This window comes from Mytilus trossulus, chromosome 13 (assembly GCF_036588685.1).
Source record: "Mytilus trossulus isolate FHL-02 chromosome 13, PNRI_Mtr1.1.1.hap1, whole genome shotgun sequence".
Taxonomy (NCBI): domain Eukaryota; kingdom Metazoa; phylum Mollusca; class Bivalvia; order Mytilida; family Mytilidae; genus Mytilus; species Mytilus trossulus.
The window spans coordinates 15,454,049-15,526,137 of record NC_086385.1 but is presented as its reverse complement, the minus strand read 5'-3'; the positions used below and the strand labels follow the sequence as shown (position 1 = coordinate 15,526,137).

At 31.8% G+C, this 72,089-nt stretch overlaps 3 protein-coding genes across 3 annotated transcripts; all 3 read right to left on the bottom strand.

Moving 5' to 3' along the window:
- Positions 1 to 6,118: 6,118 nt before the first annotated feature.
- LOC134694129 (rhodopsin-like) lies at positions 6,119 to 9,904 on the bottom strand. The gene is made up of 4 exons (XM_063555123.1): positions 9,855 to 9,904; positions 8,471 to 9,136; positions 7,753 to 7,879; positions 6,119 to 6,459 (listed from the first exon to the last, which is right to left on the bottom strand). The coding sequence occupies exons 2-4, from the start codon at positions 9,119 to 9,121 to the stop codon at positions 6,119 to 6,121; spliced, it is 1,119 nt and encodes a 372-aa protein (XP_063411193.1). The 5' UTR covers positions 9,122 to 9,136; positions 9,855 to 9,904.
- A 21,507-nt stretch (positions 9,905 to 31,411) lies between these two features.
- On the bottom strand, positions 31,412 to 39,123 carry LOC134694128 (rhodopsin-like). Its single transcript, XM_063555122.1, has 4 exons — positions 39,071 to 39,123; positions 34,910 to 35,584; positions 33,210 to 33,336; positions 31,412 to 31,890 (listed from the first exon to the last, which is right to left on the bottom strand). Exons 2-4 carry the CDS (start codon positions 35,558 to 35,560, stop codon positions 31,412 to 31,414), a joined length of 1,257 nt encoding a protein of 418 aa, XP_063411192.1. The 5' UTR covers positions 35,561 to 35,584; positions 39,071 to 39,123.
- A 19,360-nt stretch (positions 39,124 to 58,483) lies between these two features.
- Positions 58,484 to 68,672, bottom strand: LOC134694126 (rhodopsin-like). Its single transcript, XM_063555121.1, has 4 exons — positions 68,586 to 68,672; positions 63,278 to 63,947; positions 60,938 to 61,064; positions 58,484 to 59,088 (listed from the first exon to the last, which is right to left on the bottom strand). Exons 2-4 carry the CDS (start codon positions 63,914 to 63,916, stop codon positions 58,508 to 58,510), a joined length of 1,347 nt encoding a protein of 448 aa, XP_063411191.1. The 5' UTR covers positions 63,917 to 63,947; positions 68,586 to 68,672; the 3' UTR covers positions 58,484 to 58,507.
- Between the last annotated feature and the right edge of the window lie 3,417 nt (positions 68,673 to 72,089).

Genomic DNA, 72,089 nt, shown 5'->3' with positions numbered 1-72,089 from the left:
AATCAGTTTCCCAACTACTTGATGCAGAGCTGATAAGCGAATTATTTTCGCCATTTCAAAGCCTAAGTAACTATTAAATAAACAAAATTAATCAACAATGAACAACAACGCAAATCTTATCTGACCAATAAATAAATGTAAAAGCAAAAAAGAACCAAGTGAAACTAATCAAATTTTAGAAAAGTGCACGAAGAGTGTGTGTCTGTAACTTGAATACATTTACCCAACATAGAGAAACGTCAGAGGTAAAATTTTGGAAATTGTATAAAATTAAAAATTACTTTAATTTCTAATTATGTTATTTGATGTATTAACAACATTATTATTATAAAATTGTGTTAGTAATAGGGATAGAATTCCTTTAAATCAATATCCGATCAGAATTGCAAATTAAACTTCGTAACTAAAAATTATGAACGGTGAACAGACAAGTACCGAGCCACGTCTTATAACAATGAGAACACACACTCTCAAAAAGATTAACAAGAATAAAATTGCGCCCTCTATTGGCATATAACCTATCGAACCTAATGAAGCAATCGAAGATTTGTCGAAGATTTGTGGAATATAAAGACTGACATTATTCGGGTTATAAAACAGTCATTTTCAGAATATTCAAAAAATCAGGAGTGGGTTATCGACCGATATTTGACCAAAAGTGATACTCTATCTTATATACAATGATTTACTCCATTTTTTAACATTTTGGATATAATACAAGCAAAACAGGCCATAAATATAATGTCTTTTTCCTGTGAAGACGTCATTTCGAAAATCCAAGATGGCCGCCATGATCGGATGATTTTTTTTCGTGGCAACCCCCCTAATATGATTACATACACCTAAAGGTATGTTCTTACAAAGTTTCATGCTTGTATCACCATTTGCATGATTTTTGTGGTAAAATCACAGAGAGTACGGAATATCCATCCATAAAACAAACTCATTAAATGCACAACGAAACAAAAAAAAAGGCAAACAGAGCTTATATTGCTGTTCTTCATCTTCAACACGGAGAACCCCATTTCAAGTTTAAGCCAGTCCCTAGCACCGGTTTGAGTGAACTTCTTTGCAAAATAATTTGGATATACTACCTAAGATGTAACACCACCTAATTATGCTAAACGGGCCTGGTCAGACAAAAACATATCGTTATAGCTGTGTACGTATATTATACCAGCAGCTGAAAGGGTAAATAATAATAAGGAATTCAAAATCATTGCCTTGAAATTTCTAGTCAGTTAAATTGAGCATAAAACCGCGTTTGATATTGAATTATTTGATTTCTTTGTTTGGCTTGCATAATCAACACATTACGTTTAGCTGTACCAAAAGTACGGCTAACAAAATTAACTAGTAAATGATTTGTTGACTTCGGTAATAATTCTTTTTTAAGATTTATTGAAAACAACATGACGTTTCTAAAGAGTAGTCTGTCACATTTGATCATTGCAAATGTCATTGTCTGGTTGTACCATTAAAGTCACATGATGCTACGGATCTGAGAAAGCAGATGTCTATGATTTATGTAACTGAATTGCTAATTAACACATGTGTTATAATTTAACGCTTATACTTGTTATTGTAAACATGAGCTTTACCGTATTTGGCTAAATCGTTTTGAATAGTTGATCCTCTTTAAAAATTAACATGCATATGTCTACCTGTAAAATAACTGAAAGGCTAAATTCAATTATGAAAACGTATACATATATCTTTTTTAAACATAATTTTGTCGAAGTAATATGACAAAACAATACACGGAAGTTATTCAGATGAAACTATTAACTCTTTTGCATTTAATACCGTGCACCCCAGAAAATGTAAATATCTATGGCACTACATTAGTACCACTTTTAAGCTAAGGGACCATTCGGAATATTTAGACTAATTATTAGTTACCTAAATTACAACTCGTTTCAACTCGGTTTCTAATAAGTTTTCTACGATTAATCTTCCTTTACTGTTAATTTTTTACCCCACTTTGACTGGCTTCAGCATTGGGGATTCGGCGATAAAATGTATCGTCAATTTGTTTGAAATCCAATGGAAACCAATTTGTGCCTCTTTTACATAGTTATTTTACAGTATACCTGTTTCTATAATATTTTCAATTACATTTGTTGCATCTTAAAACACTGAGCGTCTCTCCTGGAAAATCTCTTCTTATTTTCGTAAGAGTCGGGGTTTCCATCGATGAAGTTCAATCCAAACTTTCTTAATTTAGTTCTCTTAATATATTCTATAGAATTTCACGAAACAACATACATGGCTCCTTTTTCCTAAATTTCAAAAACTTACTACTCATCTCAGTGCTGGAATCAAGCTCACACGGGACGATTTAACTATTGAAATCATTTTTTCCTCCCACCTTCTTTTCAATATACAAACTTCACCTGCGTATCAAATCATTCGGTATACAAAAGTTTGCAGCTGCTACTCAGACTTTAAGAAACGTCACTCGTGCCTGAGCAGCTAATTGATGAATATTTGAAAGAACGTCTCGTCTATTTCTAAAAATGTTCATCCGAAGATATTATTTTTTGTTGATAAATAGTTGATACATAGTCTGTATCAACATCACACATAATACACGATGGTCTAAAACTTCCAGGTACTGTCGTTGTTAATCATCTTAATACCGTGTTTATTGTTAAGTCTATTTTGTAGTGTCCATGTAAAGTGGCTAGAGACTTATCCATCCTGACATTGTGATGTTTTGCTATGACACATTTTTGTATGATTGTACTAGTGTGCTTTGTCTGTATGCTGTTTTATTTTTATTCTTCTTTAATGTATACGTTTATCTCTAAAGTATTTAAGATTATAACACAGTATTGACTGTTTTAACCCTATTTTGGACTATTGTACTTATCATGTCTGATGGTTTGTTCAGATATCGTCGTCAGCATATTGGAATTTTTTGCTGTCATACACTTTAGATGTGTAGCTAGCTTTGAAAACAGGTTTTATCCATTTTCTATATTAATGTAGAAAATATCTGTATCAGTCAGGAATATGACAGTTGTTATCCATTCGTTTGAAGTTTTTGATATTTTGATTTTGCCATTTGCTCAGGATTTTTCCGTTTAGAAAATTTCTCAGAGTTCGGTATTTTTGTTTTTTACCTTTATTTGGAAAATGTTCGTTCCGTTTTGTAATTTTGTTTATCTCAGTTAATAGAACTCATTCTTATTTCTTTCAATGTGTTTTTGCACTTCCTGCTGTATTCTTTTTTTTTTACTTTGATGTGTATACTATAAACAACACGACAGGTGCCACATGTGGAGCAGGATCTGCTTACCCTTCCGGAGCACCTGAGATTACTCCTAGTTTTTGGTGGGGTTTGTGTTGTTTATTCTTTAGTTTTCTATGTTGTGTCATTTGTACTATTGTTTGTCTGTTTGTCTTTTTTATTTTTAGTCATGGCGTTGTCAGTTTATTTTAGATTTATGAGTTTAACTGTCCCTTTGGTATCTTTCGTCCCTCTTTTATAGCCCATACATTGTGCCTTTTTAAATGGTTACACGATGATGACTGCTGTCAAATTTTGACTATTTTATCTATTATGTCTGTTTAGTTAACGCATCATTGTAAATATTACGGAATTTGATGAGACTGTCATCAACGTGAGAGGTTTAGCGATATAAAACCCGGTTTCATTTATCATTTTCTACATTTGAAAATGCCTGTACCAAGTCAGGAATATGACAGTTCTTGTCCATTCGTTTGAGACTGTCATCAACGTGAGAGGTTTAGCGCTATAAAACCAGGTTTCATTTATCATTTTCTACATTTGAAAATGCCTGTACCAAGTCAGGAATATGACGTTTTTTATGTGTTTTGTCATTTTATTTTGCCATGTGATTATGGAACTTCAGATAAGAATTTTCTCTGAGTTCAGTATTTTTGTGATTTTACTTTTTAAGATGCAATCCTTGCAAAGTCATTGATCCTTTATTCTAATGCAATTTGGATGTAACAATTTTTTTCATTGGCTAACAGTTGCCGTCAAATCCACAGTTGATCAGGCGTAACTAAGGAGAGACCCGCCATTTTGAATTGATGAATCAACAAATGTTCGATTACTACTATATAATCAAAAATAAAACAACACCTACCTCGAGTGATTATGAACTTTCCGATTAGAATTTTCTCTGAGTTCAGTATTTTTGTGATTTTACTTTTTAAGATGCAATCCTTGCAAGGTCATTGATCCTTTAATAAACTTATTCTGATAATTCTCACAGGATAAATAAGATCGGCTTACATTGTCCCATCAATACAATCATTAAATTCGTTTTTTGCATTATAAAAACATAACTTAGTTTATAGTGCATGTCTATATACACTCATCAGTGATATACGTTTCAGTTGTAATGTCTTTGTACCAGCAATCAGTATACTGCAAGTATTGTTACATCGGTGATTTGTGGTATTTTTTCTTTGATAGTTTGGTTCATTTTGTTTTTGTTTTAGTAGCAATGTATCAGAGAATACCTTTTCAACTAACACGTTCTGTTTTCCTTTGTTCCATGTAAAGGGTAGGATAGATATAGTTAAATCCTCCATATCTTTTATCACGTGTTCATATATGATTGCCTCATACCAGGAGTTGATCAGCTGTCCTGAATGCACATCAATTTTGTGACGATTGCATTTTATTTGTTCTTGGTATAAGATTATAACTGATTTGTCACCAACGAAATTTATGTTTGGTATAAAAAAAATATCAAAATATCATGAAATCCATACGGTTTAATATTTTGTATTTCTTCTAAACAAATTACTTATTTTTCAGTTATCGAGGAGTAAAATGTTCTTAGTTCACTAGAGGTAACTGTTGAAGCGTCTACTTCTTTACCCCTGGAGCCCATGAGATCACTCTCGTTTTAAAGGGACTAAAGTTGCTCCGTCTAGTTTTCTACATTTGGTTTTGAGTTTTGTCGTCTGTCTTATTATCATTTTCCAGGTTTTTTTTTGTTACCATAATGTTTAACAGTTTTTATCTCCCTTTGGTATATTCTATCAATTAACGAATAATAATAAAAAAAACAATGAAATATTTGTAAGCCATCGTTTATAATATAAATATTCCCATGCAAACGACCGATACAATCACAACAGGAAAACAAATGTTTAAATTAACTGTCATTGCAAGTCCTTAATTCACAATTTACGGAACCATTTGTTAAAACAACATATAGTAATAAAGCAGCGTTAAACATGTTAAAAAAAATATATAAATACAACCGAAGTTACAATATACGATGTTGCTGCTTTAGAGAGGCATGACTGATGAGTAATGAATCAATATTCAAAGTTTTTGAAAGAGATTTCTGTCATTAAAAACTTATTTTGGTATATCAACCATCATTGATATGAATAGATGTCACAATTTGGTTAAAATATGTGATATGACGATCTCGACAATCGTTACTAATTACGAAATCGAGAAATATGTGTATGATATGTCTGATAACGCTACAATCGATCCTGAATGCAATGAATGAAGTTATCTTATCTGCATACGATCGCCAAGTAGACATAATATTGAGTGATCTTTTTAGCCTATGGTTGGTTAGGCGACAGCTAACCACACATAGATGAAACTAAGAGATTGATTTAATGAATGATTGGAAGACGGCAATAATCACACATGGTACAAATGGAGCTATATTCGTATCATATGATTGGTAAGACGAAAATTTTTATCACAAATGGATGAAATGTAGTTATTCATTTTACCTACTTTTGTTTATTCGACAATCACTCATCCATACATAATATAAAATAGACTGGTCTGTTTGGCCTATAGTTGGTAAGGCAACAATTGATCACAAATACATGAATTTTTAAAGTGATCAGTTCAGTCTTTTATTGGATAAGCGGCAATGATCATACACAGTAAAGATGGATTTCTTTGTGTGTAATATGGGTGGTTAGGATAGCACAACATGATACAGTGAAGATATCAATTTAGCTTGCGATTGCTTATTCGATAATCGAAATTTAATCTAAGTTCAATGATTGCATATTGGCAATAATAATAAATCTACTTCTAAAAATCAGATTATTTTACAGTGTACTGTGAATTTTATATCTTATCTTTTATATGTTAAAATCTATCGTCAGGCTGCTTTGAGTTGTTGCCCTGTTTTGTATTGGAAGGACGCACGTTTGTGGTTTCGTCTATGTTTTGTACAGTTGTCATTGTTGTTTGTTCAATACTTTCACGTGTATGTACTACATTCCTCGGTCTGAAACACGGGTATATATTCAACATATGTTCTCTAAAAACCTTGTTCTTGCTTAAAAAGACGAATGGTGTGAACACTCCCGCAATCTTAGTTATCATATTCGGTATTGCCATGACAATAGGGTCGATTTCAGCACCTTTACTCAATGCTTTCCATAAAAGAACACATGCATATGGTGTGTAACACATTAAGAAGAAACCTAGAAAAAAGAAGAATCATCATAAATCTATATACATATATAAAAATGCGAATGTTCAAAAGATTTTCACTAATACACTCCGTACTATATATCATTGCGATTAAATATGAACACTAAAGAATATAAACATTTGAAATAAATAAAAAGAAAAATCACAAAAATACTGAACTCCGAGGAAAACTGTAAAACCTGCGAGCAAAATGAACTGAAAGTTACAGAATTACAAATGTTTCAACTTCCAAAGTCAAAACTGACCATACGTCTCTGCGTTCATTCGTCTGTCAGATCGTCCGTTCTCCGACTTCAGGTTAAAATATTTGGTCAAGATAGTTTTTAATAAAGTTGAAGTCTATCAATTTGAAATTTAGAACACATGTAACCTATGATGTGATCTCTTTAATTTTACTGCTTTAATCACGAACGCTCAAAGCCAAATATATATACGTACCGACATACGTGATTATCTTAATGCCATAAAAGGCCCTTAGAATAATAATGAAATAATATATATTCAGGGGTCGATGGCCTAAGAGAATTCACAACTTAGTGTGAAAATAGTTTCTAAAACGTTCAATAAAAAAAAAGATGTTTTTACCGAAGCACTAACTCCTGAGCTCATGCTGCTTTTAGTGACTTATTAGGAATGTACTATGGTGAGTTTAAGAAACTTAAGATAGATGTTCGCGCTCATTTTTCATTCGTCTATACATGGTAAAATATTTTGCCCCATAACATTTTTTTGTCATTAAATACTTCAAAAAATCGTAAAAGGGCGTACCATTTGTTTATAGCTCTTCTTTTTTTAACAAGCCTTGGGTTTTCTAAATTTTGGTCTCGAAAATCACGAAAGAGAAATTGGTGGTCGAAATGCGCATCTTGTGCCAAATCTTGATTTATTGTCTTTCTATTTGAGCCCAACAATACCCATGTGAATAAAAGGTAAAAGTCCGAGTCATCCTTTTTGACACAATTTTTGATAATTTAAATATATCAAAAAGCTCTATTACCTATCAATATGTGTAGCTTATTTGTCATTTATCCTCTTCCGATTCTAATTTTGTCATTTTCTTAATTTCATTCATATGTTTGGAACACGTTGTATATTCACTTGCTGCAAACTGATAATATGTGATATGGTTGTCAATGTTACTATCCATCTAAGATAAAAATGTAAGCCTAGGACATGTAGAATGTAAACTTTTATGTATATATGGTTACCTTTGCTTATTGTAATATACCAACCTCTTTTTCTTTTAAAAGTTAAATTGGCTTTAAATTGTATTAACGACTTACCAATATTAATGATAACTGTTATTGCAAGTTCTTGTTCCATGGACAATTTCTTTCGAAATTCTTTCCTTTGTAACGCGACATCCTTCCTTCGGCTGTATCCCAATTGGGCCTTGGAATCTTTCAACACCTTTGTAGAAAAAATGACGATGAATATTTCAGATATATAGATATATATTATGACAAACACATCGAGTGTCACACATCCGCTCTGGTTTCCTAAAACGCATCCTGTCAAATTAGACTCATCACCGAGTTCGTATTTACATAGGCAACCAGGCAGATGAGCTCGAAATAATTTGTTAACATTACAGTATTCTCTTTTGGAAAGACTTGCTTCACAAACATTATCAATTTTCAAACACTGTTAAATTTCAAAATCACTCATACTTCTGATTATGTACAGATTATTTAAGACCTTGAAGGATCATCACCAGGCTTTGTTTTACTCTGTTTTACTTACACATGCTGTGTAATTTCGTTTTCTTGACAGTTCAATGTTTAGTTTTGAGGAAAATTGATGATTGCAAGGTAATAACAGTGGTTAAGACGAATGCTATTGATTTTGTTTTTGTATCATTAGCATGATTAGCATGATTTTATTTGTTTGACCTCCAGCCTAAGTACCTACGTTGATATTGCACCCTCCCCCCTATAAAAAAAACCCAAAAAAAACGTGTTTCATGACTGTATTTTGATACATTTTCGAAGTTGTACATACCTTTGCATAAATAGAACCGTAGGCAAATATCATCACAGAAACTGGTAAAGCAAAGTAGATAGCACATAGAGCTAAGACAAATGATTGGCCGTTATTCTGCTCTCCAGTTAGATCTATCGCACACGAGGTACCAACTCCTGCATATGTGTACTGGTTCCAACCAATTAAAGGACTAATGGTAAACCCAAATGTCATAAAAAAGCATATTGTAATAGTGATAATGATTGGCATCGTTGACTGGTGTTTTGATAAATTGTGCTTTACAACGTAAATGTAACGGTCGATTGAAATCATAGTCAAAAGAAATATTGACGCAAGACCACCAAAAGACATCAGAAACCCATAGTAGGTACAACCGGATTTCCCAAACAACCATAGTTTGTTAAAACAGGATATTACCACCATTGGTGTTCCAAACGTTGCCATTAATAAGTTCAAACAACATATTGCAATTATATAAACAGTTGTTCTGGTCTGCAGCTTTCTTTCTTTAAGCAGTAATGCAAATATAACAAATCCGTTTGCGATTACAGATACAACAGTCGTATTAAGAAGAATCACACCGGAAGTGAAATGGAACCATGAAGGCGTCTGTGCAGCTATAATATCATGATGGTTGTTTATGTTTATTATTGTTGTGTTGTTAGGCATGTCTTCTGTTTTACCCTGAAATACAAATATTGAATTGCTTTACATTAATGTTTTTCGTTCATTATTTTTTACTTACAATTGGCTGTTACTTTTCTCATTGAAATTATTTTACATTTGTCATTTATGAGTATTCTACAGCTGACTATGCGGTATGGGCTTTGCTCAATGTTGAAACCGTACGATGACCTACAGTTGTTTATCTCTGTGGTTTTATTTCTTTCTATTGTGAGGAGGTGTCTCATTGGCAGTCATACCCACTCTTTTGTTATACAAGATTATAAGATTATTCAACTTGTATCTACTGTCTTCTTTAATAAATTATATCAAATAAAGGCAACAGTAGTATACCGCTGTTCAAAATTCATAAATCAATAGAGAAAAAACAAATCCCGGTAACAAACTAAAACTGAGGGAAAAAGTGCAATGCAGCTGAATTTCATAAGTATTAATAAAATATTCCATTTACATTCAAGAACAGCAGTTAAGTAAAGATATGATGTCTCTCATCGTCTGCTTCTTGAATTAAAACTAAAATTGTTTTGTGAAATAGAAACATAATCATTGTACTGTTCTTCTTTTCAAATATATTACACATTCTAATATCTTTTAGCTAAATAATCAAATCTACCAATAAAATTATTACTTTTTTTAAAGTGTCTGCAATTTTTTAGATTGACGAAGAATCATTATTATCCGTTGTATCCATGGAAACATAAAAAAACATATACCTTACCTGTAAATGCTGAAATCCTCTCGTACGGTAAAAAAACACGACCTTGCTGTTCACATATTTAATATAGAGTGATCAATATACATGCATATCTGATAGATATTTGTATTTCTTGCAGGCTCAATGCTATTGGTTGGTAATATTTGGAGTCCGGAGGGGTATAACAATACAGGAAAAACAACACGTACTTGAAAAGAAATTGATATTAAAACAGATGAACAAAAAAGGAAGAATAATAATCGGACTCTTAAGTATAAATAAAGAAACTTTTAGGCATGAAATATAAAGTAGAGAGACAAATTATCAAACAATGTAAGAAAACAAAAACGATTTCCCTCATTGAGTCCCTCATATTGATCCGTAAATAGGAAACAATTAACACGTTGAGACAAACTGTCTTACAGACTTATATAAGAAATCAGACAGACTTTTATAAATAGAATATATATGTAAAAATAATATATAAATGCTTAATTGAACTTATTAACTGATTTCCTATATTAATCTTTCTTTTTTTTATTAAAAAATCTATGACAATACCAATTTTTTAAAGATGTCCTTCATGGTATGAAATGATATTTACGAAAGGTCATTGATTATCATAAACAGACCAATTTAAGTATTTAAAGTAGGAACATTTGTTTCCTTTATTTAAACATCACACATGCAAAAATTATTACGCAGTAATTATAATTTATTCAAATAAGTCTTTTATTCTAGGAATTTCTAACCAATTACTCAATATACTAGCAAGTACTTATATTTTACTAGATATGAACAAAGATACTTGAATCAAGTAATTGTTTCACTGGAAATGTGTGTCTATTAAAAGAGGGACGAAAGATACCAAAAGGACAGTCAAACTCATAAATCGAAAATAAACTGACAACGCCTTGGCTAAAAATGAAAAAAAACAGACAAATAATAGTACACATGACACAACATAGAAAACTAAAGAATAAACAACACGAACCCTACCAAAAACCAAGGGTGATCTCAGGTGCTCCTGCAGGGTGAGCAGATCCTGCTCCACCCGTCGTGTTGCTTATGTGGTCAAAAAGCCGATAAATAGTCTAATTCGGTAGGTCACATTCACGAAAAGCAGTAAGAATTTCTTAAACCTATAAATGTTTCAAGTTATAGATTTCCCAGAAATTACTTGCCATAAGAGAATGGTAACAAGTGATACACAAATTACTAAGAGTACTTAAAGAAATACTCAATAAATGTTCAAAGAAATACTCAATAAATATTAAAAGAAATACTCAATAAATATTTAAAGAAATACTAAATAAATATTAAAAGAATTACTTACTAGCATTAATAGAAATACTTAATGCTATACCTAAACGTTCAACGTAATATGACATGATATGAAGAATTTCAAACTTTGAACGGAAAGTTCGGTCATTGAGCACAACAGCTTAAAAGTAATTGTTAATACAATTTCTTGGTTAAAATATGTTGATAATTGCTGAAAATGACGAGCCAGATATTCAGAACAAAAAGGTTAAGCCTAATTCATATGTTTGTCATACAAGTGGGAGGTTAATTAAGCTGTACACTTATGTTTAATGACTGTACTATGTAAAGAATATCACAGTTGTTTCCGATTTGTTTGATTTTGCCATTTGTTAAAGGTTACGAATTTGTGTGTAAAATGTAGTGAAAGCATCTTTTGCGGATGTTTTACAAGCTAAGCAATTAAAACATTAGTCTTAGTATTATTGAAGATGTGGTATGATTGCTAATGAGACAACTATTCACAAAAGACCAAAATGACACAAACATTAACAACTATAGGTCACTGTACTTAGTATTATTGCAGAAACAGGAAATAAAGAACTATTCAGTCTAATACTGTTTTAAAAAGTACTAAATTAAATTAACGGTACCAATTTTTTTGCACCAGATGCGCATTTCGACAATATATGTCTCTTCAGTGATGCTCGTGGCCAAAATATTTGAAATCCAAAGCTTATATAAAAGATGAAGAGCTGTAATCCAAAAGGTCCAAAAAGTATAGCCAAATCCGTGAAAGGAATCAGAGCTTTGCATGAGAGAGATACATTCCTTAATTTAAAATAAATTCTATCATTTTGTAACAGCAAATTTTAATAACACAAAAATCCGTATTTTCATGCCAGTACCGAAGTACTGGCTACTGGGGTGGTGATACCCTCGGGGACTAATAGTCCACCAGCAGAGGCATCGACCCAGTGGTAGTAATTAAATTTACGGTACCAATTTTCTTGCACCAGATGCGCATTTCGACAATATATGTCTCTTCAGTGATGCTCGTGGCCAAAATATTTAAAATCCAAAGCTTATATAAAAGATGAAGAGCTGTAATCCAAAAGGTCCAAAAAGTATAGCCAAATCCGTAAAAGTACTAAAATTACATGTTTTTTTGTGAAAATTATAAAAATGTTTCTCATACTTTTGAAAACGATCTGTTGCAAGAACCAGAAACCATTTTTTTTTTCTATTAAAGCAGACTGGATTAATGCATCATGGTATGTTAACTTGGCAAAAATGTGTTTTATGCAACATTGTCTATGTATTTTAAAGAACAAATCAAATCACATGGTTTTATATCTTGCATCTTCAGTGCTATACATCATAAGCCGGGTACAAATAAAGGCAACAGTAGTATACCGCTGTTCAAAACTCATAAATCCATGGACAAAAAAAAAATCGGGGCAACAAACCAAAACCGAGGGAAACGCATTAAATATAAGAGGAGAACAACGACACAACACCGAAACGCAACAGCACACAGAAACGGACCAAGCAACAGACAATTCACCACGAGAATAACAAATATAACATCAAAACCAAATACATGAATATGGGATAGACAAGTACCGTGCCACGTCTTATCTCAAAAATAAGAGAAAACAGAAACGACTCAACGTTAAAATGCAACACACACACAGAAACGAACAATATTATAACAATGGCCATCTTCCTGACTTGGTACAGGACACTTTTAAAGGGGAATAAAAGTGGTGGGTTGAACCTGGTCTTAAGGCATGCCAAACCTCGCACTTTAATGGCACAGTTAAATATAACATTGAAATGAAAACAAAATATTACAGGACTACAATAGAAATAAAAAGCAGAACATATTAGACAAAGAAAAGCATGATAAATAGATAACAAAAAGCATCAGGTTTAAAATTCAATACGCCAAAAACGCGTCTAGTCCACACGAGACTCACTAGTGACGAAAAAAATACAAAATTGTACAGCACTGAAGATCAAAAGTTGAAAAGGTTTTGCCAAATACGGCATTGTTTGTATGCCCAGGATAAGAACATTCATATTATATAAAACAATTCACACTGTTGCAAACAGTAAATTTTAACAAATGAATATGAAAGAGATATACATAATGAAACTGAAGTTAAAACTAATTACAGAAAACTAAACCCGAATACATAACGCCCAGATATACAAGATCGAAAGTGAAAAAAGTACAAAGTTGTACAGCACTGAAGATCAAAAGTTGAAAAGGTTTTGCTAAATACGGCATTGTATTATGCCCGGGATAAGAACACTATTATATAGAACGATTCATGCTATTGCAAACAGTAAATTTTAACAAATGAATGTGAAAGTTATATTCATAATGAAACTAAAGTATTAACTTATTACAGAAAACTAAACCCGAATACATGATGCCAAGTTCAATACAGCATAGACACACCAGAATCAGTCCAGGCGTTAACGCAATTAAAAAAATGACGTCACATACGATGGCGAAAAGGCAAACGTTATGCTACATTTGAATTTATAAAATTCAGAAACAGCATGACGTCACACATGACTCCTGGTACTTTTGATAACTATGAAAAACTATAATTTAAAAGTGAGCTAGAATTAGGATTGCTTTAAGATTATTTTAAAACTAAATACTGATAATTCATTAAAACAAAATGCATATTGCAATACTTATTAATAGCAATTAACTGTAATATATATATATGTCCAGTTTGTTATGAATCCAACTTCAAACGTAATTAATCGTACACAATTAAATATAATTAATAAAGGCGGTGATTAATTTTTCTATCCGTATACAACCAATTAAACGTTTAATACAATACGTTGGACACATAAAGTTACCAGCGGATATTCACGTAATGATTCAATCTCCGGGGCAGATATTATATCCGTTCCGTACAATACCTTGTAACACTACACTCCTATTAAGAGCAGTATTGCGGAGCATATACGGAAAAAATATGAACTCTGTGCCGGAGATTGTCAGTACTTCTGTGTTGAAATGAACTATCATACCTCTAAATTAAATATTTACAAAAATTTGGAATTTTTTAAATCCTAAGGATTTTCGACCGCGAGAATATGTTACCTTAGCTGTATCACTGATGAGTATTTTGTAGGCGAAACGTAAATACAAAATTTCAACTTTTCTAGCTTTCTATGTACGATGAGTTTATTCAAATATCATACAATTTGTTATTGTTTTCTTGATTGTATCTTCTTAATGTCATTCAAACTTTGATCAAGTCGACGTTGCTTAAGGAGACTGCCATTGACAAATTTAATTAATTTTAGTGTGTTTATTTTGCAGTTAAGGTGAACTACTACCATAATCATAGTACGTCAAATCGGGTTGCATACAAAAATAGGTCGAAAAAACATTCCCTTGAATTGGACAGTTATAGGTAATCAATCCTATATTGCATGTCAGTAAAACATTTCTGGTTCATAACATATATCTTGGGTATTGAAGTGTATTATCATTTTATTTTTTATTTGGGATTCTATAGAATATTTTAGACACTTAATGCTGCATATTACTAAGGCTGTACACATTTAAAAAAAAGAAGAGGTAAACATTTGATCGGTTTACTTGCAGTGTTGGTTATTTTCATATATGAACAAATAAATTTTAACCCATCGTCTATAAAAACGTTTCTCTAATTCTTTGTCAATTTATCCCTTTCTGCGCCCATTGTATAAAAAAAATTATTCAACGTGTGGCTCATTTGATCTCAGTACTTCATTGGTTAAAATCCGATTATGACGTCGAATTTTCTTGCCTTCCTCTGAATTTCCTACTGTGACGGCATGGAAAAAGGCAACAATGCCTGATGACGTCACATAAAAAGAACATATCTTTTTGCAGATCATTCGAAAAGAAGGAACAATTTGCCTGCATAGTGTTAGAAAATCATTCGCGAAACAGATTCATCCAATAAATCGCGTGTAATACGATATCTATCCACTCTCGACAGTTAAATTTTAAATATTAAAACGCTCGGGCAAGCCTCGCGTTTTAAATTTGAAAATGTAACTGTCTCGAGTAGATAAATATAGATTCTTACACTGCAACAAATGTATTACGATATTTCTCCACTCGAGAGAGTTAAATTTTATCATTTAAAGCGCGAGGCTTGCCGAGCTCTTTAAATAAAAAAATTAACTGTCAAGATACACGAGTTGTAGTGTCGGAATCTGTTTCTCTAATGCTTTTTATCGTTCTTTTTCAAAGATTTTCAGAAACTTGTGTTCTTTTTATGCGACATCATTAGGCATTGTCATTTTTTTTCATGACGTCACAATAGGAAAATTCAAGAGAAAACAAAACATTTAGACGTCATAATCAAATTTCGACTAATCATTTGCCGAGAACAGATTTTTCACTAGTGAGGAGAAATATTTTTCTCACACCGCTCAGGAAATGTATAAATTGTACAAAAATTTGAGAAATATCGTATTACACTCGATCAAGTGGTAGAATCTATATTAACTTTAAAAAAAAGATTTATAAATGATTCCATGGTTATAAATTGTCACTTTAAAGCTATTTGCAGCATTTTAGGTTAATATTATACATGTTTTAATTTGGTTTGTAGCAAATGTGTTAACACTTTTGCTACAAACCAAATTAAAGCATGTATTATATTAACCTAAAATGCTGCAAATAGCTTTTAAGTGACAACCGGTTTACAATATGAGAGCAAATGTTTCTCAAATATACCCATTCTATTTTAATTTCTATGATCTTTTCAAATATAACACCTGATATATAAATATAAATTTACCTACTACAACCAAATACGATATTTCTTTAATTTTTGTGTTATTTTCTCATTTCTTTATTTATCTGAGAAAAATATCTCTATCTCACTAGTGTAATATCTCTACTCGGCAAATGATTGGTCATTTTTTTTTAATTTATAAAATTTCCTTGGTTTTTCTTGCATTTCCTATTATGACGTCAAGAAAAAAGACGACCATGCCTACTGACGTCACATATAGAGAACACATTTTTTTGCAAATACTTGGAAAGAGTTTATTAAAATCAATAGAAAAACAGATTCCATCACTTTTATATTGCATTAAGATATCTCTCCACTATCAATAGTTAAATTTGATTTTTTTAAATAGCTCGGCAAGGCTTGTGCTTTGTATATTTACTGTTTCGAGTGTTGATATATCGTAACACGCTTGTTTCAGAGGTGTAATGTACTTCAGGTGGCCCCTAAACAAAAGTGTATGCTAGTTCAGTGATAATGTATGTCATACTAAACTCCGAAATATTTTTTTTTTAATCTAAATCATACAAGACTAATAAAGGTCAGAGGACAGGCGGAAAAATGCGACGGGGTTAAACATTGATTTTTTTATTGATCTAACCCCCCCCCCCCCCCTTTTTACTCCTAACCAATGTAGAAAAAAACAAAAACATAAGAATACGCACAGTAAAAATCAGTTTAAAAGATGTCCGAGATCGATGACGGAATTGTTTTATCTTTATTTTTTAATGTTATTTATCATTTGAATATTTTGCTGTTTACTGGTAAAATCATTGAAAAGAAAAAAAAAGCGTCTGTTTTAAATGACCGTCTTTCAAGTTGTGGAATGCTATTTTGAATTTAACCTTTTCTAAAAAGAAATTTCTCACTGTATAACCATGAAACGAAATTTTGAACAGATGCAGTGACTGCCAGGGAAATCAGATAATCTATCAAATACTTACACATAACGTGACAAAAAAAGCCAGTACGTTCTTTTGCTTACTTTATATTGTGTCTTATTCCGGGACCCCAAAAAAAGGATACTGTAGATCTATACAATTGCCAATACTGAAACAACAAACTCAAACAACAAATATATGATAAACAGTTAAAATAACAAATATGAATGATGAAATCAATTAAAAGGGTTATCTGACGGGTGTCCTATACGGTGCAGGCAATGCTTACCCTTCCGGAGCACCTGATTTCACTACCGGTTTTTAATGGAGTACGTGTTGTTTCTCATTTATTATTCATAACTTTTAATGTATATGTCCTTTGGTTTTGTGAGTCTTTGTTTACTTCTTGGTTTTGATTGATATTGTCTTAAAATTATGCAAGGCTGTTTTCTCTTATTTTTGAGTGTAAATTCACATTACTATAAGACGTGTCACGGTACTTTTCTATCCCAAATTCATGTATATGGTTTTGATGTTATATTTGTTATCCTCGTGGGATTTTGTCTGATGCTTGGTCCGTTTCTGTGTGTGTTACATTTCAGTGTTGTGTCGTTGTTCTCCTCCCTCTTATATTTAATGCATTTCCCTCGGTTTTAGTTTGTTACCCCGATTTTGTTTTTTGTCCATGGATTTATGAGTTTTGAACAGCGATATACTACTGTTGCCTTTATTAAGTACAATTAATGTTGTTTCTTATTATTATCCCTGTCTAATTGCGTGGTCCTAGATAAAGCTTCTTTTTTTTTATTTTGACGTATTTAGTCACAGAAAATTTGAGCAACTAATCTAATTATGTTTCTAAGTGCTTTCTGACCTTAATGAAGTAAAATATGATATTTTATTTGTTCTGTTCTTATATACCTATTTAGATTTGGGATATTTCAATGTGATCCTACCGATCAATGAACTAACATTGTACACATAATATTTAGTAAATCAAAATAATGATTACAATTCAAATGCTTATTTGACACTTTTACATGTAAGTGTCAAATAAACAAGAAAAAAACAGCTGTCACAATAATATGAAACGGATGCCTTATACAGGAATAGCCCACCCCTTTTAATCACATAAATGCAATAACAGCTATTGCTAGGCAACAGTAACACAATATATTATGGGTAAACAGTTTCCAAGTACATTAACCCCTTGAAAATAGCAACCATGGAAAATAACACAAATTACATTTTGTAAATCAAAACCTATTTTCCATAAAAAACAGAATTAGTGTTTTCAAATGTGGCCTCATTTCAAAACTTTGGCGTGGTTTATTGCATCTTAAATTGTATTGTTGATCGAATTATATGGGTCATTTTAAAACTAGAGGCTCTAAAGAGCCTGTGTCGCTCACCTTGGTCCATGTGAATATTAAACAAAGAAAGCAGATGGAGTCATGACAAAATTGTGTTTTGGTGATGGTGATGTGTTTATTTATCTTAATTCACTGGACATTTTAGCTGCTAACAATTATCTCTATCTATAATAAACTTGGACCAGTAGTTTCAGAGGAGCAGATTTTGTAAAAGATTACTAAGATTTACGAAAAAATGGTTAAAACATGACTATAAAGGGCAATAACTCCTAAAGGGGTCAACTGACCATTTCAGTCAAGTTGACTTTTTTGTAGATCTTACTTTGCCAACATTTATTGTTTTTACAGTTTATGATAATATTCAAGATAATAACCAAAAACAGCAAAAAAAAATTTTAAAATTACAAGTTCAGGGGCAGCAACCCAACAACGGGTTTTCAGATTCATCTAAAAATTTAAGGGCAGATAGATCTTGACCTGATAAACAATTTTACTTCTTATCAGATTTGCTTTAAATGCTTTGGTTTTTTTAGTTATGTGCCAAAAACTGAATGTTACCCCTACGTTCTAATTTTAGCCCTGGCGCTCATCTTGGTTGGTTGACCGGGTCACGCCACACATTTTTCAAACTAGATACCCAAATGATGACTGTTGCTAAGTTTGGTTTAATTTGGCTCCGTAGTATCAGAAAAGAAGATTTTTGCAAAAGATAACTAAGATTTACGAAAAATTGTTACAAATTGACTATAAAGGGCAATAACTCCTAAAGGGGCCAACTGGCCGTTTCAGTCATGTGACTTATTTGTTAATCTTACTTTGCTGAACATTATTGCTGTGACAGTTTATCTCTATCTATAATAATATTCAAGATAATAACCAAAAACAGCAAAATTACCTTAAAATTACCAATTCAGGGGCAGCAACCTAACAACGGGTTGTCCGATTCATCTGACAATTTCAGGGCAGATAGATGTTGACCTGATGAACAATTTAACTCCTGTCAGATTTGCTCAAAATGCTTTGGTTTTTGAGTTATAAGCCAAAAACTGCATTTTACCCCTATGTTGTATTTTTAGCCGTGGCGGCCATCTTGGTTCGTTGACCGGGTCATCGGACACATTTTTCAAACTACATACCCAAATTATAATTGTGGCAAATTTTGGTTAAATTTGGCCCAGTAGTTTCAGAGAAGAAGATTTTTGTAAAAGTTAACGACGACGGACAACGACAGACGACGGACGCACAGTGATGGGAAAAGCTCACTTGGCCCTTCGGGCCAGGTGAGCTAAAAATGTAGAATTATAAATTTGCCAAATTGAGTTAATGTTACTAATTCAAACAATCCTCGTCATAGGCAAATTAAAACAAATTAATCAGTACTAAAACAAAACCATATAAAAAGATTCAATCTTGATAAAGTCATAGAAGAAAATATTTGATTATTACATCGGTTGTAGTAAATGACATTGATTTCCCAGTTAAATAAAAATCGACAATTTCACATGTGAATTAAACGTGGTTATTTCACTCTCTGACGACATACAACAATAGGCGTTGTCAAGACGTCAATAACGTCGGATCAAAACAAATTGTGAATGTGTAGGAAAATAATATAGTTCCTTACATTTTTTACATTAATTTCATTAAAAAGAAGCCATTAGCCAATGTTAAAAAAAAGTATAACTAATCGTCGTATTTGAATATCAAAAATAAGACAACTTGTGACCGGACGCCGCTATGGATTAAACTCGTGCTGCGCACTCGTTTAGTCCATGCGTCGTTCTGTCACGCGTTGTCTATTTTTTTTTATATTCAAATACGGCGATTAGTTATACTATAAATATTTTTGATAGATGGTGCAATAGTTTGTCTCTTCTGCTATCAGGTTTGAAATATATTTAAGGTAATTCAGACAAGGTATCGATACAATTTCAAGCTGTTTTTTTCGTAACCAATCAGATGAATTTCAAGAAAAAACCCTTCTTTATGAGTATTTGAATTATGTGAAATGACAGATATTTGTCATTTAACCATTTTGTAATAAAAATTGGTCAGCAAACGTTATAAAAATAACCACCAGTAATGCAAGTCTAAGATATTATTTTATCTTTGTTCAGATTTTATTTTTATCCTTTGTAGTAAAACCAAAATCAACCCTAGCATGTTGTTTTATTTGTGACTTTATGTTGTTGGTAATAGTGACGTACGTTAATGATATATCGTTATTGCAAGTTAGTCAAGTAGTCAGCACTTTTTGTGCTAACATGAATTATCATTGATTGTTATATTTATAAATAAAATGTTTACAAAATTTTGGACTTTTGAAATACTTAGGCTTTCCTACCTCAGGCATAGATTTCCTCAGCTGTATTTGGGAATTTTGGTCCTCGATGCTCTTTAACTTCATGATTTTTTTTAAAATTTGGATTCGAGCGTCACTGATGAGTCTTTTGTTGACGAAACGCACGAAATACAAAAATTAATCCTGGTATCTATGATGAGTTTATTTAATGATGTATCGCCATACTAAGTTCTATCATGTTTCTGTTTTGTCTATCCTGATACCGACATCAGTATTGCATCTGAAAATGCTTAACTGCAAAGATTTAGACGTTTTAACCTATAGATCAATTCAAACAACGAATTATTTCACAAATATATGAATAAATTTATGACTAAATCATTTTTACAATCATCGGTTAAAAATGTTTAACGTAAAAGAAACAGAACGAAAAATGCTTCCATGGAGTAAAAAAAACAAGTTTGTGTACACGTTTGCTTCAAACAAAAATCTCAAAAATAAACTAAAATGACGCAAATAGCTTGAAGTGACAAATAATTAACGCAATGAGAGCAATTAGTCCTCTTAAATATCAATTCTGCTTTTATTAGAAATGATTCTTTTTATAAATATAGCGTTACCAACTACATAGAGATACGATATTTCTTTCATGTTTGTGCTATTTTCATATTTTTTGAGTGGTGTGAGAAAATTATTTCTCCTCATTAGAGAAAGATCTGTACTCAGAAAATGATTGGTAAAATTTATATTATGACGTAAAATTGTCTGTGTTTCTTCTGAAATTCTTATTGTGACGTGATGAAAAAATGCGATATGTCTGATGACGTCAAATATAAAGAACATAATTTCCTTAAAATCGGATTCTACCGATATAACTTGTGCGTTAAGATATTTCTCCTCTCTCATCAGTAAAGTTTATATTAGTTAAATATCTAAATTTAACTGTCTCGAGTAGTAAATATCGTAACGCACTTGTTTCGATAGTGAAATCTATATTTTTTAACTCAAAACGGGTACAATTTTCAAAACTAAAAACGAGAACCGGTTTTGGAATCTGTTTCTTAAATTATTCTTAGAATATATGCAACCTTAATCATTCTTCTAAAAAAAGATCTGCAAAAACTGTGTACAAGGTATATGACAACTATTTTTTTGTACAATCACAATCGGGAATTAAATGAAAGTTGAACTCATGATTGAATTATGAAAAACAAATCGTACGTTACTAACATGTGAAACTCACCAGCAGGTCAAGAAAACGAATACTGTCCCATTTTTTGTGTTATTAAAGTTTTTCTTTTTTCAGCTTAATTGATGATTACAATATGTTACTGTAAATTCGGAAAAGCATTGAAAATAAAGAAAGCTGTCTGTTTTGAAATGTTTGTTTATCAGATTTTAGAATGCTATTTTTGATTAAGTCATTTCTATCGTAACCATGAAGCATAAATTTGCACAGATTCAGTGACTGCACGGAAATCAGATATTATCCTCAATATTAACAATAAAAGTGACTAAAAAATATCAGTTAATATATATAATTACAGTACGTTTTTTTTTTTTAGCTTACTTCAAATTTTGTCTGATTCCAGGGCTAAAAAAAATACTGAAGACCAATATAATTGGCCAACATCAAATTAATAATTAACAGTTAAAAAAATAATAAATACAAGATATGATTGAAAATTTAAAAAGCAATTAAAACGTTATTCAAAATTATGCAAAGTTATTTTAGTACAAACAATTTTGTTTCTTATTGATATTTTGATCTAATTGCTTGGTACTAGATATATTTTTTCATATTTTGACGTATTCTGCGTTTTCTGACCTCAAGGAAGTTAAATTTGATATTTTGTATGTTCTGTTCAAATATCCTTATTTGGATTCGGGACATTTTTATGTGCCCCTACCGATCAATGAACTTACTGTGTACACACAATATTTAGTTTTTTTACATTACGATTCAAAGGTATTTATGTATACTGACACTTACGATTTTATATTTAAAAATATCACAAATCAGAAAAAAACAGATGTCATATTTGATACGAAACAGATGCCGTGTACGAGAATAGCACACCCCTTTAAATCACATAAATGAAATAACAGATATTGCCATGCCAACAGTATCACAATATATTATAGGTAAACAGTTTCCAAGTACATTAATCCCTTCATTATAGCACCCATGAAAAATTACACCAAAAAACATTGACAATCAAAACTTATCTATTATAATATAAGGAATAAATGCTTTTATAAGTACCTACATTTCAAGTATTTGGCGTAGTGTATTGCATCTAAAATTGTATTATTGATCCTATATGTGTATTTTAAAAAAAAATGTCGAATTTTAGAATTGCAAAATTGACTTAAAATTCAAATTCAAACAACCCTCGACCTAAGGAAATCAAAAACAAACAAAACTTATAGAACAACATATAAAAAGATGTAATCTTGATTATGTTATACAAGAACATATTAAAACATTGTTTGATAGCTGATGCAGTGCTTAGTCTCCTCTCATGTCATCATGTTTAGAAGATATTTTGGGTCATTTAATTACGGTTTCGATATGATTTCAAGCCAATTAGATGGATTTCCAGAGTAAAATTTCTATATGTTCGAATTCTGCGAATTGAAAGATATTTGTCAATTAAACATTTTGTACTGCGAGTTGCCTCTACAGGCGGAAACCCTGTTGAAATAGAACAAAAGAATCGAAGCTCTTTGTTCGAGAAAACGATAAATGCTTACTCTAATGTTTGCTATAGTAACAAAAATTTTGAAAATTAATACAAGCAAATAAAATGTCGCATTTTATTTTAAAAACACAATTTGCATAAGTTTTCGATTTATCTCTTACATATTTAAGGTTCATCATAAGGAATTGAAAAATATGGCCGTGTTTACACCTCAAAAATTACTATGGGTACAGACAAACTGGTACATCCAGGAAAGTTTTAAGGCATGGCAGGAACTAGATATCTGAAAGTTATATGAAGTCTACGTTTCAGAAAATTAAAAACTTACCTGCAGTTTGATGTGCATTTTTTTCCAGTCTGCAGAAGATAGAAAAATAAACAAACACCCGAGTTTCATTTGATACGGTCCACTCAGTTACACAGTTTAAACCTGTCAAATCACCTATTGTTTACAGGTGTATATTGTCCATCTGTTGTCCATTTAAATCAATACTACTCACAACATTGATTATATGAGGGGAGCTTCTCAATCGTTTTCACTACTTAGTTAATTTTTGCACATTCTGCAGGAACGAAAAAAAAATTGATAGCAAAATCAAGAAAAGTTTATAATTTTCTGAAACATAAAATGCATTTAAAATTTATATATCTAGTTCCTGCCATCTCTTGTAACTGTTGCAGGTGTATAGGTTAGTCTGTACTCGGAGTAAAATTTGGGGTGTAAATACGGCCATTTTAGCCAAAAGGTTATGATGAACCTTAAGCAGAACAATTGGGTATCAAGTCGACGACATGGGAATATATGAAGTTGATGACAAAATGCATAACTTTTTGTTTTTATTTACCACGGATGGAAAACATGTTAAACAAATAGTTCAGTAATGTTCGTGTCTGCTCATCCATTATGTGACTCAAGAAAAAATTCCAAAAGAATAAAAATTGTATCAGAAAAAAAAAATCGGGTGCACCTTTTTATGTGAGGGTTGAGTTGAATATTTTGTCTTGAAATCGTACAAAGCAAGAATATTTGATACATCATCTCGCATCAGATTATATCACTTTTATATATCAAAGCAACAGGTTGACTTTAAAACATAGAAAAATCATTGTACTGAAAGATAAAATATATGGGTCAAGTGTAATACCTATCTAATGAATCACAAAAATAGAGTAGGTGTGTTCGAATAGCTGTTTTTTTACTAAAAGGACTTGACGACAGTCTTTTAATTTGGATGATGAAAATAATAAAAAATTATTAAAATATAAAATGCAATGAAATTGTGTGTGATAAATATTTTTTATAGTCTTCAACCACTAAAAAGTTCTAGTCTGCCCTTCCCGGAAAAATTTCAATAGATTTTTTTTTAAATATGTACGAATTTTCGAAAATTCTACCTGACAACCGATCAGACAATAGTTTAAAGTTGAATCAATGCAGACAAGATCATCATTAGCTAGTAGATACATTTGTCTTTTAAAATACAACTGATCGTAATGGTGCTATGTGCATAAATTTAACAGTTTTCAAGAGCAAAATTGGCGACGCGTCATACCTACAATGGATTCCATTTCTACGATTGTGAAAATGACCTGGCATAATGTGGAGATAATTTTGACAAAGTAGATTCCTGACTGTATAAATGTATCTTGTCTTTTTATGAAATATATGCTAACATTTAATTATTATTTTGAGGACTCTCAGGAATATTAGTTTTTACTAATGGAATTATCCTCTTGAAATAAAGAATACTTTTATTATTTATTTAACCACAAAGTTATTTTTTCGTAAACAAAATCAGACGTCGAAATATTTACATATATGTATAGAAGCGTATGAAATGAAACACATATATTCAACCTGAAACATGTCAGATGCATAACTTTTTTCATTAATTGTTAGTTACTTTGAATAAGCTGTCAGTAACTGTGAGTACTCTCAGATATGTACTAAGTGGTTTTTATTTGTTGTTATGATGCACACGTACCGGCAACGATAACTCTGTTTTTAGATGTATTTCTATTTGTATTCATTGGATGAGTTAAGCCTTTTTCGACTGATTTATGTAGTTCGTTGTTATGTCGTTCTGATTTACCACTGTCAAAGTTCAAGGGAAGGTTGGGAGATCTCTAACATATTTATCCTCGCCACATTCTGTATGTGTGTGCCTGTCTAAAATCAGGAACCTATAATTCAGTAATTGTCCCTTGTTGCTGTGTTACAAATTTATTTTTGTTCATTATACATGCTATATTCGTACACAAATTAGGCCGTTCCATTTCTTGTTTTAATTTTGTTTAATAATTGTCATTTCGAGGCCTATGAATAGCTGACTAGTATTTGGTCTTTGTTGAATGCTATACTGTGACCTGTAGTTATTAATGTCTGTGTCATTTGGTCCTTTTGTAAATAGTTTTCTCATTCTCAATCACACCTCTTGTTCATGATTATAAGCTCCTAATTTTTTTGGAGGTATTTATTAAGAGCTGTCATCAAAATAAAGCATTAATGAAAGAACACTTCATTCAAAACAAAAAACCACAGATTGGCACCATTATATATGCTAACAACAATTTTCAATTTTGTAATTTTAAACTTAAAATGTTAAAAAAAATCCTCATGGTGTATCACACAATTTTACCAGAGATATGACAAGTATTTCATTTTCAGGTCATTATTTATTTATATTGGGGACATGAGTTTTAGCAAGTGCAGGTTAATTTGGATGTCAATTGGTGTAAAACCTTTCATCTTTTGATACCAAAAGAGTATAATATTGATATCAGTTAATAATATTTTAGAAAAAAAAACGGAAAAGATTGGTCCTTTTTATACATGTGAAGAGGGGCGGAAGATATAAAAGGAACATTCAAACTCATAGATCGAAAAAAAAATTGACAACACCATGGCTAAAAAAAAACAGGCAATAAAAACAGTCATTCTCATTTTTTTCTGTATACATTACAACAATATTATTTTCATCTACCTGTTTATATTATTGTATATTGTGGCTTTTTATACAATGTAATTGATGCTTAATTATTTTTTTAATTGTATTTAACATCTCAACGCGTTATACTACTGTTACCTTATATATTCACCCATTATGGTATTGATTTTGTATTTACAATAAATCATAGAGCAAATTTATATTCGTTAAGGCCATTTCAAATGCTATTTTATGGTGCGTCTTTCTTTGATGTGGTGTCAAATAATTGTTTCAGATGAGGGTAAAGATTGTACCCTATTAGAATATTTAAACCCGCTGCATTTGTTTGCAACTGTCTTAAGTCAGGAATTTGATGTTCAAAAATTGTCTTTTGATGGAATGGTTTATAAGTGCTTCTCATTTCTCGTTTTTCATGTTTTTGTATAGATTATACCGTTGGTTATTCGTTTGAATGGTTTTACATTAGTCATTAACGGGCCCTTGATAGCTTGCTGTTCGGTGTAAGCCACAAGAGACAATATTGAAAACTGACGATTAAGCTACACGAACCCCATCGAAAACTTGGGGGTGGGTGATCTTAGTTGCTTCGGAAGGATAAGCAGATCCGTCCGTAAAATTAAATAAGGAATATTTTTTACTTCACCATTTGAAACTCTTGTATTAAAACTTTCATTTTGAGCAGCAACCCTTACAAAAGGAAACCTTAAAAGGAAATACAAGCATTCTTATACATTAGAAGACATTTACTCCATATGCAGGTGCTGCTGGTATGTTGCTACATAGAAATGGAAAGTTAACAATTAGAAAACTGAATTCATCTCTTTTGTTCTAAGGCATTGTATTCAACCGACCTTCATTGTAAATTTCTTCATGAAAGTCACGATATCTGTCCTTTATCTCTTATTCGATTGAATAGATGCGTTCATCATAGTCAACAAATTTTCAATCATTTAGTGAAAAAACATCATCTATATAGCGAAAAGTAAAAATTAATCAACTTGCCAGTACTATTCTTTTTTACTTAGAAGTTCCTGTATGAAGGCAGCCTCATAGGAATAAAGGAACATGTCGGCAATAAGAGTGGCATTGTAAATTTCTTCATAAAAGTCACGATATCTAGCAAATTTAACTGTATCTAGTATGTCCTTTATCTCTTATTTGATTGAATAGATGCGTTCATCATAGTCAACAAATTTTGAATCATTTAGTGAGAAAACATCATCCATATAGCGAAAATTAAAGTTTAATCAACTTGCCAAGTACTATTCTTTTTTACTTAGAAGTTCCTGTATGAAAGCAACCTCATAGGAATAAAGGAACAAGTCGGCAAGAAGAGTGGCATAGTACTATTATGAAAAGAAGAAATTGGCACTTTTTAATTCTGTTGACAAATTGTTAAACACCCTATAGATATATCGACATAAAGTTTTGTAATTATAAACTGCGTTGCTTCTTATATTTTGCAAACATTAGTCTTGAGAGCTAGAACAAAGTTGGTATCAATAAACCTGATAAAAAGGTCAATCTAAATAACATAAAACAAAACATATTGACATTTTGTTATAATCATGATAATTGGTAACTTACGTTAAGTAACCATAGACTTACATGACTTATGAAGCCCTCATTTTGTATATAAAGTATGAAAAATACAAAATGTTAACGCAAGTACTTATTTAGTTATATGGAGTTATTTCCCTTCAGAATGATAGGTTTGTCCTTTGAAAATCCAGTCAGATTTATTCTTAGTTTTAAATGAATGTGAAGGCCGTACAGTGAACTTTAGTTGTAAATGTCTGTGTTTGTATTTGTTTTGTCTTCTGTACTATTATTTGTCTGTTTGTCTTTTTAATTTTTAGCCATGACGTTGTCAGTTTATTTTCGATCTATGAGTTTAACTCTCCCTCTTGAGGAAAGTTTTCTTATTAGCAATCATACCACATCTTCTAACTTATATTCAATTAAAACAAAATGGAAAAAATATTTACATATTAAATTGCCCAAACTAGTTTGTTAAAATATTTGACTCTTTTCATTCATGTTATTCTTCATCTAGTGGTCATGTGATGTGACCAATTGAAGGTATCCAATTAATTTATTTACAAGGGACATCTTTCGCAATTATTTATATTTGCAGAAACAAAATTATTTTCTCCGAATTAGATTGAAAATCAGAGAACGTCGCAAACGCATAAGTTAACGTTGATACAAGCTCAATGAGTTCAGTTGAGGTTTTTTTTTCAATATAGCGAAACGACAGGTGATAATATTTATAATACTTTTAATAACGTGTTTAAAAGAACTAGTACATGTTTTATAAAAGATACAGTGAGACCTGACTACACTGAATCCTGTATTTACCATAAACCTGTTCGTAAACACCGTCATATCAAATAGTGTTCGTTGTGAACCTGATTTAACCGAACATCGTCCAAAACCGAACAAAATCTTAAGTCCCGAAAAGGTTCGGTTTAAACAGATTTCACTGTATAACCAAAGTTACTGTATTAAGGTGGTATGGGTGTCTTTCGCCATCTTTGATTGTAAAAAACAGAGAATCTAAGGTCCATATTTTCTATCAAATTAGCAAAATTTGATGCAAGAATGCAGATATTTCATGTGTTTTTACATTTAAAAGATCCAATTTATAATAATATAACTTATAAATATAAATATATGTATAAGTGTAGATTATTTTTGGTTGTTTTTAAATATTTTGAAATTGTCATTTTAAGGGGAGGTAACTCTAAAACAGTGCATTTTTTGTTGGATAGTTCATGGAATTTTCCTACTTTGTATTTTAGCCGGAAAAAACGCACGGTAACCCTATCTTTTCTTTTGATATTATCAAAGCATTGTTTGAAAGCTATATTTTCCTAATTTATTTTACAATTCTATAATTTCGTTTAGTTTCTATTCACAAAATGGTGTTTTTTCCTGTATAATCCATACAAAATGTGTCATTTTGTCACGACCCGTAGCTTGAAAAAATGCACGGTGACCTTTTATAATATTTTTTAACATGTATCCATAGATACTACATGGCAAAGTATGAACAAATTCTATCATTTTTATTTTAGACTCCCATACCACCTTAAATCGTATTGGTTCACACATTATTGGATTCTTCATATTATTTAAGTTGTCAATAGAACGTAATTTTATGTGAATGGCATAAAAATGAAAGATTAAGCCTGCTACAAAACTAAGTTCAATCCACAAGAGCAAATGCTTATATTAGGTCAGGAATATGGCAGTTGTTATCAATTCGTTTGCCAATTTTGCGCTTTTGATTTTTTTCTTTCGACTTGGTACTTTCCGCATGAATTTTCATCGGGGTTTAGACTTTGAACAAAGGGCAAATGGTTAATACACCGTTAACGTTTTCTTGACGTTTTCATGTTATACTTTATATTTTCGGTAATTGAAATACTACAAAATCAACAATTTTTTAAGGTATTTTTTATCCTGTGGTTTCTTATATCTGTGCAACTTCCCAACCTTGCTAGTGATCAACTAAATAGTTCTGGAAAATGAAATGAGATAAAGGAGCAGTTCGTGTTCCGTTTCCATTGACTATTTTGGTTTGAATAACAACAAAATTAGTTTAAACTGAGAATGGAATCAGGAAATATCTGAAAGGAACAACAACCAAACTAAAAAGCACAAAAACAGCGCAAGGCCACCAATTGGTCTTCAACACAACGAAAACATCCCGCACCCAGAGACGAAATTAAGTTGACCCTTTATAACAAATATGTACCAGACCAGTGTGGGAAACTGACATAACTCCGAAACAATAAATGAATTGGAATTTTATAAAAACAAACATAAAAAAACGAAAAAGGCAAGAGGCTCCTGACTTTGGACATTCGCAAAAATACTTCTTTATTAATTTACTGATCACAAAATCATTTTACATGTTTTTTTTTTTAAATTGTAACTGTTTACTATTTTTCTAAGCATCGAGAGAGCAAAGCAAAACCCGGTGTGAATTTTATTGACCCGATAAATGTCGTATATTGGCAATAGTCCATTTGCCAATTGCTGCAATTGACCCTAAAATTAGAGATTCCTTTTTTAGTTGTCCCCCTTATGAGGGACAATAATTTTTATTTTGAATGGAGAGCTAGCAGAAATAAACAAATTTACCTGTGGGAAATGTCAGTAATCTTTAAGGTTTTCAAATCTTTTAATTACATTAATTTGTTGTAAAGCTAAACACTTTTAACAACAGAAATTATTTTTCATGAAAAATAAGAATAAGTTTAACCGCCGATACATCACTTTCGATTCAATATGCTTTGCATTGGAAATAGACATTTGTGTCTGGTAAAGAACCAGTCTACGATTGACAAAGAGAAGTAATTTGTTTAAAAACTGTGTGGTAACAGAATCAAATGGGTAATTTGCAAATGGACAATTGCACACTGTGTAACGAAGTAATCCTGATGATGGTATCACATCACTTAGTAAATTCAAATTTAATTTTGAAAACAAAACCTATCAAATATATTTAGATAATCAACTAAAACTGAAAAATGAAAAATATTTATTATTAGAACTAAAAAGCAAATTTAAAAAAAAGTCAATGGTATAAGGGAGATAATTCGATTTGACTTTATAACAATTGCACTAAAATTTATAAGAACAAAACTGCCAATCAAATTGCAGAAAACACTGCAAATCAGGATAATTAAAAAAAAAACGTGCGGTTTTCATTGATATCTAATACAATAATCAACGATTTTGTTTTCGGTAGAACTGCAATTGATAGTGAATAGATTTGATAGTTTGTTTCAAATATGTGATAACACGATAACCATGTAAGGTGGAATTATATTGGATAACAAATGGGCTAAAAAGATTGCTTCAATTGTGTAGTTAGTTTGCAATCGTTTACACGTAAGGTGGAAGTGCAATCAACAATAAATGGGTTTAACAGTTTGTGCAATTATTGGGAGAGACGAAATTCGAACAGACAGTGAAACTATTGAGTCGTCTGTATCATCTATAATAGGTTAGGTGAAGATCGATAACAATGTATTTGTCAAAGAAAATTGTCGTTACAAACCAATAACATTAGAATGTACAGTGAAACCTGACTAAACCGAATCCTGTATAAACCGAAAACCTGTATAAACCAAATATGTTCGTCAACACCATCAAATTATGTGCGATGTGAACCTGATAAAACCAAACTTCGGCCAAAACCGAACGCAATCTTAAGTCCCGAAAAGATGTAAACAGGTTTTACTGTATAACCAAAACAACAACTTTCTAAACATCAGATACTATAATGATACTCTCTGTATCAATTGTATCTGTAATATCCACCAAAGATTTTGGAACAATTTTTGAAAAAGAAGATTCCTTTTGATATTCATAAATATCAGATGTTTCTACAGTATACACCGCGACTGCAGAATGTCTATCTTCACGATGATTTGTGTTGTTGGTCTCTTTTGTTTTGGTAGAATGCACGCCTGCCGTTTCTTCTTTGTGACTTACTGTTGTGCGTGGTCCACCGTCAATACTTGGATGAACTCTATGTTTCGATCTAAAACAGGGGTATATACTTAACATATGTTCTCGAAAGGCTTTGTTTTTTCCCAGATAAACAAATGGAGTAAAAATTCCTGCAATCTTAGTAAGCATGGTTGGAATAGCCATGGCAATTGGGTCAATTTCAGCATCCGTATTCAATACTTTCCAAATAACTATAAATGCGTATGGTGTGTAACATATTAAGAAGAAACCTAAAAAAAAAAAAAGAAAACACGTATATTTTAATGAAGAAAAACAAGTGTATCACTTTACAAATGCATTCAATTCTATACAAAATTAAATAATACATTTTCGAGAAAGTCATGATACACATTTAACAATAAGTTAACAAATTTATGCTAAGTAAGTAATGAAACAAAATCTGTTGCCAAGTTCTTCTTTGTGACATGTTTGTTTATTTTATAAGATTATATCACAATTTTGACTGCTGTACCTATATTTTTGACATTTTTACTAATTATGTCTGTTTGATTCGTTCATGCATCGTTGTCGATACAATGGAATTTGATGCGACTGCCATACAAGTGACAGGTTCAGCTATCTATATAACACGTTTCAACCCATGATTTTCTACATAAGAAAATACATGTACCAAGTCTGGAATATCACAGCTGTTATTCATTCGTTTTATGTGTTTGAGCTTTTAATTTTTCCATTTGGTTATGGACTTTCCGTTTTGAATTTTCATCGAAGTTCAGTATTTTTGTGACTTAACAAAAATTGTTGTTATTCTCTAGGAAAATATACCCTTACCTGTATTTGACAACACTTTCGGAATAATGGGTCCTCAATGATCATCAACTTCAAGGTTTTTTTAATTGTTTATCCAAACGTCACGGATGAGAACTTGGTAGATCAAAAATTGTTTCATTTACTTATAGCTGTATATTTATTAAGTTATTATTTCAGACAAATTTTTTTATTATAGCAAAATATAAGAAATTCGGAGAAAATGTCAGAAATGGCTACCTAAACAAGTGTTAATAAACTCATCATAGATACCAGGACTAAGTTTAGTATTTACGCCAGACGCGCGTTTCGTCTACAAAAGACTCATCATGGACGCTCGAATCAAAAAAGGTTTAAAAGGCCAAAAAGAGTACGAAATTGAAGAGCATTGAGAACCAAAATTCCAAAATGTTTTGCCAAATACAGCTAAGGTTAATTATGCCTGAGGTAAAAAAAAAAAAAAAAGCCTTAGTATTTCAACAAATTCAAAAATTTCAGTAAAACAGTAAATTTATGAATATAACCATATCAATGACAATTCATGTGTGCCTTGCTTCGTAAACTGATATTCATTGACCAGCATATTTTAAAGCAAAAATATCTCACTTAGATAGCATAAAATTTTAACAAAAGAGAGAACTCAGACGGTTGAAGGTAAATGTGCAGTTTCCAATCGATCAATAAAAAAATCAATGATAATTCATGTCAACACAAAAGTGCTAATTACTGGTCTTTGGGAAATCTCCATCGTCAGATTGGATAAAAAAAACATGAAACTAACCAATGTTAATGGACACAGTAACTACAAGACGCTGTTCGACGGTCATCTTCCTTCGAAGTTCTTTTCTTTTGGCATCAGAATCTTCCCTCCGATGATTTGCCGATTCGTTCTTGGCATCTTTCAACACCTGTCAAGAAACATGTATAATTGTAAAATAAAAATAGATGTAGGAATTTCATCAATATCATCACTTTTTTGACAATTCGACGACGAGTTAATTCAAATATTTCCGACACCTCATGAATCAATAATTCATTTGCACTTTAGGTGATGCAATAACATAAACGGTACCAATTTTCTGCAACATATGCACATTTCAACAATCAATGTTTCTCTAACTATTTGAAAACCCTAAGAAGAGCAATATTCCAAAAAAGGACCCACAAGTATAGCCAAAAGCCGGGCAAGGAATCAGGGCGTTTCATAATGAAGATACATTCCTTCATTTTATAACAGTTTCCTTAATTTTTAACAGCAGTTTTTATAACTTAATACCATATTGTAAAGCAAGTATCAAAGTTCTGTCTACTGGAACAATGATACCCTCGGGCACTATCAGTACATGATAATTATCTTAGTTCGCGTTCTATGCCATGGTTATTGTATAAATAATAATTAATGGTTTTGTTTCGTCAATTCACAGTTTGCAAATGATATCGGATATGATCCTTACGTCGTAGCTACAATCCCCTTCCCTTTCATGAATGTGACCTACCGAATAAGACCGGATTTGTTATCACATAAGCAACACGACGGGTGCAACAAGTGGAGCAGGATCTGCTTACCCTTCCGGAGCATCTGAGATCAACCCTATTTTTTGGTGGGGTTTCGTGTTGTTTATTCTTTAGTTTTCTATGTTGTGTCATGTGTACTATTGTTTGTCTGTTTGTCTTTTTTAGTTTTAGGAATGCCGTTGTCAGTCTATTTTCAATTGATGAGTTTAACTGTCCCTTTGGCATCTATCGTCCCTCTTTTGCAAAGGATTCAATTCAAACTAGGGGACGTCTAAAATTGGCATTGAGATGACAGTATGTCGCTTTTTGTTGAAGGTCTCACTATGGATTTCAGACACATAACGGCAATAGACGCGCTGTTCCTTTGCTATATGAGTGTTATGCTGTGTATATACAAATTTCATGTCATGGATGGATACCAAAAATACTTTTTATCAAGCGCAAAATCATTTTTAAATAGTATATGAGAGGCCAGAGATACCAAAAGGACATTCAACCACATTTGTTGAAAATTAATGGACAACACCTTGTCTTAGACAAAACAGAACATATACAACCAAAGACTGAGTAACACCATCACACCAAAAACTTAAATGTGATCTCAGGTGCTCCGGAAGGATCCTGCATGACATTTGTCACATCGTGTTAATCTAATTCGGTAGGTCAATTTCAACGAGTAGGGGATCGGAGTTTAGTTACGAAATTTAAATCATATCCGCGGCACGCAAGATTTGGGTTTTCGACTTATGGTTTTGAATGTCTCTTTCGCTTCTCCTTAACAAGGAAAATATCAGATGAAAACAAATGAAAACCAACATCATCTAATATTAGTTATATATGAGTTCTATATCTAAAACGAAAATGCAAATCCTTAGTCTGGAATGTATTTAACGTTCAATACACATAAACATTCAAATCGCGTTACAAAACGTATTCATTAAAACTACTTCTGAAGGTGATACATACCTTTGCATAAATAGATCCGTAGGCAAATATCATCACCAAAATAGGTAAAACAAAGTAGAGAGAAAAGATCGTCAAAACAAACGATTTTGCGTTATTGTTTTCTGCACTCAGATTCATTGCGCATGCGGTTCCAACTCCTTCATATGTGTAATGGTTCCATCCAATTAATGGACATATGCATAAACCAAGGGTAAGGATACTGCCCAAAGTAATTGATATGATGGCTGGTAGGGTTGATAGATGTCTTGATAAATTGTGTTTAACAATATATATATACTGGTCGACGGAAATCATAGTCAAAAAAAGTATTGAAGCAAGTGCTACAAATGACATCAAAAATCCGTAGTACGTACAACCTAATTCCCCGAAGTACCATACTTTGTTGAAACAGGATATAACCACCATTGGTGTTCCAAAACCTGCCATAAACAAGTTCAAACAGCATATTACGACAATATACGTAGTGATTCTAGTCGCTGGCTTCTTTTCTTTTACCAATAATGCATAAACAACAGATCCATTAAAAATTATAGATACAAGTGTTGTCGTAAGAAGGATAATGCCGGATGTAAAATGAAACCATGTAGGCGTCTGCGCAGCTATTAACTGGTATTGGTTGTGTATACTTATATATGTTGTATTGTTAGACATGGCTTGTGGTTACGTGTATAAACCCTGTAAGATAAAAACAGATATATAGGATGTGATATTATGAAGACTAGGGTTTTTAAAATGATTTTTTCCCTAAATAATCAAAGAATATAACATTTTAAGACACATGAAGGTTGGTAGATATGTGTCTTGTGGCATGACATAGATGTGGTTGTCAAGAAAAAGTAAAATCACAAAAAATACTGAACTCTGAGGATATTCAAACGAAAAGACCCTAACCAAATGGCAAAATCAAAGCCTCAAACACATCAAAAGAATGGACAACAATGTACTTGGTACATGCATTGTCTTATGAAGGATATTACAGATTATAATCACACATTATATTGACAACAATTTGTGAACACAACAAACAGACATAACAGGTAAAAATGTCCAAAATAGAGATACAGCAGTCAATGTTGAGTTATAATCTTAATCGCTATGAAAAAACAAGCAGACGAAAAAAACACAATGACAAGATGCACAAGTACAGAGCCACGTCAAATTCAATAAAGATCACAAAAAGGCACACAGACAAAGCACATTAACAAAAACGAAAGACAAAGAAGGGATGTATTTTTTTCAAATAAAACCAGACACTCTTAATGAAACAGCAGTTTAACACTGGGGGCATTATTTTAACGAATGAAATCAAGCCTTTTTTTCAATTATATCATAAATTGTGAAGAGTGTCGATAAATAACCTCCATCTCAAATAGTAATCAATGAAAGAAGTTAACGGTTGAAACAAAAAGCTTTAAATCAAAAATATCTGATCATCTTCTTTATATTCAATAAAAGAACAACAAATTATATAGTTCTTTTTTAACCTGTGCAGGGCTTAATTTCAATCTGACATCTTTTTCCTATACGAAGATTGTATTTTTTGTCAATAACTTAAGAGTGTGTATACCTGAGTATGAGTTAATTGCCAATATCTTGTATCCATATGTTAGGTCACTGAACCCTTGGATGTTATTCATTATTAAAACATTAACCAGTAGGCTCAACATCACATTTTCTTTGGAAAATGTCAAAATCTATTTTAAAAAGACCGGTTTTTAACTCGACCGGGTATTTGATTACGTCTGATTTTGTAATTTTTATGGACATTTCTTTTTTTATTAGCTTTGGAGTTCTGTATCTTTAACTATTGCGATATTCAATTGGAAAATTTAGCAGGTTCATAAATTTAAGTTTTTGAGACTGAAGATACCATTTAAATCCATTTTCTTTAATTAATTATTATTTCAGTCGTTACCCTCCAAGATTAAACTATACCAACATCCTTATGATTCATCAATATTGCGCTGGTTTTTTTTTATAGTGATTAAGATTATAACACATAATTGCACCTTATGTAAGAATCCTGGGTTTCGATTGGTTGATAGCCAGAGTATTTTTCACCAATTTACTGTTATCAAATGAATATCGTTCATTTTAAACGCCGCCGGGGTATTTGCTAAAAGGATATGCCTTTTACCCTCTCTGTCGTGGGATTTGCCAAAAAATACTATATCCGACTGAACGTTTGTAACGTCACGATCACCAATGCGATTAAGTACATTAACATTCGGTGTAATTAAACAGATATGTCATGTTCCTGAGGGGTATTTGCGAAAAATACCAGTCTTGAGAATGAATTTCACTCGCCTTACGATTCGTGAAATTCAACATTCTCTCGAATAGTATTTTTCGCAAATACTCCTCCTTATCATGATATATCTTTTCAATATTTACTGCAAAGCTTACCTTAGCTGTATTTGGCAAAACGTTAAGGAATTTTGGTCCTCAAAGCTCTTCAACTTCTTACTATTTTGGACATTTTTAACTCTTTTTGGATTCGAGCGTCACTGATGGGTCTTTTGTAGACGAAACGTGCGTCTGGCGTATATACAAAATTTAGTCCTTCTATCTATGATGAGTTTATTTACTATGTATTTCTATATGAAAATAAAATAATCAACTAATTGCCGTTCTATTTCATTTCACAGAGTATTTTCCAGTCAATAATTTAATATACTATTACCCCTGTCAATAGTTTTATTATCACATTTCCCGTACTTTGTCAATACTTATATTTCGTTGGACAATAATGACGTCATTTACTATGGTGTTAAGAATTGTGCACTTGACAACGTCAAACGGTATAATATGGTTGTGTTCGTTGTTATTTCAAATTGATATATCACTTACTAGAAGCAATTCAAAAAGAGAAAGAATATCTTCGCGACACTTTTTTAAACGATCTAAATTACATTAAATGTCTGTTGTCGTCTTTACAAACTGTATTTTCATTTGATGTAGAATACTTTAGCTAGATTTTGATAGCTGTATCACAGAAATGTTCAAACAAGTACTCCTGGTCTTGATTGCAAAAATGAAAAAAAAAAAATACAAATAAAAACAAAATCTAGAAAAAAAATTGTTCATCTTGTGCATTTTTATGTGACATTTTAACCTTTTATAAATTTTTAGAATGGAAATGGGGAATGTGTCAAAGTTACCATAGAGCAGGCAAAATGTATGTTTGTTTTGTTCAAACATCTTTGTAATCGTTGTGGAGTGTAAGGCGACTGTCACACACAAGTGAGAGGCTTAGCTAGGTATAAAACTAGGAATTATCCAACATTTTCATAGAAAATGCCTTTTCAAAGTCAGGAATATGACAGTTGTTATTCATCCGTTTGATGTGTTTGAGCTTTTGTTTTTGCAATTTGATAAGGGGCTTTTTGTATTGAATGTTACTTGGAGATTTTTTTTTCATTTTACTTCTTTTTGTACATGTCATAGTTACAATTAGCTTGTTAGAATCGTTTACTTTTATCTAATTTTTTTTGTCGTCTCTTTAATCATGTGTAAACTAAGATTCCTGATAACTGCGTAAATACTTTGACAACCGGAATATGAAATTTTTTAGAGGTTCATTTAGGGGTTTAGCTGGGTACAAAATGTATTAACCGGATTAAACCTACTGTCTTCTCCGGATAATGCCTAAAACAAGTCAGGAATATAACAGTTTTTCATTCGTTCCGTTGCCTAAATGTTCGATTAGTCAGTTTTGTTTAGAATATGTCGGTTTTTTTAATTTACCTCGGAGTTTTTTTTTCATATATTTAAATAATAACAACATTATTTAATAGTACCTTCGTACATAAAATTTCAAAAGGTCTAATGTGTGTGTCGGGTTTGTGTAATTGAAATAACATAAACGGTACAACTTTTACGGCAACATTTGTGCGCCTCAACGGTCGGTTTTTCCACTAAAACTGAATATTTGTACTAATAAGTCAAACACTCATAACCAGGAGTGAAATCAGGTGCTCCCAGTGACAGGTTCTGTGCCAGATTTGGCACCCGTATTGTTGATCGTTTAATTACAATAAGTCTTATTATGGTCTTATTGAATGATAAGAAAAGGGAATTACGGTTACGACAATTCGTACATCGGTGTTGTCAACTTCTAGATTTTAGTGTGAGAAAAAAAATACAAAATTAATATCCTACCTTTCTAAACTGATGTATTCAAATCACAAGGAGAACCTTACCGCTTACAGATTGATTTGTTAGTGGTCTAAGATAGAAGATTTTAAACTTGCTATCCAATATTGTTTAAAAGTGTGAATGGAAGTGTGAATAAATCTTCTCACCAAACATTTGTTTAGCACGTTGACAAACTATCCTTTTTTTTATTTTAAACAAATTATTACAATCTTTAAAACTGCTATTAGTGGAGCGGCGGAGAGGACAATTTTAGAAATTTAAATTACCTAAATACCTCATGCGATTTTAATAGCTCATTGGAAAGCTGAAATCTTGTACTTTTTGAAAATATGTGTCGTCAATATCAAATCTGGTACAAAAATATCGAAAATCAAGGTCAAAGATCATCACTTAAAAAAATTATACTTTCATCTAGAGAAACAATACCATTGATATTTTTCAAAATTAATAATCTATTCAATAAATTATATGAGTAGTATTATGTAGAAAAACGTTAGTTCATACAAAATCTTTTTCATATTTGCATATGACGTCAGAACAACGTTTAATTTAACTTTTTTAAAGGTAGTCCATGGTATACAAATTGTAATGCCTAATGGAAAACAGGAACATATTAACATTGATAATTGACATCGACAAATAGCATTTCTTGAATACTTTGATAGTTAAAAAGTTTTTCAAAGAGTATCTGAAATGCATAGTTAATAAATCAAACCAAATATGCAGCCGTGAAAAATTGTTTCATTTTTTTCAAGGATTCGACGGGTCACTGAGTTTTCTTGAAATGAATTCAAACTATCTCAATACAAGATACCTTTTTAAATAAATTAAGAATATAGTTATTGGAGTTTGATATATTACTCAATTAGTGCAAGCGTGTTGTAGAAATTCCTAAAATTGACCGTTATGGTATCTGTGATGAGTTTATTTTCATACCAAATGAAACGTCGAAAACATTATAGCAAATTAAAATAAAGTTACCAAATATTACATGAACTAAGTTCATGATATTTCATTACAACTACCTACATTTTGACAAAAACATAATTCAGTGCAAGGAAGATCCTGCTCCTTGCAAACATGTGCTGCCTGGCATGATTTTCCCCTTACATGAACAAATTAGATCTTGTAGAAAATCCGTTGTCATTTTTCCCTCAAAGAAAACTGGCTCTAACTTGTCATTTTGCGCAGTTTTCCAACAAAATCACATTGAGAGCCATTATTTCGGTTGGCTAGATTTGCCGACAACCAAACTTGGCTTTGCCACATTGTACGTAGTACGTGTTGCTTAAATACGAATTCACATGCCGAAAGCTTTTCGTTTGAATTATTTTACATTGTCTTATCGGGGACTTTTATAGCTGACTGCGGTATGGTCATTTGGGCTTTGCTCATTGTTGAAGGCCGTAAGGTGACCTATAGTTGTTAATGTCTGTGTCATTTTGGTCTTTTGTGGACAGTTGTCTCATTTGCAATCATACCACATCTTCTTTTTTTTATATTATAAGACTTGTATCTTTATTTATAGCCAAGTGATGTCTCCGCAAATTTCAATCGTTGTAATAATTCTTAAATTTGTATTTCGAGTCGTATAAAGCAGCTTCAATCACTCTAGCAGCAACTACATCATCGTGCGTTAAGGCTACAAGATAACCGAAACGGCTTGGTTTTGTCCTAAAGAGGTTGAATACCGACTTTTAACCGATTCCATAACAAACTTGAAGTGGAGTCACACCCACCCAGAGTATGAACGACCGGCATAATAAGACTTTAAATGGAGTAGTTATATGTTATTACAATTTGACACCAGGCACTCTGCGAGAGTAGCACATTTTCTCCGAATGTCATGCGAAATATTCATGGATACTGAAGAAAATGTTTCAAAAGACTTTGTCAAGAGACAAGTAACAAAACTTATCAAACAGGTTGACAACATTGCTTCTGATATTTCCAACGATATGCATTTGTACTTGGTTATTTGCACGATGATATTCCCTAGACATATAAACATTTTCCATTTTTGTCATACAATTGAGGCTGCTTCATAAAGTACATGCATACCGATTTGTTCGTTGGTTTTTTATGGAGCTACATGTACTCAAGTCGCCTTTCATCTCAAGCGTTTCTAATTCTGCCTAGATGTTATTCGCTGTATTAACAGCGTCTCCAATGGAAATATCGCTAGCAAGTACAATGCTAGATTTATATTGTCGCAAAAAAGGCAATGGCATCCCTGTAGTACCTCTCAAGTTTAGCCTTATGTTTAGAGGAAGCAGCATCTATAAGATTGACTAACCTTTCAGCAGATGAAATTGTATGTAATGTTTTCACCCTTTTATGAGATTTTTTATGCAAATAATACACTTGTATGTATTGTGATAATTTTTTCAGGCACCTAACAATTAGATAAATCGGAATCTATATCTGGTGATTCCTTTTCAGCTGATACTGATTTTAAATTTTGCTTACTTGTGTAGCTTTTATAACATCACCTATGATATCTAAATACGGGTACTTCACTTGCTGTTTCATTGCATAATTCGTTCAAATAACTGAACACTCTCATCACGTCTCTTTGCTGCAGCAGTAATCAGACTTTTTCTTCCAGATTCTGTTGATGTTATTAATATTTCATCAACAACAGAATCGCAGATAATGCATTTGTCAACACAAACTTCCTCTTTCCTTTTTTTTTTTGCATCTTGCGGGACCAGTTTTTACGAGATTGTTAAATTGTCCATGGGATTGAACAAAAAAAAAAAATCAAACACACCTGAAAACCAAACGAACCCTAAAATGAAATTCACTTTCCCAGTTCAATTCAACAAAAACGAGTATACAGCAATACCAAACAACATAAATTAATCACAAGGCTTTGGAAATTATAAAATGAACAAGAAATATGCTTGAAAATGACTACAAATGACCTTCGCTAAATCGCTGAATGTGGGGCTATAACTAGAAACCACAACAATGTCGGTAAATCTGTAACAAATATTCGGACTTGAAATATAGATAAAAAGCAGATATTTAGCAAAATATTTATATTATTAGGAATTAACTTCAAAAAGTAAATCGGGTCGATTGAAGTATTATACGGCGGCTTCACTATTGTGTCTTTAAAATACACCTATACTGCACGTGCAAATAATGCTAGATGAAAAACGATGATTTTTACAGTGTTATTTTCAACTTTTTTCAGATGCATTAAGCATTAAATTTAGGACTATTTAGAAATGCCCTTACATTGTATGAAGTTCACGAATAACTGTATTTACCAATTTCATTCACAAATTATTTTTTTGGTGAAATTTGACTACCGAATCAGCAGTGGGGTATTCGATGCAAGTTGGGTAACGTCAGTAAAGGCTATTTTTAACGTCATTTGTACCACATTTGATATTGACGACAAATATTTTTCTAAAGCTGAATAATCGATAAACAATTTAAGACCTTAAAATTCCATGAGGTATTTAGGTAATTTAAAATCGTTAACTAAGCGACTTTTTCAACATTCGCCGCTCCACTATATAATAAGGAAGTACATTGGGTTTTAACTCGGTTTTCCGTTGATTACTCGAATGCATCAATTATATCTTTTTTTTAAACAAACAAAGTATCTTAATTTACTCAATTTCTACATGTGTATTATGTGTATTGTCAGTTTTGGTTAGTTTATATTTCGTTTAAAATTGTATTATACATTTTATATAAATAAAGGCAACAATAGTATACCGCTGTTCAAAACTCATAAATCCATGGACAAAAAAAAAAATCGGGGTAACAAACTAAAACCAAGGGAAATGCATGAAATATAAGAGGAGAACAACGACATACCACTAAACTGTAAAACACACAGAAACGGACTGCGCATCAGACATAATCCCACGAGAATAACAAATATAACATCAAAACCATCAAAAAAACATCAAGTACAGTAAAACCTGTGTAAACCGGCCACCTCTGGGACCGTCAAAAAGGGCCGGTTTAGGCAGTGGGTCGGTTTATTCAGGTTTTCAGATTGACAGGAAGTCAGTGGTTCATGACGTCAGATATTTTACAGAACTGCATATTTCATGCAATTAACAAATAATAAGCTTGTATAGTACAGTAGATTACTGTCATATTATAAATTAGTGTATTGAATAATAGAAAATTTTGAAACTAATTTTATTTAACCTAGAGTGCCGATGATTTGAACACAATATATATTTGGACATGTCCCTGCTTTTTACCATTTTTCTACGAACGAAACATCTTCAATCATTGCTCTCATTGGTATGAGAAAGTTAAGAAATCCATCATCTTTGGAATTTGAAAAATGATTCATACATTTAATGTTTGTGAAGAAATACTCATATGAAGTTAAAGTTTCTGGCTCGTCCGCTTCATTTTCACTTTTGCAGATTTTGTTTGCGTCGGAATCTCCGCGTTGTTTGAATTGATAAACACGAGTTGTTTTTCTGTCCATCATAAGTTTCCTCCGTAGGCATTGAAGATTAATTTTCCATAGCAGTTATTTCGTTTCAAAAGTGGTCGGATCTCTGTCGACTCCGAAAGTGGAATGTTTACATCCGGGTCTTCTTCAATATCAACATTTTCATCGAGGTTCACAAAGGGTTACCTAGAATCATGAAAACATAATTCCTTCGTCTCATTCAATGATTAATCGATCCAGTGAATAGTGAAATGAACCAAGAACGTTTTTTTTCCTTTATCAGATTCCTGAATAAGATCTTACTTTTGTTTCAATGTAGATTCATTCACGAGACCTTTTTTGGCAATGGTGTGTTCAGTTCACATTGTTTTCAAAATCAATTTTCCCCTTTTATTGGCGTACTTCAAGTCTCCATATTAATATTTGTTTAAACTAACATATTCTAAGGAAAATCTTTTTAATGGTTGTAAAAACAGTTCACTTTACTTTTTATTCACTTTTTGTTACCTTGCTAATTTTATACCCTGAAGAAACCCTTTGTGTAAACAACCACAACACACGCTCTTGATCAGTTGATTGACATCAATCAATACCGTTATGATAAAAGGCCAAACCGGTTTTGACAGGTAATAATTAAAGTAATTTACTGTATTGGGACTAGATAATTAGATCGGAATTCGGAATAGACAGGGTCCGGTTTACAAGGGATATTTTTGCAAAGAATATTAAGGGAGGGAAATGGGACTTTAATTTTCGGCCGGAATTGACAGGAAACCGGTTTACTCAGGGTCCGGTTTTCACAGGTTTGACTGTACCGTGACACGTCTTATCGCAATGGGAATTAACACTCAAAAATAAGAGAAAACAAACGACGCAACGTTAAAATGTAAGACACACAGAAACGAACTATAATATAACAATGGTCATATTCTTGACTTGGTACAGGACATTTTTAAAGGAAAAAATGGTGGGTTGAACCTGGTTTTGTGGCATGCCAAACCTCGCACTTTTATGGCCAATTGAAATCTAACATCAAAATGACAACACAACACCACAGGACTACAATATAAAAAAATTGGAGAACACAATTGACAAAGAATCACACGAACAACAGCCAACTAAAGGCAACAAGTTCAAAAAAAATTTACGCCAGAAGTGCATTTTGTGCACACAAGACCTACTAGTGACGCCAAGTGACGTCATATTTGAAACTGTAAAAAATGACAAAAAAGGACGTCATTTGAATTTGTAAAACAGATCATCAAAAAATGAAAAATGACGTCACATTAGAATGCATAAGATAGAATTAGGATTGATTTAAGATTATATTTGAACTAAATACTGATATTGCATTTAATAACAATGCACATTTCAATACTTAATAATAGCAAACTAAGGAATTAACTATATTATAAAGCTATGTTTGTTTTGTTTTCAATCTAACTTTAAACGTAAAATGGTGTACTGAATTCCATAGAATAACTCGATAATAATATATATAAACATTTGCACAATATTGTGAATTCAAATGCTCTCAACAGCTTGTTTTTTTAGATACTTCACAACCGTATTCAATGGCTATTCATACTGGTTTCTTTTTATCTGATCACATCTCTGTAAAGGAGTAGGTCCGATAAGGGCCGATTTTGGCCTCAAATTTCAGGTTCGCCTAATGAAATATTTTTGACACTTTTTAAACACTTAAGTGTCTATTTCAATTGATTCAATTAGTTCATGTGAAAGATTTTAACTGATTAAGTAATGAAAAACTCTTCAATTCAAGCTTAAATATGAAAAATCTATCAAATATGCCAAAAACACTTTTCAAATGTTTTTTGACAAAAATGAAAATGGCCGCATCCGCCTTCATCTTCAACCTTAATATATGTTATGTATTATCATCAAATACAACTTACATTTCAATATTATAAATGAACACGAATGCGGCCACTTTCATTTAAGAAGAAAAAAACCGTCTAAAATTTATCTTAAATGCTAAAATTGTGAAGATTTCAGTTATTCAGCATGACTTAATGATGTTTGTACACATTGTACCCAATATATGTGCATTGTATTGTCAAAAACAGCACATATTTGTGTAGCAGAAGCATTCTACTTTCCAAAATATAGCTAAAGGATTACATTTTCACAATTTTGTAAAACTGCTATATTTTGGGGCCAAAAAGGGGTCTTACTGAACCTAATCCTTTGTCTTTTTTCCATTTTTCGCCTCTCTAAAATATAAAATTATCTGGTAATACATATTTTTGTATATAATCAGTTACTGGATCTTCCATCACTGTATTGGATACCTAGATATAGGAAAATGTGGTGTGAGTGCCAATGAGACAACTCTCCATCCAAATAACAAGTTAAAAAGTAAACCATTATAGGTTAAAGTAAGACCTTCTAAACTACATAAGTGTCATTACAAACAACGGTATATTGCTTGGTCTTCCAAGTGCTCCAAGAAACCTCTTTCTAAATTATTAACATCTATTTTATCAGCAAACAAAGACGGGCTTCAAAGTTATTGTGAAACTGCCTATTCTAGAGGTGGCGTGATTCAGATATGGATACTTAAAAATTCCAAAGATCTTTTAGAGTACATACAATCTAACTCTCTTTCTAGTAACTGTATTAAAACATTTGACTTTTCTACTCTTTACACAAGTATTCCACATTCCAAACTAAAAGACACATTGAAAGAGTTGGTATTTCTTTGCTTCATAAAAAAGAATGGCCAACGTAGATACAAGTATCCTGTCTTCGTAAAGGATCACTCTGCAGGTTCAAACAAAAAATTCTCTGAAACTGATATTATCAAGATGCTTGATTTCTTAATTGACAACATGTTAGTTACGTTCGGATGACATGTTTTTCAACAGACTGTCGGCATTCCAAAGGGAACAAACTGTGCCCCTCTACTTGCCGACTTATTTTTCTTATTATTATGACAAATGTATGAGGCTGATTTCATGCAGGAACTTCTTAGGAAAAAAGATAAGAAGTTAGCAATATCCTTTAAATCTACTTTCCGCTATATAGATGATGTTCTTTCACTAAATAAATAATTCAAAATTTGGTAACTATGTGGAACGCATCGATCCCATCGAACTAGAGATTGAGGCTTCATTTCTTGACTTACCTCTAGAAATTGACAATGAGGGTCGGTTGAAAACAAAACTTTACAACAAAAGTGATGATTTCACATTTCCAATTGTGAACTTTCCATTCCAGTAGCACCTGCATAAAGGGTATATATGTCCCAATATGCTTGCATTTCCTATCATGATTTTCGTGATAGAGGGTTACTGCTCACAAGGAAGCTATTTAACAAAGAGTTCCAAATGGTGGAAGTTGATATCATCCCTTCGTAAATTTTACGGACGCCAATACGAGTTGGTTGACTGTTATGGAATAACCGTTTCACAAATGATATCGGATATGTTCCTTATGTCGGAACTACAATCCCCTTGCCTTTCATGAATGTGACCTACCTAATTAGACTATTTACCGGATTTGTTATCACATAAGCAACACGACGAGTGCCACATGTGGAGGCAGATCTGCTTACCCTTCCGAAGTAACTGATATCACCCCTAGTTTTTGGTGGGGTTCGTGTTGTTTAATCTTTAGTTTTCTATGTTGTGTCTTGTGTACTATTGTTTGTTTGTCTTTGTCATTTTTTGCCATGGCATTGTCAGTTTTTTTTTTAGATTTATGAGTTTGAATGTCCTTTTTGGTATCTTTCGTCCCTCTTTTACAAATAACATTTACGTCGCGTTAATATAAAAACAAGTTACTTATCTAGTCTGGCAAAAGCAAAATTACAAAATTACAAAACTCCAAGAAAAAATTAAAACGGAAATCAAAATCCCTTTTCTAATGAAAAAATCTAAATCATCAAACGCTAAAACACATCGATAAAATTATCTATTCATGTACCAACAGTGCGACTGGCATTTGAAAGTGGTAGTTTGTTCACTTGGAATTAATTTCATTTAAAATTTATTTTTAACAACAAAAACATATCGTCAGAGAATTTTGATCTTTCAAAATGTCATGGTATGTACACTTATATAAACAGTCAGTTCAGTAATAGTACTCTAGTACTGATATGATTTATGTAAAAAAAATATATATATATTTATAAATTCAGACGATGCCGATATTTTTTTTCATATTTTTGCCAACAATAGAAATCATGGGTCTTTCACAACTCTTGGAAATAGTGAGGTTTTCATTATGAAAATGTTGTCCCGCTTGGATGATTATTTTAATTATTTCACGACTTGCATAGCCTCTTAAAAAGTTGTCTTAACATTTAACGACTGTTACAACCTCTGACAATGCAATTTAAGCAACTATGAAAACTGTGTAAATTCTAATAACATTAATATTGTGGCAATCATGTCATGACTGCGTCATCAACTGAAATGGTGATAATCATCCTAATCATCTGCACCACCTATTGAAAATTTCAGAAAAGCATTATACAGTAAAACCTGTGTAAACCGGCCACCTCTGGGACCGTCAAAAAGGGCCGGTTTAGGCAGTGGGTCGGTTTATTCAGGTTTTCAGATTGACAGGAAGTCAGTGGTTCATGACGTCAGATATTTTACAGAACTGCATATTTCATGCAATTAACAAATAATAAGCTTGTATAGTACAGTAGATTACTGTCATATTATAAATTAGTGTATTGAATAATAGAAAATTTTGAAACTAATTTTATTTAACCTAGAGTGCCGATGATTTGAACACAATATATATTTGGACATGTCCCTGCTTTTTACCATTTTTCTACGAACGAAACATCTTCAATCATTGCTCTCATTGGTATGAGAAAGTTAAGAAATCCATCATCTTTGGAATTTGAAAAATGATTCATACATTTAATGTTTGTGAAGAAATACTCATATGAAGTTAAAGTTTCTGGCTCGTCCGCTTCATTTTCACTTTTGCAGATTTTGTTTGCGTCGGAATCTCCGCGTTGTTTGAATTGATAAACACGAGTTGTTTTTCTGTCCATCATAAGTTTCCTCCGTAGGCATTGAAGATTAATTTTCCATAGCAGTTATTTCGTTTCAAAAGTGGTCGGATCTCTGTCGACTCCGAAAGTGGAATGTTTACATCCGGGTCTTCTTCAATATCAACATTTTCATCGAGGTTCACAAAGGGTTACCTAGAATCATGAAAACATAATTCCTTCGTCTCATTCAATGATTAATCGATCCAGTGAATAGTGAAATGAACCAAGAACGTTTTTTTTCCTTTATCAGATTCCTGAATAAGATCTTACTTTTGTTTCAATGTAGATTCATTCACGAGACCTTTTTTGGCAATGGTGTGTTCAGTTCACATTGTTTTCAAAATCAATTTTCCCCTTTTATTGGCGTACTTCAAGTCTCCATATTAATATTTGTTTAAACTAACATATTCTAAGGAAAATCTTTTTAATGGTTGTAAAAACAGTTCACTTTACTTTTTATTCACTTTTTGTTACCTTGCTAATTTTATACCCTGAAGAAACCCTTTGTGTAAACAACCACAACACACGCTCTTGATCAGTTGATTGACATCAATCAATACCGTTATGATAAAAGGCCAAACCGGTTTTGACAGGTAATAATTAAAGTAATTTACTGATTGGGACTAGATAATTAGATCGGAATTCGGAATAGACAGGGTCCGGTTTACAAGGGATATTTTTGCAAAGAATATTAAGGGAGGGAAATGGGACTTTAATTTTCGGCCGGAATTGACAGGAAACCGGTTTACTCAGGGTCCGGTTTTCACAGGTTTGACTGTACAACTACAACGTGGTTTGAAAAGACTGGTATATATGTCATCAAACAATAAAGGCTATGTTTACCTTTTTTTGTTCTGCGTCATCGCCTGAAATTGGGACACATATTCTTATCACCTGCATTGTCTTTTGAAATATTAAGACAAGCATTATAAAACTGCGATGATTTTTGAAAAGACTGTGACATATCTCAACAAATACTAATAATTTAATTTTGGATGTAACACGTCTTCAGATTGGCTGACTTTATTTTGTTATAAGCTCATAGACATATTTTAGTCATGTGACCATGACGTCATCAACGTTTTTTCATGTTTTTTTTACGGTTTAAAATAGAATTTAGAGTTAAATTATACGAAATGACTGAAATATTTTGTCTGTTTATTCGAAATAACATAGCAAATTTGGTGCACACTGTTAAATAACCAGCTCCTCGCGTTATTCGGTGTGCACCAAATCTTTTATGTTATTTACAAATATTACAGTCATTCCTTAAGTAATAAAGGCTTTGTTTACCTTTTTTGTTCATATGTCCTTTGATCGATGTTATAGTGTATTGTTCTATGTTTGGGATGTTACATTATTATTTCAGGTAAGGGTAAAGGTTGACACCTTTTAAAACTTTTAAACCCGCTACATTTGTTTGCACTTGTCTCAGGTTAAGAACCTGTTGTATAGTGGTTGTCATTTGTTGCCGAAGTTTTTGATGAGGTTCGTGTTGCTTATTCTTTAGTTTTCTATGTTGTGTCATGTGTACTATTGGTTGTCTGTTTGTCTTTTTTTCATTTCTAGCCTTGGCGTTGTCAGATAATTTTCGATTTATGAGATTGACTGTCCATTTTGGTATCTTGCATCCCTCTTTCATAAGTGTTTCTCGTTTTTATAAAGATTTGACCGTTTGTTCCAGTTTGGATTGTTAACCACTAGTTGTTATAGGGCTCTTTATAGCTTTCTGTTTTATATGAACCAATACTCCTTGCTGGCGGCAATATTATGACCTGTAATTGTTAACTTTTTATACATTGTGACTTCGATCGAGATTGTTTTCATTGACACTCCTTCAACATCTTTCTGTTCGTTTCGTCTACACGATTCATCAGGGGCGCTCACCGAAAAGATGTTATCAGGTAAAATGATATACATAAACATTTTGAAAGGTTTTGCTATAATATATGCAGCTAAGGTCCTCTAATCCATGGGTAGACATATTTATGACAAATAGATTTTGACTGTGACAATGCAAGTATTCACTACCATATTTTGCAAATGACTGTCAAAGGGTTCGGAAGGACATTTAACCGAACAATTAACTAACATGATAAGAGCAACTGTCACAACCCTCACAATAATCAACAGTTTATTTTTACAACAAGTTTTAGTCCAAAAATTCATTATGAACAAAAACAACATATCGTCAGAGAATTTTGATCTTTCCAAATGTCATGGAATGTACACTTATATAAACTGCCAGTTCAGTTATAGTACTCTAGTATACTGATATGATTCATGAAGAAATGTCTATTTAAAAATTCAGAAAAAAAGTTTTAAAAAGAAATACCTAACTCCGGAGAAAATTAAAAAGGAAAGTCCGTTTTCAAGTGGCAATATCAAAAGCAAACGCACATCCAACGAATAGATAACAACTTATTCTGTAACAATTTTTTTCATTGGCTATAAGTTGCCGTCAAAAAAAAGTAAAATCACAAAAATACTGAACTCAGAGGAAAATCAATTTGGAAAGTCCATAATCACATGGCAAAATCAAAAATCAAAACGCATCAAAAACGAATGGACAAGAACTGTAATATTCCTGACTTGGTACAGGCATTTTCAAATGTAGAAAATGGTGGATTAAACCTGGTTCTATAGCGCTAACCCTCTCACTTTAATAACAGTCTCGTCAAATTCCGCTACATTTACATGATGCGTTAAATAAACAGTCACAATTAATAAAATAGTCAAAATATGGGTACATCAGTCATCATCGTTTAACAATTTAACAGGACACAAAAACATCTACTATCTACGAACACATGGATTGATTTGAGTGTCTGACGTCAGAAAAATTATATACGTCACATAAATTTGTCGTTCAATGTGCATACAATATATACTTATCAAAGGACGAGGATTATAAACATTTTTAAAATTTACATAGGCAATGAACGCATACAGGGTTAAAAAAATCAAAAGTATGTAAGAATAAATTACAGAAATAGACCGAGATTCAAACTAGTCCAAAAGTTATACATAGAATTTATGAGAATCCAAAAATTGTTAATTCCACTACGCTATTGATTGGTTTTGACGTTTGTGGTTCAACGTATATAGTAATTCATAAAAGAAATATATCATAATAACATATTATAGACAAATATCATACTGACGGGATCTTTTAAAGTACAGAGTCACGTTATAAGCACAAAAGAAATACAAAGAGTCACATATACAAAACAAATCACCAAAAAATGAAAGCCAATACAAACACATTGACGAGATGTATAAGTACCGAGCCACGTCAAACGGATATCACATAAAACCATTCAACAGTAACAGTAATCTTAATAATAGCACACAAACAAATAAAAGAACAATAAAACATGTTGTTAAGATGATACACAACATCAGTACGCAGAATCTATACATCAAGACCATCGTGTATTATTTGAGAAGTTGATACGGAATATTTATCAACAAGGTCTTGGTACCTTCCGATGAACTTTTTTAGAAAAAGGACGAGACGTTCTTTGACATACCCCTGGTTCATCAACTTTCTACTCAGACACTGATGACGTTTTACAAAGTCTGAGTAGGAGCTGCAAGCTCTTGAATATCGAATAAGTTGAGAAATATATATCCCATACGCAGGTGAAGTTGGTATATTGCTACTAAGGTGGGGGAAATTTATAATTTCGAAATTAAAATCGTCTCGTTTGTCATAGATTCTGGTACTGAGATGACTGTGTAAGTCAATTTCGAGATATAATTCTAATAATGAGGCGGAGGAAGCAAATCCACAGTTGACTAGGCGTAACTAAGGATGGACCCGCCATTTTAATGTAATGTTATCCGAATTTGAATCGTACAGGTAACGTAATAATCTCCATTTTGTAAGTTTTCATTCGTATGACGTCACGTTTAGCAATGAAGTTTTATCGTATTATTTCTTTTTGTAATGCATTAGAATCGGAATAACAGTACTGTAGTTGAAGAGTTGCCACCGTCAATTTTGATTTGACGGTCGCAAATCTCCGTTTTATTGTCTCCGCTACGCGTAGCCAGTAAAACTGCATTTGCGACCGTCAAATCTACAATTGACTGTGTAGTGGCAACTCTTCAACTACAGTACTGTTATTCTTCAAAGAGAAATGCAGATTTCAACTTCTTCAAGCAAATAAATCTTGGATGATTTAACTATTTTTTATTCCTCCTTTTTGATCATATAGCTTTTCAAATGTGTTTGTTCTTATATATCATTACCTTTCAAATATTCAGTATGATGCGGTCTTGGTTGAAGATTATCGAGAATAGAGCCACAGACGCGTAAATATTAAAAATTGTTTTTTTCTATTTTTTATTTATTTTTTAAACATATTAATTTATAGTGGATTAGGAAACAAGTTTTGCAACTGTAATCCCTTTCCACTTTGCGGGTGCGAGTGCTGCCTTGTATTAACATACTCTTTTTCGAAATCTACAAGGGTATCTTTTACATGCAAGAGATATGGCTCTCCTTACACGGTTCAGCCATTTATCGTCCCCTTCCGACGTACTGTCATCGTTTCCTAAAGACCGTACTCGCAAATGGTGTCAAAGGGGCCGAAAATTCAGTACCTGAAATTTTCATCCCGGAACGCAAATCGAACGGGAACCTTTGTGTTAGTAGTCCGATGCACAATATGTTTTATATTGAATTCATTTGATGCTCCAAGTTTGACAAAAGAACATTTTTTTATATAATTAAATGGCTAATAACTTATATGAAACAAGTGTATATGGATACTCATTTTGATTATTTCACGACTGGCATAGCCTCTGAAAAAGTTGTCTTAACATTTTATGATTGGAACAATGCCAATTTCCAGTAGCACCTGCATACGGGGTATATATTTCCAAATTGATACAATATTCCCGTGCTTGCATTTCCTTTCATGATTTTCTTGAAAGAGGGATGCTGCTCACAAGGAAGTTTTTAAATCAATAGTTCTAAATGGTAAAGTTAAAATCATTCCTTCGTAAATTTTACAGACGCCATCACGAGTTGGTTGACCGTTATGGAATAACAGTTTCACAAATAATATTGGATTTGTTCCTTACTTCGTAACTACAGTCTCCTTCATTTTCATGAATGTTACCTTCCGAACTATACTATTTACCGGATTTGTTATAACATAAGCAACACGACGGGTGCCACATGTGGAGCAGGATCTGCTTACCCTTCCTGAGCACCTGAGATCCCCCTAGTTTTTGGTGGGGTTCGTGTTGCTTGTTCTTTGGTTTTCTATATTGTGACATGTCTTTTTTTATTTTTTATCCAGGCGTTGTCAGTTTATTTTCGATTTATGAGTTTGACTGTCCCTCTGGTGTCTTTTGTCCCTCTTTTAGCAACTATGAAAACTGTGAAAATTTTAATAACATTGTAGCAAACATGTCATTACTTCTTCATCGTCAGAAATGCTGATAAACATCATAATCATCTGCACCAGCCATTGAAAAGTTAGGACAAACATTAAAACTACAACGATGTTTGAAAAGACTGTTACAATGTATATATGTAATGAAACAATAAAAGCTATGTTTACCTTTTTTGTGTATATTCCCTTTGATGAGGTTAAGCCATTTCAATTGATTTTGATAGTGGTTTTTTATGTTTTTTATGTTACACTGCTTTATCGGGTTAGAGTGAAGCTTGCACCTATTGAAACTTTTAAACCCGCTGCATTTGGTTGCTCTTGTCCTAGATTATGTACTTGTTGTACTATGATTATTATGTTTGGGTTCATAAGCGTTTCTCGTTTTTATAAAGATTATACCATTGGTTTTCCAGGTAGGATTGTTATCCATTAGTCATTTTGGGACTCTTTAAAGCATTCTGTTTAATGTGAACCAAGACTCTGTGCTGATATATTTGATAAATTTCATATTTTGACCGATAATTGTTAACTTTTTATACATTGTGACTTCGATCGAGATTTGTTTCATTGACACTCCATCAACATCTTTCTGTTCGTTTCGTCTACACGATTCATCAGTGGCACACATCTAAAAGATGTTATCAGGTAAAATGATATACGAAATTTAAGAACATTGAGGGCTTACATATTCGAAAGGTTTCGCTAAAAGCACCTAGGTCCTCTGATCCATGGGTAGAAATATTAATGACAAATAGTGTTTCACTGTGAAAATGCAAGTATTCAATACTATATTACGCAAATGAGTGTATCAAGGTTCGGGGTTCGTGTTGTTTAATCTTCAGTTTTCTTTGTTGTGTCATGTGTACTATTGTTTGTCTGTATATCTTTATCATTTTTAGCCATGGCGTTGTCAGGTTTTTTTTCGTCACTCTTTTCGGAAAGACATTTTACTGAACAACTAACTAACATGACAAAAGCAACTGTCACAATCCTCATAGTTATCAACAGTTTATTTAGACAAAGAATTTTAGTCGCGAACAGACATAGACAGTCACTAAATGATTGTTAGTGTATCAGTTATTTTATTCATTATGAATTATAGAAATTACAATATATACTCATATTTAAAACATGTAGAAATAGAATTCAGATTGACTGTTATCAGAATAAACATTTGTTTTGTTATTGGTAGAGTGTTGGTCTATGTAAATGCTAGTGGCCGGCGAGGGTATGAACTTATATGTACTACCTTTAAAATGTTCTTTTGATTTACATTTATAGTTGCAAAAAGTAAAAATCTTTCAAAATACTAACATTACTATCCAAGACACCATCTACGGGTGTCATATCTGAAGCAGGATCTGCTTACCATTTCATAGAATCTGAGATCATCCCAAATGTTTTTGGTGTTCATGTTGCTCAATCTTTATTGATATATGTTGTGTTTTGTATACTACATGCACTACTGTTTGTCTTTTTATCGTAGTTTTTTTCTATTACAGTCCATACGTTTGTTTTCGACTTATGGGTTGTTATATTCCTCTCGTATATTGCGGTTCTTTTTGCCAAGAACATTTTCACTTAAACTCAATATTCCCAATCATGGTGATAAAATATCATCCTTTATTTCTACTCCTTATATCAAACGTTATTAAATATGCCAGTTACATCTATTACAGTAAGCAGAGACTTCTTCAATGCATTCCGAGCTGAAAACTCGTTATAACAGTCAATATGTAAAATTTCAGGGTTAACAAGGAAGACATTCAAGGTTTAATATCTTTTCTGACTGCACTTGCATTCATTTTTCATTTAAACGAAACAGTAATGATTGAATATCAAAAAATATTTATGTGTATTTGAAATACGATGGCATCATAATGTCGTTCAAGCTTTTGTACAATTTTGGGTTTTTTCTAACCATTTTTTATATATTGGCGGTAATCAACGCAACGGTTCCGGAAGAAAAAAGAAAATAACGGGATGCTTAATTTAAGAATACAGAAATTAAGCTAGTTAACCCACCCACTAGTGCGATAACTGTGTATCATTCTATTAAATTGACAAAATTGGTAAGCAACCTAAACAGACATAAAAGATAAATGTAACATCAATTCTGATCAATCAATGTGTTCGTAGATAGCAGATGTTTTTGGTGTTCTGTCAATTGTTCCTTTTAAAATTGTTATACGATGATGAATTATGTACCCATATTTTGACTATTTTATTTATTGTGCCTGTTTATTTAACGCATCAATGTAAATATAACGGAATTTGATGAGACTGTCATGAAAGTGAGAGAGTTAGCGTTGTAGAACCAGGTTTAATCCACCATTTTCTATATTTGAAAATGCCTGTACCAAGTCAGGAATACGACAGTTCTTGTCCATTCGTTTTTGATGCGTTTTGCTTTTTGATTTTGCCATGTGATTGTGGACTTTCCGAATTGATTTTCCTTAAGTTCAATATTTTTGTGATTTTACTTTTTATATTGTGTAAATATACATTTCAATCTGACAGTTGTTGTCCATTCGTTTTTGATGTGTTATGCCATTTTATTTTGCCATGTTATAAGGGACTTCCGATTTGATTTTCCCCTGAGTTCAGTATTTTTATATTATACTTTTTGATCAAAATTATTCTGACTTATGATTCAAACAACAAAAAACAAAAAACAAATAAAGACCATGATTTAATAGATTATTAACGACATCAGCAAAAAACTTTTGTTGTTGGTAGTTTATTGACAAAAACGACCATAACAAAAGTAATTTCCGACATTGCATGCACTCAAATAGACATTTAACGGACGAATTTTGTGGTATAAAAAGGGCCAAAATCTTTAAATAAAATTGATTTAATACAACTTAAATTACAAGCTGATGCTTCGAATATAAATGAAATGACGCATTATAAAGTATTTTTGCAACTCTTGTTCTTTGATATTTTTCAGCTATTCTTCATCTTTTAGTTTTATCCAAATAGAGCCATTAAAAATGTATTGCCATAACCTCTGCTTTTCTTTTTTCGATTTTTTTTTTAAATATATAGTTTAATAGCCTGATTTGAAAGTCTAATGAAATTCATATTATTTTGAATAGGTTTTTAAATTTTAAAAAAAAGGCGCCTATTTTAAATATATGAAAAATCTTAAGACAATAATTTCCCATGCACCAGTTTTTCAATTGCTTCTTTCTAAACAAAAATCAAGGACATTTTATTCTGCTTTTTTAATATCGTTTTTTTATATATATATGTTATCAATTTATACAAGTCGTTGGAAGGGGCATAAGCTACCAGATATGTAATGTTAATTTTGTCCAAATGAGATAAGAAACATCACAAATGAATTATTCCTTTGAGAGTGCTGGTTCGCCTCATTGAATTTGTATTCATATGACTTATAATTCAACCCCTAAGCTGGAGATGGGTTCCGCACATAAATGTGTGAATTTTTTAAGCAAGCAAAATTATATCAACTTTGGAAGTGAAACAAAGACGAAGCATTAGTCGACTGATTCGATCAACATAAAATCATTCTTACACACGTATACACGATGATAAACATCTTTTTTAACTACAATATAAAATCAAACAGACCTAACGATGATAAACATACTTTTTTAAATACAATATAAAATCAAACAGACAGACAGAAAGAGCAAAATTCAATTGCACGTAAGCGCTATCTCTTTATATTCATGTTTATGTAAATATCTGGTTTAAATAACAGCCGGCAGTCTTCGGATGTAATCTCGATTGTTTATTAGATGACGTGTAGGCAAAAATATACTAGAAATTATATTACATATTATCAAGTCCATGCATTGTTAATTGTTTATTTTAGAACTTTTCACAATTTTTACATACGTTTTTATAGGTACATCTAGTTTTATAATACAAATTCAATAAAGCGAACCAGCACTCTCAAAGGAATAATTCATTTGTGATGTTTCTTATCTCATTTGGACAAAATTAACATTACATATCTGGTAGCTTATGCTTCTTCAAACGACTTGTATAAAATTGATAATATATATATATAAAAAAAAAACGATATTAAAAAAGCAGAATAAAATGAAGGATCTATGTCCTTGAATTTGTTTGTTAGAAAGAAGCAATTGAAAAACTAATGGGAAATTATTGTCTTAAGAATTTTCATATATTTAATATAGAATATACCTCGAGTTTGAGAATTTGATCCAAATCGGTGAAGATCAAAATGACATCTTATATACCTTTAAAAGTCTTTTAATTTTAAAACAGACAACCAAACATCCTTAACTATGTTTTTTTAGTCAAATATAGTCCTTAAACATATATTTCGTTATGAGTTTTTTACAGTTATGTTTAGATAGATATGAGGTAACATGACAATCGTTTTACATAAATGAAATATGGCATTGTCTGCTCTACACAATAACTGTTGAAGCAAAAATCATTCATCTATAGCTGAGATTGCGTAATATGTTAAGCCTTTGATTGGTGATCCGACAATTCAACATACCTAGATGGTTAGAAGAAAATCCATTAAATTTATGTTGGTCACCATCGAATTAGATGTCACCAAAGGTAACATTTTTGGAACCATCAGATTTTTCAATAACATTCTCTGTCTCAGACGTGTCTGCAATATCCACCGAGGGTTTCCGAATATTCTGCGAAAAAGAAAGTTCCCTTCGATTATCATAAATATCAGATTTATCTACAGTGTATACAGCAACTGTTGAATGAACATCTGATATCATAAGGGTACCAGTTTCGTCAATTTTCGTGGTTTTCTTTTTGATAAGTGAACATTTTCTATTATCACGCTGCTTGGAGCTGTTGCCCTGTTTTGTTTCCAAATGATTCGCACTAACTCGTTCGTCTATTGTGTTAACGTTTGTTACTGCTGGTTGCTCAATATTTTCACAAGGATGTACTCTGTTCCTCGATTTGAAACAGGGATATACATTCAACATATGTTCTCTGAAGATTTTGTTCTTGCTTAAGTAGACGAATGGTGTAAAAATTCCCGCAATTTTAGTAATCATGGCCGGTATTGCCATGGCAATTGGGTCCATTTCAGAATTCTTACTCAATACTTGCCAGAGAAGTACAATCGTGTATGGTGTGTAGCATATCAAGAAGAAACCTACAAAACAAATACACATATACAGGTAAAATAACATTTATTATATTTTTCAATTTAATATCTTATTTTGATTGGATAACCGCTCAACCGCTTCACTCTAAAATCAACATTCATTCAAAATGAAATGCAACATTTGTGATGCAAGCTCCCACAATATAAAAGTGCAAGATAAAAAAAAAAAGAAAAAGATGATAAAAATCGTGTTTTCATTATCCTAGCAAAACAAATGTAACTGTCAGTATTGAATGATTCTGTTAGTGATCGTATATGTTTGCAAAAGCGTCGACTTTGTGCACATTTTTAGAATGAAACTTCATACAAAATGTACTTCTTTCAAAGCTTTAACACCCTAAAATAAATCTACTAAAAAAAGCATACAATCCTTATTTAATGTAAAACAGCAATAATATGTAATGAGCTGCGTTGGAAAGAAAACAACCATATGCAAATGAAAATCAATACATATGTTATACTGTTTTTGAAATCTGTACGAAAATATAAAAAAGATGATTTGGTATGATTGCCAATGAGACAACTATCCACAAAAGACCAAAATGACACAAACATTAACAACTATGGGTCACCGTACGGCCTTCAACAATACGCAAAGCCCATACCGCATAGTCAGCTATAAAAGCCTACCTGTTGGAAAGTTTAGTATCTTTGAAATTCCTACAACATAGACCAAAATTCTTATTCATATTTATAAATAAATGTTCCAATATCAATCGAAGACTTATACATGTATATGTACACTTGCATAAGTTTGATTTATATCTAACGTAGCTCATATTTACAAAGGTAGAATGTAGACTAGAATAGTTTAGCTTACTTTTAATACAAATAACAGCGGATATATTTTCTAAACAAAATATTATTATAAACAATAATTTGGTGCTTTATATTTTATGATTTTTTATAGAGTACAACACATGTTTAACAAAGTCAGTAGACAATAAGAAATAATTAAGGATGTACTTAGGTAAGGTTTTGGAATAAGTGTCAAATATTCGGACTCCTTTGTGTATTTTCCATACGATACAAGGTTAAATAGTTTGCCCCATAACCCCTATTTATCTTTAAACATAAGACTAAATAGCTCATAAAAGGTCATTTGACAAAATTTGAGCAGATTCTTGATTTTCTTTCTTTTGATTTGAGTTCCATCAATATTTTTAACTTATTTAGATCCTTATCCTTAAAATATCAATTTTAAATTCTTGATTTATCTAACTTTACCTTAAAGTCTATTTTGGATATAAGACTATTCTCGTAAACATTTTGTTTACATATTTGGATTTCATTTTTTAATAGAACGTTCCTTACATGTATGAACATCTTTCTAGAAAGTGGTTATTTCAAATTCTGATCGTAATCATGAAGAATATATGGTTTAAGAATGTTCGCTTCGTTTAATCTAAATAACAAGCTTTTTAAAAGATGGTTATAAATTGATATAATATAGATTAAGGAAATTAAAAAAGCAAAAACCTAGATTTTGCATGTATTTAACATTTTCACCTTTTCTATTTTAAAAAACATGAAAATCTTCATAGATGCGAATTTTTAATATTTGTAATCAAATTATGGAAAACAAATTGTGTCAGCGAGCAAATTCTGTTCATGCAATTTAATAGACAAAACCAGATGGTCATTCCCAAAACAAGTGGAGCGAACATTATTAAGTTGCCTTTATGACTCCCAACTAAGATCAAATGATAAGGACCTAAACAGCAGTTGCCTTTCAGATGTCTTTTTATGGCATTGTGCTGACGTCTTTTATTGTGTCAACAGCATCTACCCACATTTTCTGTAAATAAAACTTTTTATGAAAACTTTAAAAACCAACCAATAATAATAGTAAGCGTAACTGCAAGTTCTTGTTCAATACTCAATTTCTTTCGGAATTCTTTTCTTTTTGACACGGAATCTTTTCTTCGACTATATCCTAATTTTGCCTTGTAGTCTCTCGATACCTTACATAAAAACAAGTAAAATGTTAAAATTAATATATGTAGAATTATTGTTTTTCATGAAAAGCTCAACAACAACAAAAATCTACTAAATGTCACATTGTGGACTTATATAATGAGCTAACATCATACTTTATAGAAAGATATAACCGGACTTGGCATATCACATTAAAACAATTCAAAGGAATACAGTCTGGTCTTTTTTTGCAAAAGAAACAACAATAAATTATGGCAGACAGCAACCAACTTTCAATGGAAACATATGTTCTCCTATTTATTTGTATTGTATTCCTGTAATATAATGTTGTCATTTTAAAGTTATATTTAACATTGTCATTAAAGTGCGAGGTTTGGCATGCCACAAAACCAGGTTCAACCCACCATTTGTTTATCTAAAAATGTCCTGTACCAAGTAAGGAATATGGCCATTGTTATATTATAGTTCGTTTCTCTGTGTGTTACATTTTAACTTTGTGTTTCCGTTGTGTCGTTTATTTTCTCTTATATTTGAGTGTGAATTCCCATTACTATAAGACGTGACACGGTACTTTTCTATCCCAAGTTCATGTATTTAGTTTTGATGTTATATTTTTTATTCTCATCGGATTTTGTCTAATGCTTAGTATGTTTCTGTGTGTAACGTTTTATATTTATTGCGTTTCCCTCAGTTTTAGTTTGTTACCCAGATTTTGTTTTTTGTTCATAGATTTACGAGTTTTGAATAGCGGTATACTATTGTTGTCCTTATTTAATAGCCTCTTGAATTTTTACTATCTCATGAAATGGGTGCTCAATATTTTTTGTGAGCAACCAATATATTCGAAACATAACTGTACAATATAACAAAACGCTGATAAAATAAGCTGAATTCCGCTCGATTCATTACACTGGTATTTAGAAACTAACACACGACCGACCTATTAATCTTAGAGTAATCGCAATATTGAAAACTAGTGATACAAGTGGGAGGTTTAGCTAGCTATAAAACCAGGTTCAATCCACCATTGTCTACAACATAAAATACATGTACCAAGTCAGGAATATGACAGTTGGTTTCCATTCGCTTGATGTGTTTGAGCTTTTGATTTTGCCATTTGATTAAGGAATTTCCGTTTTGAATTTTCCTCGGAGTTGTTTGTAATTTTACCTTTTTTTCCAAGCCAAAAAAATCAAAAATAAGGTATGATAATGCCATATTGAAGCCTGTAAAATTTCCACCATTTAACAATTAAATGACAAAACAATATTCTGCAATATTGATAGGACATTTGTCTTTCCAACATCATTATTTCTTTTTTTCAAGTTTTATCATATTTTCTAATCTTTATTTTATAACACTAAACATTTCATATTCAATTGTAGCTGCCGTACCGTAGCTTTTAGGTCCTGATGCTATTTTCTGACTATTGCAGACCATAGAGCTACGGATTTTTCCTATTTCAAAACGTTCGGAATTGCGACCCAGGTTCAGGTCGCACTTATTTCCCATGAATTTATTGTTTATAATCAATGCAAAACTTGTCAATATATATAGTTCGTTTCGTTAGATATTTTCCTAGAATATGACGTACCTATTTATGTTTGAATATTCATTTCCTTAACACTATTATCTAATTATTCCCATTTGTATACATTCACCGCCTATTTTGTACGGCCATATTGAATCTCGTGGTGACAACGTATCCCCTACTTTGATACAGATTATATTGTAACTTGAAAAAATATATAAAGTTATTTATTCTATTTTATAATGAAACAATGACAGGGACGATAAATGGCTGACCCGTCTGAAGAGAGGGCCACATCGATTGCACGTATATAGAAATCCTTGTAGATTTCGAAAAAGAGCACAACAAGGTAGCAATCGCCTCGCAAAGTGAAAAGGGAGTTGCGAATCTTGTTTCCCAATACACTATAAATAAAATAACAAATTCAGCTTTATATAGACACGATTGTGGCATTGGACACGTTTTTATGTTTATTAAAAATGGACACGTTTGAGCGTTTATACAAATGACAAGCTTTGGAGCCCTTTTATAAATAGACATGTTTTGCAGCTCAATGATGTCAATGTGGACACGTTAGGGGGAATCGTACACGTTTTGGAGAATCTGACACGTTTGGGAGAATCTGACACGTTTGGGAGAATCTGACACGTTTAGGAGAATCTGACACGTTTGAGTGTTACATATATATAATTGAATAGTTGTACCTACCTTTGCATAAATTGATCCGTATGCAAATAACATCGAAAATACTGGTACAGCAAAATATATAGCACAGATGGTTAGTACGAAGGATTGGCCGTTATTGTTTTCTCCAACAAGATCTATTGCGCAAGAGGTACCAACTCCTTCATATGTATACTGGTTCCATCCAAAAAAAGGACTAATGGTCAAGCCTAGCGTAATGAGACAGGATACAGTTATGGATATGATGACTGTCATGGTTGACAGATGTTTGGATAAATTGTGCCTTACAACATATATGTACCGATCGACAGAAATCAAGGTCAAAAGAAGCATAGAGGTCAAACCACCAAATGTCATCAAAAAGGCATAGTAAGTACAGCCTAATTCTCCAAACAACCATACTTTGTTAAAACAGGACATAACCACCATTGGTGTGCCAAAAGCTGCCATTAATAAGTTCAAACAACATATTGTTATAATATAGGTCGTAATCCTAGTCAGCAACGTCCTGTTTTTTATCAATAAGGCAAAAACAACGGACCCGTTTGAAATCAAAGATATAAGGGTTGTTGTTAGAAGAACAACACCGGAAGTGAAATGAAACCAGGAAGGTGTCTGTGCTGCTATCAATTCATGATGGTTATTAATACTTTTTAGTGTCATGTCATCTGTTAAGATTGAACCAGTATTTACCCTAAAAATAAAAACAACAAATGATATGTAAAAATAGAAAAAAACAAAGATTTAAGAAAGGAAGACTTTGTACTCCAGGTATATAACTCTTTACTACAATCTCGTCCTTCTTTCGCGAATACAACCTACCGAATTGTTTATAATAGTATGATTACCTTACTTGTAATTAGTCTTTCCTTTCAAGAACATCTTGATTGGTAATAGCTAATTTTTCCATCAAATATCTTACCTTTTGAAGCTTAAATCATGTCGTCAGGTATAAAACAGAACCTTGACAAATTGAATTGAAGATAAATGATAGTTTTATTATTTTATTGCAAACTCTATGGTACTGGTTAAATGTGCTAAATGCAACAATCCGATATTTGATATGGTTGATAAAGAAAGTGGGTTCCAAACTCTTATATTTCGACGTTTAAAACATTTTTTATCATATTCTTTTCTTTTAGTCCCATTTCACTATGAATTTAGTAAATTGATTATAAAAATGAGATGAGCTAATTCTGTTCTGAGTTGTCTGTTTGAAGATGACGTTCCGTTTGTTAAAAGTTGTGTGGTATTCCAACGTGTACAAAACTTTGATAAAGAGCAGGCTTTTTTAAACTGCTTTCCAAATTAATTTAAGAAAATTAAACACGCAACGAAGTTAAATCATCGGTGGTATAACAGAACAAGCTCTGTTTTTGCAGACTGATGCATACCCATTGACCAGTCTGCTCCGTTCAAGACCTTGAACAGGTCTGGATTAAACCAGTCATGGGGATAGGTCTGCTTGATACCAGATCAGACCAGTGGACAGATTTGCTTTAGACCGGTCCTAAAACCGGTTCAGCTCGTGAACAGACTTAGAGACAATTCTGTGTTTAACAAATTGTCATGTAAACACTTTAATAAGTTATTCATGTCGGTACTACAATCCCGTCCCCTTTTCACTAATGTGAACTACAGAATAAGACTTACTACCGGGGTGGTACTATCATAAGTCACACGATGGAAGCCGCTTGTGGACCATGATTTCCCCTTTCGGACCCTGGAGCACCTGAGATCACCCCAAGTTTTTGATGGGATCCGTGTTGCTTAGTTTCTATGTTTCTATACTATGTTTGTCTGTTGGGTCTGTTTTTATTTTATTTTTTTAGCCAAGACGTTGTTGGGTCGTTTTTTTTTTAATGTCCTTGAGTTATCGTTTGCCTCTCTTAAGCTTATCCCACATAACTTTTGATAATATAAACATGATAAATGATAATCCTATTGTTCTATTTTTTGGGACAGCATTATACTAAGAATTGTTAACTATATTTACACTGTGACTCTGAGTTGTAGTTCTTGGATTTTTTTTTCTATTCGTATGTCAAAGTTGAGATAATTAATCACCCAGTTTTTTTTGTATGATTTTTGTTTAAAGCAACTATGTGCACAGGATTTATTTGCTTTTGCACAGTTAGATTTTGAAGAAAGGCCGACATAGTTTAGATATTACAGATTGTTGCACAAAAGCTTACATAATTTTATATCAATATTCTTGTAATTGTAGTGAAAGACATCAAATATCAATAGTACATGCTGTATCTCGACTTTATCTACTTTTTTGGGAAATTCACATGTGACGTCACTGCTTGTGGCATAAATACATTCGTGTGACACACATTTCGTAATTCTGGTATGCTGTTTTTGTGTTATGGCAATTGTTTCATTTATTTACGATTGAATAAAAAAAACAGTGGTATAACGGTGTTCAAAAGTCATAAATCGATTGTGAAAGACAAAAATCCCAGCTAAAAACAATAGCTGAGTGAAATTCTTCATTTTTAGGAGGAAACAAATGAACAACAGGAACATCGAAGTGCAACCAAAACAAACGCCAACACATCTCATATTCATCTTCAGTGACGAAACTTTGAATAATTAAAGAAAATTTGGCACTTTATACTTATGTGGAGAACATTTTGTATGCATTTTGAATGAATATTGCCTATTTTTTATTAAACGCTTCGTCCTTATTTACCAAATGTACTGATTTATTATGAAGTTCAAATAGTCTGAATATGTTCAGTGTTAATTGATGAAAAATTTACAATACAAATGTACAAACAAACGATTCATTATTTCGAAAAAAAGTGGAAATATCAAAAAAGTTGGATTTCTGCAAATATAGACTAGTACGCAATTTCCCATTGGAACTCCTTTTACAGTTTAAACTGTACCCCTTTTAATTCATGCACTATGAAGTTTCGAAAAATTTAGTCTATATATATATATATATATATATATATACAATGGAAAGTTCGTATGCACTTCTACATTTTTCGAAGGTCACAATATAGGGCTGTGTATTGAATATTTTCTACATTTATATGTCACAAGCTACTAACAAACTATACTTGTACCTACATTCTTCATGTTCTGTATTACCCCTATTTTCACTCGGAATTCAAGGCTGCCGCTAAATTTTATATATTAATATCTCAATGTCAAACTCAGCATTTTTTTTTAATATCACTTAAGTACATCCTTAAGTACAATTATAGACAGTGTCGATAAATACATTATTTAAACAAAAGACTGGTTTTCAGGTTATGAACGTATTAAGCTGTATGGTCGGTTAAAATGTTTTTTTTTAATATATATTCTCAAAAATTGTTATCTAAAAAAGGATAACTTGTACGGGGCGCCGAATGGGACTCTTGTGGTTTTGTACAAAATTCAATTCTGTCATGACAAAATCATTTTTGTCTTACAAAACTATGTGCTACAGACTTGTTTTGTGAGAACTTCAATTTTGTGATGACAAAATTCATTTTTGTCATGAAAAATTCATTTTTGTAGACAAAATTCATATTTGTCATGACAAAAGTCAATTTTGTCTAAAAGGTATGCAAATATAAACATATTTACATACAAAATTGATTTTTGTTACCTGATATGGAAATTAAATCACAAAAGTCAATTGTGTGAGGTAAGATTCAATTTTGTGAGACAAAATTAACTTTTGTGAGACAAAATTGACTTTTGTGAGACAAAATTCAATTTTGTCACTTTTGTTAATTTTGTTGAGACAAAAGTCAATTTTGTTAATTTTGTTGAGACAAAAGTCAATTTTGTCAATTTTGTTGAGACAAAAATCAATTTTGTCAATTTTGTTGAGACAAAAGTCAATTTTGTCAATTTTGTTGAGACAAAAGTCAATTTTGTGACGACAAAATTCAATTTTGTAACAACAAAATTCAATTTTGTAACAACAAAATTGATTTTTATGAGACAAAATTGATTTTTATGAGACAAAATTGACTTTCGTGAGACAAAATTGACTTTCATGAGACAAAAATCAATTTTGTTGAGACAAAATTCAATTTTGTCAATTTTGTTGAGACAAAATTCAATTTTGTCAATTTTGTTGAGACAAAATTCAATTTTGTCAATTTTGTCAATTTTGTTGAGACAAAAGTCAATTTTGTCAATTTTGTTGAGCCAAAAGTCAATTTTGTCTCACAAAAGTCAATTTTGTGTCACAAAAATCAATTTTGTGTCACAAAAGTCGATTTTGTATGCAAATTAGTTCACAGAAACCAAACTAAACTAATTTGAATACAAAATTCACTTTGGTCGCCCAATTTTCAAATTAGGTAACAAAAGTCAAGTCTGTGTAACAAAAATGAATTTTGTCTTGACAAAAGTGACTTTTGTCCGCTGATAGATAATTTTGAATGACAAAATTTTAAATTTGTAGTATGATACAAATTTTGTTAAACTGAACTCATTTTTGTTGAACAAAAGTCACTTTTGTCCGTACAAAATTGAATTTTGAGTACAAAACCACAAGAGTCCCATTCGGCGCCCCGTAACTTGAAGGTCGTCTCTATTATTAAAAAATATTTCTACTTTCTCCTCGTATAAGTTGATTTGGATAAAATTATTTTTTCCCAATGTTACTGAGTTTGAGATGTGACTTATCGGTTTACGGTTATAAAACAATTGATAAAAAGGTCATTATTTAAGTTTTTTGTATACTTAACATATGATAATTAACATACCTTTTAGGTTAGAGTCCTCTTGTTTGGCAGATAATAGAACCTTGTTGTAGGTGATTGGATTGATAGTGATCTTAGACAAAATATAAGTGACAGATGTACATTTTATCTGCAAAATCCATGTTTCAAGATGATAAACCCATCATCCAATATTGATAAATTTTGTATAACAGAGTGTGAAGATTTCACACCAAACACTCAACACGTTGACAAATAAACAAATATCTCAATTTCAAACTCAGCATTTTTTTTTAATATCACTTAAGTACATCCTTAAGTACAATTATAGACAGTGTCGATAAATATATTATTTAAACAAAAGACTGGTTTTCAGGTTATGAACGTATTAAGCTTAATGGTCGGTTAAAATGGTATTTTTTTAATATAAATATTCTCAAAAATTGTTATCTAATAAAGGATAGCTTGAAGGTCGTCTCTATTATTAAAAAATATTTCTACTTTCTCCTCGTATGAGTTGATTTAAATAAAATTATTTTTTCCCAATGTTACGGAGTTTGAGATGTGACTTATCGGTTTACGGTTGCAAAACAATTGATAAAAAGGTCATTATTTAAGTTTTTTGTATACTTAACATATGATAATTAACATACCTTTTAGGTTAGAATCCTCTTGTTTGACAGATAATAAAACCTTGTTGTAAGTGATTGAATTGATAGTGATCTTAGACAAAATATAAGTGACAGATGTACATTTTATCTGCAAAATCCATGTTTCAAGATGATAAATCCAGCAGATAAATGTTGTATAACAGAGTGTGAAGATTTCACACCAAATAATTAACACGTTGACAAATAAACAAATATCTATAAAAGGTTCAAAACCATTATAAATAGAATGTCTTTCGAGTTATTATATACATTTTTGTTCATCATGCCTTTAACAGATGCCATGTATACGTAACATTAAGCGTAATGGCCGCTTCTGGTTTCAATTATCCAGTTTCGACTCTGTGAGGGCAGCTGCAAAAATAAAGTTCCTAATGTGGTTGTATGTTTCCTTCTTATTAAAATATATTTTAAACAATGACGTCACTTTAGTCTGTCACCTATTGTACATTTTTATTTATCTAATAAGAAGTTAAAAACCTTCAAAATATTAAGGAAGTACCAAACACCTTAACTAAAAATCTTCTGGTCGTTCACCTTTCATAACATTTTGATATAAATGTAAAATTGTCAAAAACCGGAACCACGCACTTTATCAAAATAAAATTATTGGATATCTAGAAGTATAACGACGAGTAGTTTCGATCATTGATATGCTTAATAGTTTCTAAATTATAGAACGTGAGTAAAACGTTCAGCTGATTTTTTGCAGTGGTAACTCCCTGTGTAATATATATAAAGTTATCATGGATACCCGGATTGAAATGTTGTACTTGTTCCAGATGCGCATTTCGTCTACAAAAGACTCATCAGTGACGCCCGAAAATAAAGAAGTTAAAAGGCTGAATAAAGTATGAAGTTGAAGAGCATTGAAACCCAAAAATTCATGAAAGTTTTGTCAAATACAGCTACGGTAATCTTATGAAAAGCCTTAGTATTTCAAAAGTGAAAATGTTGGTAACAGGCAATTTATAATAATGGCAATATCAATAATAATTCATGTCAAAACATAAGTGTTGACTCCAAGCTACAATATAATGGGTTTTCCGTATCTACATAGCTTTAGTAAATATTTGTCACAACGATTTTTTTGTGTTTTTGTTTCAATGTTCGATATATATTCTTTGTAAAAATTAGTGACAAGAGGAAATTATAAAAAAAAAACGGAGATCAAAACATGAAAATGTGGGTTATGTGATATTATGATGGGCGACCCTATACATTATAGAAAAAAATAAAATTACAAGAATACTGAACTCCGAGGAAATTCAAAACGGAAAGTCTCTTATCAAATGGCAAAATCAAAAGCTCAAACACATCATATAATATCTTTCAAATTTCTTCCTGACTTGGTTCGTAGGAAGCATTTCAATGTCAATGATTTATTTAACAGTGTTCCATTTACAAATATTGTTGCATTCTTAAAAGAAATTGGAATTTATTATAAAATATAAAAAAAAAAAAATTATAATGAAATCGATTTCAGTTTTTATCACGTTATCTTACTGTTGTTTTTTTTTATTTGTAAAAAATCTATTTGCCTTAGTTTAGAATTTTAGTTTATTGAAGGACATTTTGTCTTGTTTTAAAATATGCTTTAAATTGTAAAGTAGATTTTCAAATTAGCTCTCGCTGCGATATAGCCTTTTTGTGCTAATGCGGCGTAAAGCAACCAACAATCAATCAATCAATACTGACTTGGTACAGACATTTGCTTATGTTGAAAATGGTGGATTGAACCCTGTTTTAAAGCTAGCTAAACCTCTCACTTGTATGAAAGTCGCATCAAATTCCATTATATAAACAACGATGTGTGAACAAAACAAACAGACATAATAGATAAAAAATGTCAAACATAGAGGTATAGCAGTCAATATAATGTTATAATCTTAATCACAATAAAACAAACAAATATTTAACGAAGAAGTACAATAGGGCATATATCAAGTTTAACATCTATAGTCATTGCTTTCTTATTTTTGAATGTTATTCATGTATATTAAATCCATCTATACAGGATTGAAAGAATATAAGAACTGGGACCGAATGGTTAGGTTAACATTAAATCGCGCGTTTGAAGTCAGAATGTAAACGACACACAAGTAGAGATATGCAATAGTTATGTTGTTAAGAGTATGAAAATGATATAGTCTACAGTTCTTTTATGCATATCCTCTGGAGAATATAAACTAGAGAACGGAAATTGGGAATATGTCAAAGAGACATCAACCCGACAAAAGAGCAGACAACAGCCGATTGGATCTTCAATGCAGCGAACCTTACCGTGTCCTTCTAGCCGCTTGTCTATATGCTTATAGTGTAAAAAAAAAAATCAAACAAAAAAGCCATGTCATTATGTATTAAAGAAAAACAAAAGGGCATATGCATGTAGACGAATAATAAGACAAATTATATAAAAAAATGAAGTCTTTCAGAACAAATGAGGACAACGATCAACAATGACTGCTCTGATTTCAGTCGTTGCATATAATCCTTCTTTGATATTTGATAATTATCCTGTCGTAAAATGCTGTATTTACAATCTAATACATATATAAATGGCCATTCCAAAAAGACGTTAATATCCGGCAATTTACTAGTTTGCAAACACAACAACAACAATTTCTCTGAACATTATCTGTTCTACACCAAAACAGCTCAACATTTATATACATAGTCACCTTGATAGTTACTTTGAATCTTTTGCAAAGACTTAACACAATCATTCTATTGATTTTCATATTAACAAAAATATTGAGGCATTCATTTCTATCAATATTTGTTTCTCTATTTACGTGTGTAATTGGTTGTGCATCCATGGCTTTTGGTTGTTTTTGGTATACGACTTGGTATTTTTGTTGAGGGCTTTGGATGCAACAAATGTCTACCTTTTAAATGTTGTTGGGCCTTTGTTAAAACATAAGTTTGCACAATATAACCCATAGGGTAAGACACACGTTAGTCCAACTTGAATCATATTCTCCTAAGATAGAATATTAATCAATAAAATGTCATAGCATGCACATATCAAATTTATGATTACATAATATTCTAATCAGACCTCTGTAATACAAAAGACAAATTTTCTTTTATAACCTATTCTTACATTGGACTCAGCCTTCTTTTAAACAGAGTTTATTTTACTCTGCGTTTTGCTAAATGTTTCTTCGTTCTAATTGCCTAGAGGTATAGGGGGGGGGGGGAAGTTGATATCTCACGAAACATGTTCATCCTCACCTCATGTTTGCGCATGTCCCAAGTCAGTAGCTTCTGGCCTTCGTAAGTCTTGTATGTTTGTTTTTCAATAGACCACTTTCGAGTTCATCCGTCACCGGAAAAAACTCGTCAATTATACGCGCCTTTTTCACCGTCATTTGTGCGTTTAGGGGCGTCGTCACTTCCCTTCCAATGTTGAGCGAGTGGTTGGAAAACTATAATTCTATATTGTATGAATTATTCGGCAAATTGAATTCTCAAAATTGACAATCA

Bases quoted from the DNA above. Each gene is read 5' to 3' on its own strand.
- LOC134694129 (XM_063555123.1), bottom strand. From the start codon at position 9,121: ATGCCTAACAACACAACAATAATAAACATAAACAACCATCATGATATT. The intron at 7,880-8,470 runs GTATGTACAACT...TTTTCTACAAAG, and splicing joins ACGGTTCTATTTATGCAAAG to GTGTTGAAAGATTCCAAGGC. The intron at 6,460-7,752 runs GTAAGTCGTTAA...TCTTTTTTCTAG, and splicing joins AACAGTTATCATTAATATTG to GTTTCTTCTTAATGTGTTAC.
- LOC134694128 (XM_063555122.1), bottom strand. From the start codon at position 35,560: ATGTCTAACAATACAACATATATAAGTATACACAACCAATACCAGTTA. The intron at 33,337-34,909 runs GTATGTATCACC...GTTTCTTGACAG, and splicing joins ACGGATCTATTTATGCAAAG to GTGTTGAAAGATGCCAAGAA. The intron at 31,891-33,209 runs GTTAGTTTCATG...TTTTTTTTTTAG, and splicing joins TACTGTGTCCATTAACATTG to GTTTCTTCTTAATATGTTAC.
- LOC134694126 (XM_063555121.1), bottom strand. From the start codon at position 63,916: ATGACACTAAAAAGTATTAATAACCATCATGAATTGATAGCAGCACAG. The intron at 61,065-63,277 runs GTAGGTACAACT...TTTTTATGTAAG, and splicing joins ACGGATCAATTTATGCAAAG to GTATCGAGAGACTACAAGGC. The intron at 59,089-60,937 runs GTTGGTTTTTAA...TTTGTTTTGTAG, and splicing joins TACGCTTACTATTATTATTG to GTTTCTTCTTGATATGCTAC.